The sequence below is a fragment of the Narcine bancroftii genome, chromosome 7 (assembly GCF_036971445.1).
Source record: "Narcine bancroftii isolate sNarBan1 chromosome 7, sNarBan1.hap1, whole genome shotgun sequence".
NCBI lineage: Eukaryota > Metazoa > Chordata > Chondrichthyes > Torpediniformes > Narcinidae > Narcine > Narcine bancroftii.
In genome coordinates, this window is record NC_091475.1 from 146167217 (window position 1) to 146239305 (window position 72089).

Below are 72089 nucleotides of genomic sequence, written 5' to 3' on the forward strand. Positions count from 1 at the left end.
GGTGAGTTATCTGTGCACCAACCACATGCTGGCCCAAGCTAATGCACAGACCACAACTTGCTCTGGCTGATACATCTGATCACTGAGGATTAGGATGGTTGTCATGGGCAATCCCCATTTAGTCCATGCAGCAAGAATGAGGAAAATCTATTGCTTTAATAAAGGCCATCTCACTGGTCCTCTACACTATATTAGGCCTCTGGATCACAAGGACATCAACATCATTAATTACAGCTCAGTGTTCAACAGCATCATACCAGCAAAACTAAGAAACAAACTAAGGAATCAAGGGCTATGTTCCTTCCTTTGTAACTGGATCAGCAGACCCCAATTGGTATGGATTGGCAACAACATTTCTTCCTTGCTATCTCTCAACAGAGGAGCACGTCAAGCCACTGTGCTTAGTTCCCTGCTCTCTCCCCTCTTTCCGCATACTTTCATAGCTCCAATTCAATATGTATATTTGCTAACAACACAACTGTTGTTGACTAAATAACAGTAAGGATAAATCAGAATATCGGATGGAGATTGGGAAAATGGTGGTGTGGTGCCATAACAACAAAGTAGCTGGGCGGCAAGGTTGGGGGAGCAGTTAGTGCAACATCATTAAAGTACCAGTGTTCAAATCTTGCGCTGTCTGGAAAAAGTTTGTACATTCTCCCAGTGTCTGTGTGGGATTTCCACAGGGACTCTGGTTTTGTCCCACCATTTGAAATGGACCAGGGGTTTACGTTAATTGGATGTAATTGGGAACACAGGCTCGTGGGCTGAAATGGCCTGTTACTGCGCTGTATGTCTAAATTTAAAACATCAGTAAGACCAAGGAGCTTATTACAGACCATATGAAGGAAAGGCTAAGGGTTTTCACACTTGTCTTCATTGGCAGGACAATGATGGGGAAGGTTCACAGCTACATTCATGCCAACCTGAATGCAGTTCTACCATGGTTTCAACAGCATGTCAACTTCACCGCCAGTGGAGAGAACACCCTGGATCGGGGTACACCCTGATATTCCTGGTGTGTAGAAGGCTGACCATCACGCCCACTTTGGTTACTCAGATCATATATCAGTCCAGAATACACAGCACCAGCAATAGATGAAGCCAGTTCACAGGGAGATCAGGAGATGGGTGGGGGTGGGGGAAACACATGGCTGGAGGGGAGGAGGGGAATGGAAGGGTCGGGGCATAGCATTGCCACATGTCTGCTTTGAGATCACAAACTGGAGTTGTTTCAGGAAAATGACCACCTGCATTATTCGTGTAAACACGAAGGATTACTCAGCAATATCCGCGAATGCATTGAGGATGTTACCGAGATCAAATGCTTCACAACCAGGACTGACCAGAAACCGTGGTTTGTTGCAGAAGTCTGGGCCTTTCTCAGAGCTCATGATGCTGGCTTCAGGTCAAGTGATAGGGTGGCAGTAAGGTTAGCCAGTACCAAAATGAATGATATTTTTAACAGGCCTCAATAACCACCACCCAATCACACTGATCTCCATCATTATTAATTGCTTCGAACTTCTGATGATGGCATCAAAGTGCTCCTTCCAGACTAACTATAGGAATTTACTCTGAACCAATCAATGAGCAGGTCTGATAAGAGGCTGCCAAACTTATGTAGCAATGGAATTTGTACTTAGTAGTAACTGCATTGGGTAAGAATGTATTGTGTGAACTTTTGATTGGGCCAAATGTACAAAGGCAAGCTGTGAAACATGAGGTCAGTCTCTGCCAGCCTTTTTAGAGAGAGTAACTTTGTGAGGCCTTGTGCAAATAATTCAGAATTCTGCAGAATAAAATAGTCTGACTGGGACAAAAGTTTGGGTAATGTCATGTCATGAAGTCCATCGAAAGAACCAGAATCCACACTGCCTTCATAAAAGAGGTATGGGTGCCACGAGACTCACACTATCAAGTTCAGGAACAGTTGCTAGCCCTCCACCATCAGACTCTTAAAAACAAACTCAGAGACTCATTTAAGGATTCTTACTTTGCACATTATTACTGAATATTTATTTTTATCTGTGTTTTGACAGTCAGTTTGTTTGCATTTATTTATTTGCTTACATATCTCTCTTTTGTGTGTGAGTATATAACCTCCTTTGAAGAAGACCGCAGAGCCCACCTCACTGACAAAAGACAAAGGAGGAAATACCCAACACCCAACCCCAACCAACCAATTTTCCCTTGCAACCGCTGCAACCGTGCCTGCCTGTCCCGCATCGGACTTGTCAGTCACCAACGAGCCTGCAACAGACATGGACATACCCCTCCATAAATTTTCATCCGCGAAGCCACAGAAAAGAAGATTATTTACTATCCATTTATTTATTTATTTATTTTCTTCTTCTTGAGTACAGTTTACACCAGAAATTCTGTCTGGCCAGCGGGTAAAATTATCTTCTTGCATGTACTCTGACAATAAATATAAATTTGAATTTAAACATTACTCTATTTGCATTAACTACTACTTTGAATATCCTTTTATATTAGTCTTTTTTTTCTTGCATGATAACTGAAATCATACTTATTTTTCATTAATATATTTTATATACCTATGTAGCTGAAGCAAGCAGGAAGATCATCAATGCATTTGCATATTGTACATACAGTATGATCAAGACAATAAACTCTCATTCCAAAGGACAAACAACCTGTCAGAAATCAGGGTAAGTTTAGCTTATTTAAGTGATATTAGAAGAACGCTTTGTCTTTCAGTTATCCATTCTTCATGATGTAAAACATAACATCACAGCTAATGAGGACAGGAAAGAACAAAGCAGATCTCAACTGCTGCAAGAGAGAAGTGAGAATGCATTTGGAATATTCTCCTGGGTTTACACTTAATTAACCCAAGATTCAAGGTAAAATTATGTCTTTAATAAGAGCATTAATATATTTATTTTGTATGCTATCATTGTCTTGCAAAAGTAAATACCTCGCAAGAAAGAGAAATTTGCAAGATTACGTCATATTGTGTGCAGAAAATTATTCATTTAAAATCTTTCCTGTTCATAATTATAGATCTCCAACAGTTTTTGCTCACTTGCATTATCTGTTCAATGCAAAACCCAGGTTTAGCAAATCAGTGCCCTTTGATATAAACATTAATTTAAATTAAGCATTTGAGGGCAGGTTTTATTAAAGTATGGACGACCCCATTTCTTTTTCCTTGCTAAACGTGGGCCATGAGGGTTCAATTGAAATTAAGGTCAGGATCTCTCACAGTTGTTTGCCAAATTTTTCATTAAAAATCCCATTACAGTAAATCAATAAAATTAAACCATTGGGCAGGTAAAGCATACAAAAAAAATCCCCAGGGCAAAGTTGGGGGAGAAAAGTGAAGGAGAATGTTTTACACAGCTACTGTTAACAAAATAGATTTATTCTCTATTAAAAATCATCAATGAACAGAAAGTATAATTAATAGTCTCTATTACAAATGTATGTACCTTTTCCAAAAATATTTTCACATTCAGTGCAAGCAGTGTATATTAGATGCACCCCAACGTAACCCTCGCCTGTGATGTTGCATTTTCTAAGAAGTCAAGCAAAGATGATTATCTAAACAACTATGTTATTTCCCAACACAAGCTGCTTCACTGCTGAAGTTTTGAATGGGATTGAACAGTGAAATAATATGAAAATCAACCCATACCTAAGAGAAAGTCAGAGATTCTATCATTGATTGGACCAAGGCTATCCCTGCAGGAACATTTAGGACTGAAATGTTCAACTTTCTTTTCACTGCCGTTGGTTTCAGTTTTGTTCTATGTTCTTTGGTGTAATATTTTGCCACCTTATATTTGAAATCATGGCTGCAATGCTGTAATTCTGTCCAAAACATAATTGGGAATGAATGAAATAATACAAAGGAGATTCCGTATGTAAACAGCATTGAAAACATCTGCTGGGGACTGGAAGAAGGGGAACGGCTGATTAGCGGGATCCCAGTACTATCATTGTTTATTGCCACATTCTATTGTAGTTACCTTGTTTAGACCCTTCCATTGTTACATGAAAGAAACAGTTAACTGTGATGGGAGGAAGAGCATCATCTCACCTCACCCTTGACTTGAATGTTCCAAGATATCTGACTCCAATTTGACATTTTGTATTGAAAAATTGGATGCTGCCTTGGCATGAGTTGACATTAATTGCTGGGTAGCCTGAGAAGAAGGTAGAAAAGGTCAGAATCCTCAAGTTCCTGTGAGTCTATATTTTTAAAGATCTTTTATAATTGAAGTAACTGTAAAGAAGGTACATGACTACTTTTTATGGAGTCTGAGGAGATTTGGCATGTTGTCAAATACTCTAAAATGTTTATACAGGTGCACTCTTGATTGCATTACAGCCTCATTTGAAATTTCAAAAGCCCAGTAACTCAGAAGTCTGCAGGTCCATCTTGGGTTTTGACCTCCCATCCTTTACAGACATCTATGTGAGATGCTATCTTAAAAAGGCAGCCATCATCTTAAAGGATCCCCTTCAATCTGATCACAACTTCTTCTTACTGCTACCTTCAAGCAGAAGGTGCAAAACAGTGAAATTCAGCACTTCTATGCTCAAGAAGTTTATTTCCAGTGACTTTCAGACTCCTGAACTTCCCCTGTTACATCCATTATGGACTCTTCTGACAGCCCAGAAGAGCTGACTACACTATTGTTTTTGCACCAGGTTTACAGTGATTTTTTTATTATCTATCGATTTTATGTATTTTATTGTCCTTTGTTTTAGTTCAGTGGTTTACTTTACTATTAGAGTTGTTTTCACAAATACCATTTGTCTGCAACAAGTACCAATATCATTCTTAATTAGCCAAAAATGGCTATTGAATCTTATTCCTTCCTTTGTCATGGAGCCATTTGGAAGTGTTTTAGCTAGCTTTAATAATTGATATTGATCTGAGAATAAGTGAATTCAAAACCTTAACTTATTCTATAGAACCTAGAACACGACAGTACAGAAACAGGGCCTTTGGCCCTTCCAGTCTTTGTTGAACTATTATTCTGTCTAGTCCCACTGACCTGTACCCAGATCATAACCTTCCCATCCATTTACCTGTCTAAATTTTACTTCTAAGTGCAAATCCTGTAACCTCGACAACATTTTGCATTTTAACTTGTTTGGAGTCATGCTTAGAAACTTATGGGGGTTTAGGGACAGCAGTAATTTTGCAAATTGAAAGGTATATAATCCCTGTATCCTTTAGATGCAAAGTTTTGACCTGGTAGATCTGTACAACACTAAAAAGAACAAGACCAGTATTCAGTGTGCTTGTCTGTACTCCAGTTGTTTATTGAAACTTCCTGTGCTGTGCCTTATAAGGCCACGGGAAAGTCCCGCCCTCATACTGGAAACCATGTCAAGTTGCCCCGCACACATGCAGACCCGACCCAGTCAGCAGAAAAGACAATCCCGGCAGTGCCATCCTGACACAGCTGCTCCACTGCCACAACTGTAACACGTGGAGCAGGTGCGCCTGCCGTCAGAGATGTGCACCGCCACACAATCCCCATCGCCCCCCCTCCAGAACCGGCAATAGTGTGCTGTGCCCCCAAGTCCTGTGTTGGTTTCGCCTTAAGGGGCCTGCCCCTATGCTTGGCTGGCTGTAGGGCAACCGGCTGGCTGAGGTCGAGATGCACGGGATTCAGGCATTCGGCTATAAACTGTAAGAACGTGTTGCTACTCCTGCAGTTCACCTTGTAAGGGCCTTTCTAGGGCCACTGGAGGTGGGCAGAGTGCACACATCGGCAAACAAACACATAGTCCATTGTATTTAAGTCTGCGGGAATGGAGATGGGGTGGTGTCTGTGGTGGGCAGCTGGCTGTGGTGCAAGGGAGCCCAACCTGTCCCTCAGTTTCTGCAGTGCTGCCTATCCTGCTGTGTCTGTGCCCTTGGTGGCGGGGAGGAATTCTCGAGGATCATCAAATGAGCTCTGTACACCAACTTGGCTGAGGAGGCCTGGAGGTCCTCCTTTGGTCTGTCCAGATACCAAAGATCACCCATGGGAGCTCGTCCACTCAGATGGGTCTTGTCAGGCAGGCCGTGTGCGTCAACTTTAGGTGGCAGTAGAAACGTTCTACCAGGCTGTTGGACTGTGGGTGGTGTGGTGGAATTTCATTCCAAGGAGGCAACTGAGCTGTGTCCACAAGGCCGAGGTGAATTGTGCTCCTCTGTCCATCGTAAAATGGCCCAGTGTCCCAAACCAGGATATCCACTATGTGAGCACTGCCCTGGCGCAGGAGTCTGTGGATGTTTCTTTGAGGGGAATGGCCTCTGTCCATCTCGTGGCTCAGTCAACCACTGTGAGGAGATACTGGGCTTCTCGTAAAACAGGCAGAGGGCTGACAATATCGCCGTGGATGTGGTCGAATCGGCGGTTGGGTGGTTTGAACTGTTGAACGGGAACTTTTGTGTGTCTGTGGATTTTGGAACCCAGGCAATATGTGCAAGTTTGAGCCCACTCATGGACCTGTTTTTGTAAGCCAAGCAAACTGTGCAGTAACCAGGTGAGCTGAAGTCCTGATGGACGGCTGTGAGATGTGGATGGAGTCGAAGATATGTCATCTCCATTGCTCTGGAATAACTGGCCAGGACTGGCCAGTGGACACATTGCAGAGTAGAGTACAATTGCTGTCTGGCAGGGGAACATTTTCAAAGTGGAGGCCAGTTATGGCTGTGCAAAAAGCCTGTGTCTCTGTGTCGTCTTCTTGGACCTGTGCAAGCTTGAAATAGTCTAGGCCTCGTCCAAGGACTAAATAGTCAGCCATGAGAGGGCGTCATTGATGACATACTCCTTGCCAGAGAGATGTTGAATATTGGAGGTGAATTCCAAGGCATACATCAAGAGGTGTTGCTGGTGGGCCGACCGGGGGTCGGAAACTTTTGAAAAGGCATAGGTGGTGGTTTTGTGGTCGGTAAACACGATGAAAGACCTGATCTCGAGGAAGTAGCAGAAATGCCTGACTATAAGGTAAAGGGCTAGGAGCTCCCGGTGAAAAGAACTGTATTTTAACTTGGGGGTTCGTAAATGGTGGCTGAAAAAAGTCAGTGGCCTCCGATGTCTGTCGATCAGCTGTTCAACTATGCCCCCCACTGCTGTGGCCGACTGTCAGAGAGATGGGAATGTTAGTTTTGGGCTGGACTACAGACTTTTGCATGGGCTATGGCTTCTTTGGTCTATTCGAAAGCCGTGGCTGCCTCCTCACTTCAGGCCAAGTATTTCTGTTTGGAAGTCATCAGGGAAAAGAGGGGGTGGATGATTCTTGCTGCAGCTGGTATAAAGTGTTACAAGATCAAACCAGCAACTACAAAGAAGGCATATCACACAGGAGTAAAGATAAAAAATTACTTTATTAACAAAAATTCACCTTCAAACTTTAATTCAAAATCCCCCCTTTTATACCAATGCCCACTGGTTACTATGCAAATTTCTATAACAGTGTAAAATTAATAAATTCCCCATCCTAAATATAACATATGTAATTAAAATCTAAGGTATATTTCCAACCAGCCCACAGAAAAAAATTAGACATGAAACACACAAGACTCACAAAACCTCGATCTCAACTGAAGCAAAGATAAACAAAATTCATTTTGTTTGGTAAGCTGAAGCCAAAAGATCTTTGAGAGAGACAGAGAACAAAATTTGAAGTTGTCTTCTTGAGTTGCTTGCTTGCAGAGAGAGGAACAATGGCTTGGTCCAGATCCTTCTGGCTGCCTTCAGAATGTTCATCCCTTTTTAAAATGTCCAACATTCTAAACTGTCTTCCAGTCAATGATTCATGTTTTGGGCCTCCTTCCACTCCACAGTCATACCCAGTGGTGGTTTTTTGTCCAAGTCCAGAATTTTTTAGATAATTTTCTGCACGTGCCCAGTCCATCTCCCACTCTCTCAGCAGTTCACTTTCACCTTGGCTCTTAAAGGCAAACTGTCATTTTTTTAACATAAAACCACACAACACATAGGTTAATGCACCACACAGCACTCTGTAACAAAAGCGGTTGTAAAAATTGACCATACTGACAAATTCCTGGAGGCCCTTGAGCATGTTGGGCCTTGCAAATTGCTGAATTGCCTCTACCTTCTCCAGCAATAGTGTCACTCTGTCCTTGGTGATCCTGTGGCCGAGGAAATCGATCTCCTCCTGGCCGAACTGGCACTTTGCTGCGTTGACCATGAGGCCAAATTCAGCCAGGTGGGAGTAGAGTTTGCGCAGGTAGGTACTGTGTTCATGGTGGTTCCTGCTGGCAATGAGGATGTTATCTAGGTAGATGAAGTCAAAGTCCAGGTTCCTGCCCACTGCATCCATTAGAAACTGGAAGGTCTATGCTGCGTTTTTAAGTCTGAAAGGCATGCGCAGGAACTCAAAGAGTCCGAAGGGCGTGATAATGGCCATCTTCCCAATGTCATCTGAGTGGATGGGGATTTGGTGGTATCCTCACATTAAGTTAACCATGGAGAAAACAGTTGCAGCATGCAGGTTGGCCGTGAAGTCCTGTATATGGGGGACTGAGTAACGGTCCGGGGTGGTTGAATCATTGAGGTGCCTTGGGGACCATGTAAAGAAGCGAAGCTCATGGGTTATCAGACCTATGGATGATCCCCAGCTCTTCCATTCATTTGAATTCCTCCTTGGCTAGTTGCAGCTTGTCTGGGGGATGTCATCTGGCATTGGCATGGAGGGTTGGGCCCCTGTCTCAGAATGTGGTGGTCCACATCATGTTTTGACATGGTGGTCGTGAACTTGGGCCTGAGAATAGATGGGAATTCACACAAAAAATGGCGGAACCTATCAGTGGAAATGGTAATGCTGGCCACTTTCTGGTCTTGAGCACTGGTGGCTGCGAGCTGGATAATCTGGGTGTTCATGAAGCACTTAGCTTTGAGGTCCACAAATAAACTGTAGGTTATGAGAAAATTTGCGCTGAGGATTGGCTTCTCCACCATGGCCAGTGTGAAATTCAGGCAAAATGTCTTGTCCCCAAGGCATATTGGTACACGCCGTGTGCCGAAAGTCTTAATAGCAGTATTGTTGGCCATCCGCAGGATTGGTCTTTGTGGGCGCATTCAGATCTCTAAAAGTGTTGGCAGGATGACGCTGACCTCTGCTCCCATGTCGATAAGGAAACGCCGGCCGTGATTTGATCTCTCTCTTGGTGCGCCAGAGAATGTCTGCATTTTCTGCAACCATGTGGGGGTCGCTAAATTCTGTATCCGCTACCAGTAGCTGGATGTCATCAGGCATCTGCTCTAAGAATGCCTGCTCAAACATGAGGCAGGGCTTGTGGTCCTCTGCCAGCGTGAGCATTTCGTCCATAAAGGTGGATGGCATTCTGTCCCCTAGGATGTCCAGGTGTACTAGTGAAGGCCAAGATAATGACACACCCGGATCCAACCTCCCATTGCCCCTCACAATGGACGCTTCAGACAGAGTTGTGAGCACAGTGCTAAAGCAATGGGTCAACAAACACTAGCAACTACTTGCCTTCTTCAGTAAGCACCTCAGGATACCAGAGCTCAAATACAGCGTGTTCAATCACAAACTGCTGGCCTTGTAAGTGGCGATATGGCATTTCTGCTATGTACTAGAGGGGAGAATGTTCACTGCTTACACAAACCACAAACCGTTGACCTACGCACTGAGTAAGGTCTTGGACCTGTGGTCAGTAAGACAACAATGGCACCTCTCCTACATATCGGAATTTACCATGGATATCTACCATGTCGCCAGCAAGGCCAATGTAGTAGCCGACACACTGTCCTGGCCTGCTTTCACCGCAATCTATGGAGGGCTCGACGTCACCCTGCTCCCCAAGGACCAAAGGGAGGACGCAGACATCCAGGTGTACTGTGCGGCCATCACCAGCCTAAAGGACAGAGATTTCTGCCCTGCACCAGGAGAACCAACCCTGCTGTGTGATATCTCCACTGGCGACGGCGGGTTTTCGACCATATCCACAGCTCATCGCACCCCTCCATAAGATCACGGTCTGCCTGCTCATGGACAAGTTTATGTGGAATGAGCTCTGCTGAGACGTTACCTTGTGGGCTCGGCACACCAAAGGCCCCCTACAGACTTTCAATCTGGCACAATGCAGGTTCGAACACATCCATGTTGATATCGTCGGCCCCCTCCCAGTGAGCCAGGATTTGAGGTATCTGTTCACGACCATCGAAAGATACGCCCACTGGCCAGATGCGATACCTATGGCTATGTGCGACACAGAGACATTCGCCTGAACTTTCCTCGCCACCTGGGTCGCATGTTTCTGAGTCCCGACACACATCACAGTGCAGTTCACCTCCTCCCTCTGGTCCAACCTGGTTAAATTCTGCAGCAGCCAGGTCCACCATATGACAGCCTATCATCCCCAAGAAAATGGACTGGTCGAACGGTTCACCACCATCTGAAGGCCGCTTTAAAAGGCCGACTGACCAGGCCAAACTGGATGGACGAGCTCCTGTGGATATTGTTCAGGGTCTGCATGGCACAGAAGGAGAACCTGCCAGCATCATCTGCAGAGATAGTGTACAGCACACCGCTTTCCATTCCAGGATGTCTACATTTCATTCAACCCCATGGCCCACAGATCAGCAGGTTAGACGACCTGCACAGGCTGAGGGAGCAAGTGCATGGTCAATTCCCCCCCCCCCCCCACCACAGTCCAGACACGGCTCACCACCCAGCCACATTCCAGCGGATCTGCAATCCACCCATTATGTTTTTGTACACAGAGGACAACAAGGGACCCCCCCTACAGTGCCTGGATGAAGCCCCTTTCAGGATATTATGGATAGACGGCCTGATGTTCACATTGGACATTGGCGGCAGACAGGACAGATTCACAGTCAACTGCCTCAAAGACACACACCTGGACTTTGAACTGCCAGCCCCAGACTCCAGGGTCAAGCAAAGAGGTGTACCACCCAAAGACTGTAAGTTAGACAGCTCAGGGTTCAGCAGTGATTCTGCAGTGGGAGGTGTAGCAGGCTGAGCAACCGTGCGAGTAAACAGGCCAAATCACCGCAACACGCAGCCAGTCCAAGATACCACAGGCTCCCCTTCGCTGCCAAGAAGAAGCCTGCGCCTAGCGCCACGTGTGGGTGAAGCAGCCCTCTACTTCTGCATAGCGGCCTGCTAGCCAGTGAGTGACACCGCAGCGTGATGACATCACTTCTGGAAGCCAGTGGGTACGTCAATGAAAGTGGGTGAGCCAGCGCAGAGACACGGTGAATTCAAACCAATAAAGTAATTATTTTGTTCACCCTCATGCTGTGTGGACGTCTCGTTATTCTGTAGCGCTGCCGCAGCAGTCGCTATGCTTGCATATTTAATATTTAGCTGCAGTGCTCCATGGGAAAAATATGCCTGAACACCAGCAAGAACACTTTCTCATCATCACTCAGGATAATTTATTGTCATTACTCTGACAAGTTTTGATCACAAATTCATTGTACGCAAATAGTGTGGTGCTTAACAGTCTTAGCAAGTGTTTGCCAAAGGATTAAGATCTGTTCCTGCCTTACTTGATGAACCATTGTGAAGAGAGTCAAACAAAGAACATTCCACTCAGGTAAGTAATTCTTCCTTTGGTGAAAAATGTATTTTTATTTTGTTTTCTTCCTTGATTCCTGTGGTGGTGCATTCTAACGTGTGGCTGAGACATGGACATCAGAGAAATGGTGGTCACAAACTCATCCATCGCCTGGTCTTTTGAGGGCCATCATTCTATTTAACCTGGGCACTTCAAGCAATGGTTCTTAGCAGGACCTGTCACTTTGTGCATCTACCATGGTTGCAAATCATGAAGGCAAATTTGTTCTTTACATCTTGCTTAGGGCTTCTTGCTGGTGGTTTTCTTATCAAAGTTGCTATCCCAGAGCCACACTGATTTAAGAACACTTCTATGTTCATTTTCATGCATTTTCCTGCATTAGTGGAAGGGGTAATGGAGTTTGAGCATGGAGATTTCAAACAGTGGGCATTTTCCATTGTTCACATCTTATTGTTAATCCTTGAGGTTAAAGGGTTCCAGAAACACTCCGTGGACTGTCCAAAGTCACCTGATCTTCCCCAGAGCAATACTGTACAAAAGATTTCAGTAATTATTGTGAACTCTCATAAGCAAATAGAGTGAAATATGACCATCAAACTGTGACATTATGAAAAAACTCAAGGCCTTCGGAAGTCAAGCCCAGGAAATTGCAAATGAAATTATATTTAAAATGAATCAATGTTTTTTATTTCTGCTCCATTCAATTAGGAGCAATCAATGATTCACCTCAATGTACTGGTCTGGAATGAATGATGATGAAGTCATTGCACTGAACTAGCTTGGAGTAAATTTTACTTCAACCTATGATGAAGAAATTCTCCTCTTCATTGAAAATTCATGGTGGTAAATGTTATTCAATTCATCATGGAGTGCAAGGCAACTTAATGGGTTGAACTCAGAAGAGAAGGATAAGTGTGATGATACAAACCCTTGAATGAATAATCTTGAATTTTTAGATCTAATATTGTGCAGTTATTCTAAACAAAAATCAGTAGACACAACAAACTTGTATTCAATCTCAATACAAACATATATAGGAAAAGATAACGGGTGGGAAGATCTTGTTAAGAATCAAAATAAATGGTGCTTGATTTAATTTGGGTACAAGGATAACATGGAACAACCCATTAGATTTTGCAATGACCATTGTTGGTGAGTCTGATGGACAGGTTCAGGGTCTTATCCATAAGTTTGGGATGAAGGACTCTCTAGGTCAGTAGTTCTCAACCTTTTCTTTCCACTCACATACCACTTTAAATATTCCCTATGCCATGGGTGTTCTGCGATTAGTAAGGGATTGCTTAAGGTGGTATGTGGGTGGAAAGGAAAAGTTTGAAAACCACTGTTTTAATCATACTAAATTGACTCGTTATGTGCACGGTTTCATAACTCCAAAGGAAATGGGCCAATGACAATTTGTCTCAAGCAAAATACTTCAGTAACAATTGGGTCTAGAGCAAGGATTCTCAAACTTCCCTTCCCACTCACATACCACCTTACACAATCCCTTACTAATCACAGAGCATTTATGGCATAGGGATTACTTAAAGTGGTATGTGAGAGGAAAGAAAAAAAGTTAGAACCCCTGTTCTTCCATTTTACAATGGTGCCAGCTATTTGAATTCTCAAAAGTATTGTGTTCTAATCAGTCTCTTCATATTTTGTCTGTTTGCTATCAATGGCTGCTCTTAACCATCCAGTATTTTTGACTCTTATTTATAATGCTTGCAATGATGTTCCCTTATCTTTGTCTCAGTACTTTCTAGCTCAGAATTTGAGTGCATCTCTCAAGGTGAGTTATTGTCTCCTCATCTCTTTACGCATCAATCTCCCAGATGAAAAGAATCTTTCACAAATTGACATGTGTGTGAAATCTATTTACTCATTTTGTTGTTTCTTTGAGTAAGATTTTAAAATAGCATTTATAAATAGATGAATTGTCACCTAGTTTCACCTTTCTTTCTTGTCATATCGTAACAATACAGTATGGAAACAAGCCATCTCAGCCCCTCTAGTCCGCACTGATTTAAGTGATCTCCTCTAGTCCCACCTACCTTCTCCCTGTCCATAACCCTCCAATCCCCTCACATCCATACACTTATCCAACCTTCTCTTAAATGGCAAAATTGACCCTGCTGCAACCACCTCTTCTGGAAGGTCATTCCACGCAGCCACCACTCTTTGAGTAAAGAAGCCCCCTCTCACATTACTTCTAAACTTTTCCCCCCAACCCTTAACTTAAGACTCCTCGCTCCAATCGCATCTATCCTCAAGGGGAAGAGTCTATTCACATCTACTCTATCTATCCCCCTCATAATTTTAAATACCTCTATCAAATCCCCCCTCAACCTTCTACATTCCAATGAATAAAGACCCAGTCTACTCAATTTTTCTTTGTATTCTAGATACTGCAATCCAGGCAACATTTTAATAAATCTTCACTGGTCCCTCTCTACCTTATTGATATCCTTCCTATAATTTGGGGACCAGAACTTCACACAATATTCTAATTTTGGACTCACCAATGTCTTGAACAGTCTCAATACCACCTCCCAGCTCCTATATTCTCTGCTTTGATTTATAAAGGCCAACATATAAAAAGCCTTCTTCACCACTCTATCCACCTGAGAATCGACTTTCAAAGAACGATGAACTGTTATTCCAAGATCCCGCTGTTCCTCTGCATTCTTCAATGCCCTCCCCTTCTCTGCATATGTCCTATTTTGATTATTCCTCCCAAAATGAAGCACTTCACACTTATCAATATTAAACTCCATCTGCCATCTTTCAGTCCACTCTTCTAAGCAGTCCAAATTCTTCTGCAGTCCCTGAAAACCATCTTCATTATCCACAACTCCCTCTATTTTTGTATCGTCCGCATATTTACTAGCCTAATTTACTACTCCACCGTCCAAATCATGAATGTAAATGACAAACAAGGGACCCAACACCAATCCCTGAGGCACACAGCATGTCAGTGGCTTCCATCTCCATCCTGAGAAACAGTTATCCACCATGACACTCCGGCATCTACCTTCTAGCCACCATTGAACCCATCTGACTATCTCAACATTAATACCTTGCGCCTGAACCTTCCTTGCCAACCTTCCATGTGGAACCTTATCAAAGTCCTTACTGAAATCCACATAGACTACATCTACTGCTCTACCCTCATCAACCTTCCTAGTCACCTCCTCAAAAAATTCAACAAGATTTATCAAATTGACCTTCCCCACACAAACCCATGTTGGTTGTCCCTGATCAGTCCCTGCTCTTCGAGATACTTATACATATTATCTCTAAGAATATTTTTCATTAGATTACCAACCACTGATGTCAAACTTACTGGCCTATAATTGCTGTGCCTGCACCTGGAGCCATTTTTAAACAGAGGAACCACATTTGTAACACGCCAATCCTGCGGCACCATGCCCCTTTCTAGTGACTGTTGAAAAATCACTGTCAGAGCCTCCGCTATTTCCTCCCTGACATCCCTTAAGGTCCTGGGGAAAATCCTGTTGGGAACCAGAGACTTATCCACCTTTATATGCCTCAAAAGTTCCAATATCCCCTCTTTCCTAATCCCTACATTTTCCATAATCACCTCTTTTGCTTCTCTTATCCTAAATGGTTCCATAACCTTTTCCCTCATGAAAACCCAAAGAGAAAATGAACTTAAAGATAAAAAAATTAATAAAATAAATATATTTAACTAATTATCTACATTTCACAGTTTTACCATGTACTGCCATTTAGATCATTCAGCAGAATATATTTTTACTCTCAACGATTTGTTATGAATGAAAATAATGACATGATTGACAATCAGACGAATAAATCTTTTATTTTTGTTTTCATTATTTTTCATGCCATTTCTTTTATTGCCTCTCTAAGCCTCTGTTTTGTGCATGTCCTTTATGTAAATACCATCTGCAATGACATTAATGATAATGATAATGTTAAAATTTATCTTTTGCCAATTTTGCTTTCATAATACTCAAACAAAATTCATGATTGAAATAATTATGATAGACTTAGATCCGATTCAAATGGTTCATATGCCTTCTCAGTCAAAATATGTTGCTGCTCTTGGGAAATTAATCACAGTGTTCTCTCATCCTCTTTGTTCCTCAGATGTCAGAAAAGATTTGCAAGGGGGAACGTTGTTGTTCCTGGTTAGTGGCCTTTCCAATGATTGTGCCCATATCTTTCCCTATTGCTCCTTGCCATGTGTACTTGAATTAATTCCTTTTACTACATGGTGTCTGCTGTCCATTGGAAGGCTATTCTGATCTCCATGCATGTGTGGCAACTAGATACATATTTAAATGTGACAATTAGAATATGTATAGCATTTTGTTTATTTACCAGTTTTGTTCGCTCCCAGCTTGCTGAAATAGATTTGTTGTCCAAGAGCATATAACTGGCTGCAGATGGGATTATTTTCATGAAAACCTGAGCACACACAGGTCCGTCGGCAACCAAGGAAGAAGAGACACGTTCCTTGTCAGTAAGGTTTAATTGATCTGAAACATTAATTCTTATTCTCTTTGCACAGTTGTTGGTTGATTTGCTGAGTAGTTCCAGCATTTACTTTTTTTTTCAATATTTTACTTCTGTGTGACAGGAAGTAATTGATTTTAATTTCCCGAGTAGATGGACTTTTTTTTTTAAATTGGCATAATAATTCTGAACTGAGGGCAGATGTCATTGGAAGAAAAGCAGGAGAAGGAGGAGGGAACTAACTCCTCAGTTCTACTTTCCCTTTAGTGAGATCATTGATGATCCAATCTTGGCCTGCACTCCAGCTTTCTACTTCTCCCCCCACCCCTTCACTCCCTCATAGGTTAAATGGTCATCAGTCATCTTTGGCCACTGTCACTTGCCACATCCATGCAGGCAAATGGAGGAGTTAATTGCAATGCTTGAAGAATAGGTTACAGAACAAATTAATGGGGCAGATGATAATGGTAGAATATAGCATAGTACAGGACCTTCTGCCCTTGATGTGCTGACCCATATATTCCTTCCTAAAAGTACTAAACCCTCCCTATCTTGTAACCTTCTATTTTTCTTTCATCCATGTGCCTGTCTAAGAGTCTCTTAAATCCCCATAGTGTTCCAGCTTCCACCACCATCGCTGGCAAGGTATTCCAGGCACACACAACTTAAAACACTTACCCTTGATGTTTCCTCTAAACTTCTCTCCCTTAACTTTGTACCTATGTCCTCTGATGTTTGATGATCCTGCCCTGAGAAACTGGTGCTGGCTGCCTCAACCTCTCTATATGTCTCATAATTTTGTAGATCTGTCAAGTATCCTCTCATTCTTCTATGATCAAAAAAGTCCCAGCTCTGCTAACCTTGCCTCTTAAGGCTTGTTTACCAATTCAGACAGCATCCTGGTAAATCTCCTCTGCATCCCCTTCATAGCTTCCATATCCTTCCTATGATGAGGTGACCAGAACTGAACACAATACTTTAAGTGTGGTCTCATCAGAGATTTGTAGAGTTGCAACATAACCTTTCTACTCCTGAATGCAATCCCTCATTAATCATGAAGCTCAGCATCCCATTGCCCTTCTTAACTATCCTATAAACTTGGGCAGTGACTTTGAGGGATGTTTGGATTTATACTCTAAGGTCACTCCTAAGTAACCAACCATTAACCCTATACTTAGCCTGCTGGTTTGTCCTTCCAAAATGCATCATCTCACACTCATCAAGATTGAAATCCATCTCTGCTTTTCTCCCCAACTCTTCATCCTATCTATATCCTCTTGTAACCATCTACAACCTCCAGCTTCATCCACAACTCCTCCAAACTTTGTACATCTGCAAATGTACTGATCCGTCCTTCCACCTCTTCATCAAGGTCATTTATAAAAATCACAAGGAGCAGGGGTTGCAGAACCGATACTTGCAGCACTCCACTAGTCATCGACCTCCAGGCAGAATATTTTCCTTCCACTACTACTCTCTGCTTTCTTCCTACAAGCCCATTTTTTATCCACCCAGCCAAGGTTCTACAAATCCCATTCCTCATAACTTTCTAAATGAGTCTCTCATTGGGGACCTTGTCAAATGTCTTGCTAAAATCCATATAGACCACATCTATCATCTATCCTATGCTCATGAATTTATTTTGTTACTTCCTCAAAAAACTCAATTAGACTTGTGAGACATGACCTTAACTTCACAAAACCATACTGAATATCCTTGAGTTGACTGTACTTATCCAAATTCTCATAGTTCCTATCCGTAAGAATCCTCTCCAATAGTTTACACACCACTGACGCAAGACTCACCAGTCTATAATTCCCAGAATTCTCCCTATTACCTTTTATTTTAAAACAAAGGGAATATACTTGCCATTCTCCAATCCTCTGGCACATCCTCTGGGGGCAAAGAGGATTCAAAGATCATAGCAACTGCCCCAGCTAACTCTTCTCTCACAGCAACCTGGGGTATATCTCAACTGGCCCTGGGGACTTATCAACCTTGATGTTTTTAAGAAGATCCAACATTTCTACTTCCTTAATTTCCACATTGTCCAACACACAGGCCTGTTTTATTTTGACATCACAATGATCAAGGTCCTTTTCTCTTCTGAATACAGAAGCAAAGTATTCATTTAGGACCTCCCCAATCTCATCTGCCTCCAGGCATTTGTTTCTTCCTTTATTCTTTAGTGGCCCCACCTTCATTCATGTCAAACTTTTCTTCATGAATGCATAGAATACCATGGGGTTCTCCTTAATTCTACAGGCCAAGTCCTTCTCATCCCCCTCTTCAAGCTCTCTTAAGTCCTTTCTTAAGCTCCTTCGTGGCTACCATATATTCTCATGAACCCTTCTTGTTTCCTGCTTCCCATATGTAATATATGCTTGCATCTTCCTCTTGACTAGTTGACTCACCAGTTTCATCAGCTACGGTTCCCTTTTCCTACCTTATTTTGTCCCAGTGAGACAAAGTTTTCCTGAACTCCTTAAACTTCCTCCACATTACTCTGTGCTTTCACCCTTAAAAATCTGTTTCCAATTTACTCTCACTAGTTCCTGCTTCATCCCTTCATAAATAGCCCATCCCTAGTTAAGCATTTTCCCATTTTGACTGTTTTTATCCTTTTCCATAGCTATGTTGAAACTAAGGGAGTTGTGGTCCCTCTCACCAACATGCTCCCCCACCAAGAGGTGTGCCACCTGACCAGGTTCATTCTGCACAATCACATCCAATATGGTCTTTCATCTTGTTGGCCTGTCCACATACTGTGTCAGGAATCCTTCTTGCACACACCTGATAAATTCATCCCCCATCTATCTCCCTTTAGTCAGTTGGTGCCCATTAATATTCTTCTTCTTTCTTCTTTGGCTTGGCTTCGCAGATGAAGATTTATGGAGGGGGTAAATGTCCACGTCAGCTGCAGGCTCGTTTGTGGCTGACAAGTCCGATGACACGGTTGCAGCGGTTGCAGGGGAAAATTGGTGGGTTGGGGTTGGGTGTTTCCTCCTTTGCCTTTTGTCAGTGAGGTGGACTCTGCGGTCTTCTTCAAAGGAGGTTGCTGCCCGCCAAACTGTGAAGTGCCAAGATGCACGGTTTGAGGCGATATCAGCCCACTGGCGGTGGTCAATGTGGCAGGCACCAAGAGATTTCTTTAGACAGTCCTTGTACCTTTTCTTTGGTGCACCTCTGTCACGGTGGCCAGTGGAGAGCTCGCCATATAACACAATCTTGGGAAGGCAATGGTCCTCCATTCTGGAGACGTGACCCACCCAGCGCAGCTGGATCTTCAGCAGCGTGGACTCGATGCTGTCGACCTCTGCCATCTCGAGTACTTCGACGTTAGGGATGAAAGCGCTCCAATGAATGTTGAGGATGGAGCGGAGACAACGCTGGTGGAAGCGTTCTAGGAGCCATAGGTGATGCCGGTAGAGGACCCATGTTTCGGCTCCATTAATATTAGGGCAGTTGAAATCACCCATAATCCTGTATTTCCCACACTATACCAAGATTTAACTACTAATCTGCTCCTCAGTATCCCAAAGGCTATTTGGCGGCCTATAGACTACTCGCAGCTCAGTGAGAGCACCTTTCATATTTCTGACTTCCACCCACACTGACTCAGTGGACCCTCCCTTTCAATACCCATGATACTATCCCTGACCTGTAATTCTACTCCCTCCTCCCCATGTTTTTTTTTTAACCTCCCATCCTATTCTTTTTAATACACCTAGACCCTGGTACCTGCAATAGCCAATTTTGCTCTTCCTCCATCCAAGTTTCAGTAACGGCCACATATCATAGTTCCACATACTGATCTATGTTCTAAGGTCATCCCCTTTATTCCTAATAAACCTGGCATTAATCAAATGTGATAGTACAGATTCTATCACCAATGTGTATATGTACATATATACAGATTGTAGTATAGGCTGACTGTGATTGGCTGAGAGTGTAGCCACATCTACTGGCAGGTCTTAAAGGATTGCTCCAAGCCAGACCAGGTCATTCGGGACTTGTCAACCTACTTGTGATATGCTTAATTATGGACTTTCCCCACCCCCACACCCAGAAGGCACTCAAACGCTGCCTGGGTTTTTTCTCCTACTATGCCCAATGGGTTCCACACTATGCCAGCAAGGCACGGCCACTCATCAAGACCACCTCCTTTCCCCTGTCAATCAAAGCCAGATCGGCCTTCGACTGCATCAAATCAGACATTGCTGCTGCAACGCTGCACGTCATCGACGAGTCCATTCCGTTCCAAGTCGAGAGCAATGCATCCGACTTTGCACTGGCAGCCACTTTGAACCAGGCCGGCCAGCAGGTAGCCTTCTTCTCCAGAACTCTCCAGGGTCCTGAGAGCCGACACTCCTCTGTCGAGAAGGAGGCCCAGGCCATAGTCAAAGCAGCATGTCGTTGGAGATACTTCCTCACAGGCAGATGCTTTACACTGCTGACCGACCAACGCGCAGTCTCCTTCATGATTAGCAATACCCAGCGAGGTAAGATCAAGAATGACAACATCGCCATGTGGAGAATTGATCTCTCCACCTTTAATTAAGACATACTGTATCAGCCAGGTAAACTCAATGACCTGCCAGATGCACTCTCCAGGGAGACTTGCACCGACATACAACTGATCAGGCTGCAGAAACTCTACGAGGAGCTCTGTCATCCAGGGGCACTAGGTTCACGCACTTTGTCAAAGCTTGCAACCTGCCCTACATGGTCGGGGAGATTTGCTCCATGACCCAAGCATGCTCGGTGTGCGCTGACTGCAAGCCCCACTTCTTCCGACTGGAGAACACCCATGTCATCAAAGCCACCCGCCCCTTTGAGCGTCTCAGCATAGACTTCAAGGGGCCCCTACCATCAATCAACCGTAACACCTATATCCTTACAGCCATCAATGAGTACTCCTGCTTCCCATTCGCTGTGCCCTACTCGGACATGACTGCCTCCTCATTTATAGAGGCCCTGCACAGCATCTTCGGGTACCCCAGTTACATCCATAGTGATGGGGTCCTCATTTATGAGCACAGAGCTGCAGCAGTACCTTCTGGACCATGGTATTGCTTCAAGCAGGACCACCAGCAATAACCCACGCAGTAATGGGCAAGTCGAAAGCGAGAATGCCACCGTCTGGAAAGTAGTTACACTTGCCCTCCAGTCCAAAAGTCTTCCCACCTCTCACTGGCAGGACGTGCTCACTAGTGCCCTACACTCCATCTGCTCCCTCCTATGCACCGTGACCAATGCCACCCCCCATGAAAGGATATTCTCTTTCCGAGGAAATCCAAGTCAGGCTCACGGTTCCTGGTCTGATCCTCTTATGACGCCACGTCCAGTACTCAAAGAATGACCCCTTGGTTGACAGAGTGACTCTGCTCCATGCGAACCCGCATTATGCCTACATTGAGTACCCGGATGGGCGGGAGGACACGCAGTTTCAGTAAGGGTCCTAACCCAAGCCGGATCAGGCCCAGCAGTGCTTCCAACCCAACCTCCCCCTATTCCTTCTCCCCCAAGTCATGTGCTTGAACAGAGGGACCAGCATCACCCCACCAGCTCAGGCCAGACTGTCGACAACGCCATTGGGGAATTGAGCGAAGCAGTGGCTGCACCCTTACAGGCCTGCCGGCGACACAACTCCGGCGACCCCAATCCCAGAGCCACAACGGTCACGCCACATGGTCAGGCCCCCTGACACCCCCTAACCTCCATCCACCCTGGGGTCGGTTCACAAAGAAGGGGTGAATGTGATAGTTCAGATTCTATCACCAATGTGCATATGTATATATATATATATATATATATATATATATACAGATTGTAGTGTAGAATGACTATGATTGACTGAGAGTGTAGCCACACCTACTGGCAGGTCTTAAAGGATTGCTCCTAGCCAGACCAGATCATTCAGGACTGGTCGACCTACTTGTGATATGCTCCATTCTTTTAGTTAATAAAAGCCTTAGTTTGGATCAACAAGTCTTTGGTTCTTTCGACATGCACTGCAGACACATTTCAAATCCTCTAATTAGCTAGCTTTATGTTTTGTCCCTGGCCTGTCCTTCCTCACCAACTCTGAGCATGTGGCATCATGCTTTTTGTCCTTCTACTCTAATCTTTGCACTCATATTCTGATTCCCACCCACCTGCCAAACCTGTATGATATTGACTTTATTGTCATAAACATTGTACAATGAACCTATGCACCAAAATTCTGACTTGCTACAATTAATGGGATTACTCTTTGAGCGGCCTGAAATGCCTCATTCAATTCCATAAGTAAATATGAAAGACAATCACAGAAGAATACAAAATTTTCTAAAAATTTCTTCATACAGCAGCCTTTCCATTCAGGAATCAAATCAATGAGCATGCTCTGCACTCATATTTCAGATTTATTGTCAGAGTACATGCATAACAATGCTGAGATTCCTTTTTTTCCTGCAGGTGCGGCAGACTTACCACTAAATGGTAGTGCAAAAATAAACTGTACACAGCATAAACAGGTAAATAAATAAAAGTGTAAATAGATAATGAATGTAAATAAACTGACTGTGCAATATAGAGAGAACAGAGATAATCAATAAAACGCACAAGTAAGAGTCCTTAAATAAGTTTCTGATTGAGTTTGTCATTGAAGAGTCTGATGGTGGAGTCTTGAAGCACCTATCCCTCTTTTTTGATGGCAGCAACGAGAACAGAGCATGTGCTGCATGGTATGGCTATCTGATGATTGCTGCTGCCCTCAGATGACATTGCTACCTATAGAGGGGAGGGTTTTGCCTGTGATGTTCTGGGCTGTGTCCACTATATTTTGGAGGGCTTTATGCTCAGGGCTTTCCATATGAGACCATGATGCAGCCAGTCAGTACATTTTCCACCACACATCTGTAGAAATTTGCTGGGGTTTCTGGTGTCATACCAAATTTTCACAAACTTCTAAGGAAGTAGAGGCACATATGTGCCTCAAGATGCCATTGGTATATTGGGTCCAGGAAAGAACCTCTGAGATACTGACTTCCAAGAACTTAAATTTGCTCACTGTCTTCACCAATAGTTACTGGATTGTATACCCCTGGCTTTCCTTTCCCAAAGTCATCGATCAGCTCTTTAGTTTTGGTGATATTGAGTACAAGGTTGTTGTTGGTGCACCATTCAGCCAAGTTGTCAATCTCCATCCTGTATGCTGACTCATTTCCTCCCTTTATACCACCCACTACCGTGGTATTGACAGCAAATTTGTAGATTGTGTTATTGTCATACCGAGCGACAGAGTCGTAGATGTAAAGTGAGTAGAGCGGGGGGGGCTAAGAACACAAACCTGTGGTGCTCAGATACTGATGGAGATTGTGGAGGACAAGTTATTACTGATCTTCACTGATTATTGTCTGGAGGTTAGAAAATCCATGATCTAATTACACAGTGGAGTGTTAACCCCCAGGTCTTGGAAATTTGCTGATCAGTTTTGAGGGGATGATGGTGTTACATACTGAACTCTAGTCAATAAAGAACATTCTGTTGTATGTATCTTTGCTGTCCAGGTGTTCCAGGGCTTTGTGTAGAGCCAATTATATGAAATTCGATGTAGATGGGGGCGTGGCAAGATGGCATAGAGACTAGACATGTAATCCCTGTCCTCCCTGGTCAGACTTTTATATAACCTTTTTTTTAACCCTTTATTTTCAATTTTAAAATATTAATTTTTAGTTTGATATTTTGGTGAGCCATTATGGCTGCTAATGTAAAAAAAACTAAGTCTCAGTTACAAAAGAAAATACAGTTTCAAAGTGCAGAAGAATTGGGGCCAAAATGACCTGGAACAGCCTCGGACTTGATTTCAGTGATCTCCAAGCCTCAACGATCACCAGTGGGGACCAAAGTTAAAGTAGCAGCCACTCACCAATTTCAAGATGGCGCTGGTTCGACCCATTTTCTGGAGAAAGAAGCACGCTTCCGATAAGTTGGGCACAAGCCTGGAGGCTTGTTGCAAAAAACAACCCCATTGGAAGAGATGGAAGCATGGAGAAAGAGGACTGTGACGCAAGACACGCAGTCTATAGCGACTGTGGATGTGAGTAGCGCTGCTAATTATGGAGGATTCCGTAATTTTATTTAAAAATGGTCTGCGGGTGGAGGACAGTGACGACCCCCTGAGGAAGTCGGGGGGTCGTCGTTGGGTGCGCAGCAAGACTATTAGAATGCTGCCTTTTGATGTACAACCAGAAGACTTACCTTACTCGGCCACTGCACAGGAAATGGAAGAAGAGCTGGAAGAAAGTAAGTTACAAATTACGGAACCGGATTCTGCATTGCAAATTGCATCTCAGCCTGTTTATATGATGTTTGAAGGTATTGCTTCTTATTTGGATATCATTACTGGTCAATTGAAGCAGCTGGTACAAATAAATATTGATATGAACTCAGACCTAACTGTGGTTAAGGCAGAAGCTAAAGAAAATTGGGAAAACTTTAAAAAATTTGAAGCTTCCTTTTCTGAATGTAAACAAGTACAATCCAATACAGAAACAATAGCAAAGGTGGAAAAATCAGTTGAAGATTTAGGAGCCCGGGAAAGAGAATTCACAAAAAAAATAGACTATTTGGAAAATCAAAGCAGAAGAAACAATGTGAAAATTGTGGGTTTGCCAGATCCTGTCATTTTTTTTTAAATATTGGATTCATCAGATGTTAGGGGAAGAGTCTTTTCCTGATTGAATGGTATTAGAAAGAGCACCTAGAGCTTTAAGAAGAACACTCCAATCTAGTCAACCCCCAAGAGCTGTGATAGTTTGTTGTTTGAACTGTTTGGATAGAGAGACAATTCTTCGACTTGCAGTTCAAAATGCAAGACAAAGATAATTCAGAACAGTAGAGTTTTCTTCTACTCTGATTTGAGTCAAGATGTCATAAGACGCTGATGTGAATTTAATCCAGTTAAAGATGTTTTATGGCGTAAAGGTTACAAATTTACTTTTCGTTACCCTGCTGTGTTGAAAGTGTTTTATGGAAACTATCAGTTTCAATTCTTTGACAATGAGCATGAAGCAATGTTTTTTGCTAATTTGCTGCCAGATGTCAGAGGTCAAAGAAGAAGTCGACCATTATCTCCGAAAAAAAATACGACGGTCTTGGAAATGGGAAGAATGGCAGAAGTGGAAAGAACAGGAATGGAAAGAGTTCTCCTACTCTTGAAATGAGTTCACCATCTGGACTGGAATCTCAAGGCTGATTTGTTTTTGTAATATGATAATATTTTTGATTGGCTGGGAGGAAGGGATTGCACTGATTTCTTTGTTAGTCATCAGTCACTAGTGGGTAATCCACACCCAATTTTTTTTTGTAGGGAGTTATTACCTTTTGGTAGTTTTTTTTTTGTTTTTCTTTATTAACAAATATTATTTTTATTTGGAGGGCCTATATATTTTAATTTGAGGGTTCTATATATAAATAACAATTTTAACTATTATTATTAATTTTGTGATTATTTTTGGTATTTAGTAATTGTATTAGATATGTCAAATTTGTAATTTGCTACTTTTAATATTCAGGGATTAAATAACCCAATCAAGCGTAAGAGAGTTTTGGCATATATCAAAAAAGATGAAAATTGATATTGCTTTTTTACAGGAGACACATTTGAATGAAAAAGAAAGTATGAAATTGAAGAGGGACTGGGTTGGACATGTTTTTTTTTTCTTCATTTAACTTTAAAGCTAAGGGAGTAGCAATTTTGATACATAAAAATTTACCTTTTGAATTAAAATCAATGGAAATAAATGCAGGATGTATTCTTAAATTGAATTGTAAGATTTTAAATTAATTTTAGACTTTACTCAACATTTATGCACTGAATGTGGATGATGAAGTATTTATTTCGGATACATTTTTGCTTCTGGGACAAGCTAATGAAAATGTTCTGGTTGGAGATTTTAATTCTGCTTTGGAACCTTTATTAGATAAATCTCCAAAAAATGTTAAAAAATCTAAAATGGCAATTCAAATCTGAGCTTTGATGAAAGATTTTAATTTAGTGGATATTTGGTGACGTCTCAACCCAACAGAGAAGGAATTCTCCTTTTATTGATCTAAACATCAATCTTTTTCTAGAATTGATGTTTTTTTTTTAGTATCGGCACATTTACAGTGGAAAATATTGCAAGCAGAATATAAAAGTTGGGTAATTTTGGATCATTCCTTGTTGTATTTTACTTATGAGAGTTCTGAAAAAGTTCATGCAGCTTCTTGTTGGAGATTCAATACGATGTTAAAAAAAGTGGAATTTATTGAATTAAAAGAAAATCAATCTCTTGGAAGAAAATGTTAATTCCGTTCAGAGTAAATTCATATTGTGGGATGCTATGAAAGCTTACTTGAGAGGTCAAATAATTAGTTATATCTCTAAAGTTAAAAATAATTATTTGACCGAGAATCTTGAATTAGAGAAACAAATTGATGAATTAGAAAAGGAATTTCAGAGAGACGTGAGAAAAAAATAAAAAAATGGAATATGTTGCAATCTTATCAATTTGAATGCTCGATAAATAGATCTAAACAATGGTATTATGAATGGGGTGAGAAAGCACATAAGGTACTTGCATGGCAGTTAAAGAAAGAACAGGTATCAAGGGTTATAAATGCAGTTAGATGAAATTTGACTGTTACTTACAAACCTTTTGAGATTAACGATGAATTCTGTTTATTTTATAAGAAATTATATAGTTCCGAGGAAAAACAGGAGAGTGGATCGATTGACTCCTTTTTATCGATGTTGAAATTATCGGTATTAGAAGAAGATATATTGGAGCAGGAGGCTCCTATTACTGATTTAGAAATTAAATCGGCTATGTTGGAAATGCCAAATGGAAAATCACCTTGTGATGACGTGTTTTCGGTTGAATTTTATAAGGTATTTTATGATGATATATCTACAGTGTTTGGAGATGTGTTACAACAGATTAATGAACATTATGATTTACCTGAATCATGCTCTAGTGCCTTAATTACTGTAATACCTAAGAAGGATAGAGATCCATTTAAGGTGTCTTCATATAGACCAATTTCTTTGTTAAATGTAGACTATAAAATAATAGCTAAAGTATTAGTGAATCAATTGGCTAAATTTTTACCTAAGTTGATAAATGTTGATCAAACAGGTTTCATAAAGAATAGATATGCTTCAGATAATATTCTTAGAGTGATTAGTTTGATTAATAAATACCAACAATGCCCTGATCACCCGATGGTGATATCTCTCGATGCAGAAAAGTCTTTTGATAGAGTTGAGTGGAACTTTTTATTTAAAATTTTAGATAAATTTAAGTTTGGTCCTTCTTTTATTGGTTGGATTAAAGCTTTATGCAATAAACCAATAGCCAGAGTATTGACAAATGGTCAGATCTCGGAACCTTTTAAATTAACTCGTTCAACTCGACAAGGTTGTCCTTTGTCCCCAGCTTTGTTTGCATTAGTAAATGAACCTTTAGCACAGCTGATATGACAAAATACACAGATACAAGGTATGAGAGTTTTAGATGAGGAGAATAAAATTAATCTATTTGCTGATGATGTACTGGTGTATTTAACAAATCCAGCTCAGTCACTTTTACACTTGAAGGAGTGTTTTAACACAATATGGATCTTTGTCTGGATAGAAAGTTAGTTGGGAAAAAAGTGAAATATTACCGATAGGTGAAGGAGATTATTCAGTTTATAAGAATATTATCAATTTGAAGTGCACTGATCGAATTAAATATTTGGGTATAAATGTAGATGTTGATTATCAATCTTAATATAAATTAAATTATGTACTGTTAATGAAAAAGATCAAAGCTGATTTCATTAAGTGGAAGGATCTTCCTATAAATTTAATTGGAAGAATAAATACAATTAAAATGAATATCTTTCCACATATACAATATTTGTTTCAGTCAATTCCATATTTACTTAATAAGAATCTTTCCGAGATTTAAATAAAATGATTAGGGAATTTTTATGGAAGGGTAAATTTCTGAGAGTAGCTTTGAATAAGTTAACCTGGAAATATGCATTAGATTACGTTTACCACATTTTAAAAATTATTATGAGGCAGCTCAATTTAAATTTATTAGTTCTTTAATGGATTTGGAATGGCCCCCTAGTTGGGCTAAAATTGAGATGACGGATATTTTTGAATTTGAAATACATCAATTTTTGTTTCAGTGGAATTTAAATTTATTACAACAATATAATGTGCCTATACTAAAGCATTTAATGAAGTTATGGATGAGAAAAAATAGAACGATAGGTTCTAAGGGTAAATTATTGACTTTAACACCATTATATAATAATCAACATTCCTTTTTCAATGCATAATCAATGTTTATTACTTGGAAATCTAAAGGTATAAAAAATCTGGGGGGATTGTTTTAAAGAAGGTAAATTTTTATCCTTTAATCAAATGAGTGAAGATTTTTGTATTAATGAGAATTCTTTATTCATTTATTATCAACTTTGATCTTTAGTAAAACAAATATTTGGTAGAAATATGATTTTACCTAAATTGACTAAATTTGAATCTTTTCTTGTGACTGTACCAAAGAAGGGATATATTTCATTGATGTACCAAATACTATGGGGGAGTATGGAAAAAAAGGGATGGGATAAATCTAAGATTAAATCGGAAAAGGATATTAATTTTATTTTTTCTGAGGATGACTGGTTAGATATTTGTCATGAGAGTGTTACTAGATTGATAAATGTTTGTTATGCAATGGTTAATTACAATTTTTTTACATCAATTGTATTTAACACCTGAAAAGTTAAAAAAATATATGGTTTTAGTGAATCAGACTCTTGCTTTAGATGTGGTAATTTGGTTGGAACTTTTTTTCATGCTGTTTAGTTATGTGTACATATACAATCGTTTTGGAAAGCAATTCAATTGATTTTGGAACATTTGTATAAGATTAAAATACTTTTAGACCTGACAATATTTTTGTTGGGTAAGTTGAAGCCTTTGAATGATTTGGGATTAGATAAATTTCAAATTGCTTCTGTATATCTGTAGCAAAAAAATGTATTGCAAGTACATGGGAAAATGCTAATGTGATTGATATTAATAGATGGCATAATGAAATGAAATCTTGTTTGGTAATGGAAAAAATACTATGTTTTACATGATAATTATTCTTTTTTTCTTAATAATTTGTCTTTATATTCAGAATATTTACATTTAAATTTACTTTGATTAGATTTTAGTAAACACTTTTTTTGTTTATATCTTAGTTTTCTTTCTTTTTGGCTCTCCTAAAGAGAGTTGGCTGAGAGGGGGAGAGGAGGTTTCTTCTCTTTTTTATTTTATATATAAAAATAATTTTATTGTTCACAATAAGTACTTTTTCTATTGTATGTAATAACCTTGTTGAACAAATAAATAAAGTTGTGGAAAAAAAAAGTCCAATGTAGACCTATTAAAATGATAGGTAAACTGAAATGAATCCATTTCACCGCTCAGACAGAAGCTGATACACTTCATCACCAGCCTTTCAAAGCATTTCATCGCTGTTGATGTAAGTGCTACAGGTCGATAGTCATTAAGGAAGGTTACTGCACTGCCCCCAATATAAGTACATCATTTCCTGCATGAAGAGAACAAATTTGCATGCAATTCTCAAAGTGCCGGCTCACCAGTGTTCTCTAAATTGCTTTATTCTTTACAGACTCTATATTCCTTGTAATAAAGGTGAATGTTACATTAGTTAATTACTTCTTAATTACTGTCTGCATCAGCATACTATCTTTATGTATTTCAGGTAAAAGAATTCAAGACACTTGCTGGAACATCTTGTGATTTTACTCCATTTAGATTGTAAATTGCTTTTTAATTCCTCCTTTCAGAGTAAATAACCTTATAGGCATTTTGCATTGAACTCTGTCTGCCCCCTTCTTGTCCACTCATTGATCCTATTTAAATACTTTTACAATCTCATGATGTTTTCCACAGAACATGTCACCCCACTTACTTTTAGATCATCAATAAATGTAGCATTTGTGCTCTCAGCCCATCCAGAAATTAATATAAATAAAATATTTTGAAGTCCTGCAATGATCCAAAAATTATTTTAATTCCAAGTTTTCTGTAAGCCAGCTAATCATCAATTCATACCAAAAGAAATTACCCTCGACTATACATTTTTTTTTTTATTTTGAGAAATAACATTTTTATGGCACCTTATCAAAAGACTTGTGTGATTCAAAACAAACTACCTTACCTCTTGCTGTTAAATCCTTAAAGAACTCAAGCAAATCTGTCAAAGGCAGTTTTCCTTTCTTAAAGCAATGTTGAAAGTAGTTCCAAAGGTTTAATGGGTTGTTAAGAAGGCATTTGCCCACTTGTCTTCATTGATTATGGCTTTGATAACAGGAGTCAGGAAGCCAAGTGACAATGAAAGAAGATTTTAATGAGACCACACTTGGAATATTGTGCACAATTCTTGCCAAGCAATTCAGTGAAAGTTGTCATTGAGCTGGAAAGTTTCCACAAAAGATACATAGCATATTGTTGGGACTAGCAAGCTTGAGTTATAAGGAAAGACTGGGACCTTTCTCCATGGAGAATAAGAGGTTGAGAGGGTGTAGAATTAGTAAATAGTCACATTTTTTTTCTGTCCATAAGAAGTTTGTAAACTAGATGGCATGGATTTAAGGTGAAAGGAGATGATTTAAAATGGACCTAAATGGGCAATTTTTTTTAATACAGAGATAGAAGATATGTGGAAAGAGCTGATGGAGGAAGTGAAAGGGGTGGGTACAGTTAGACATTTAGACAGGGGAATAGATAGGAAAGGAAAGGTATTGGGAATATTGGGCAAATGCAAGAAATTGGGATGAGCTCAAGTAGACAACTTGGTAGATATTGAGAAATTAGCCCAAGAGGCGTAAAAGGTTTGTTTTGATGGTGTAAAACACTATAACTCTGTGACTTTGTCATTTTTATGATGCTCAGGATGTGATGCCTCCACTCCCTTATTAATAGATGTCAGCTAGATAGTATTCTCTGGAACAGCCATTCTCAACCCTTTTTATAGCTCTGACTCTACTCAAATAGGCCCCCTTCCCTGTGAAACAGTGAAATTCTGGTTTATTCTCTATTTCTCTCCTACCGACTACATATTTTTTTTTAAAAATTGTTACGTGAAGTGAAAAGAAAACAAAGATTTTAATTAAATGTCCTCTTTCCCTGGGGGGAATGGGGATGGAGGCAGGGGTGTAGCCCCCCAACCCCATTGCGAATGGTTGCTCTCGAAGAGCCCAGGTAAGATGGGCTAAGCCTCCTGATCTAATCACAGTTTCATTCTTAGAATCTACAAAATAAAAGCTTTCCTGCTATCATGGAGGTTGCCAGAGGAAGATATTTAATTTTTTAAAAACTTTGCAGCACATTAACAGGCCCTTTGGGTCTATGATCCTTTGCAGTCCAAATACACTAATTAACTCACAAACACTGTGGGATGAAACTGGAGCACTTGGAGAAAACCCATACGAACATTGGGAAAGTGTGCAAACTCCTTACAGGAAATGAGGTCATTGGTGCAGTAATAGCATTGTACTAACTGTTATGTTAACCATGCCACCCTTTGCAAGCTGAATAAATATTCCAGAGGGATTAAAACATTTTTTTTTGGATTTGTATTGAACCAGACACATTGTGTTTCAAAAAAGGTAACAATTGATCATTGTTAAATGATCCTTTCTGTTGATAGATAATCGGACAGCCACTTAGATACTTAGATATACAGTTGAAAACATCATAAGCTGGTACTCTTCACTTAGAATACCACCTTGGCTGACAGGCATAAAGCATCTTGTGTGCTGGTGCTTCTGCTACACTGAGGTAACTTTTTTTTAAATTTACTGCAAATATTACTTTAGGAATTACTCATGCAGTGATAGGTTTATGGACAGACAGTGAATTAGCAGTGAATCCTTTTATAACCTCACAAAAAAAGAGCTATGTTGAGACAGTGCAAACCAGCAGTCTCCTTCATTAATCTCCACAATCATAACCTGAAATGCTAAACAGTGATTCCCAGCCATGACAGATGAAAATGATGAAACTTGCAGAGAAATTAAGTAAACAAACAATTGTTTTCATTATGAATATCATGTTGCCTCATGTTGCAAAGCTAAAGAAAACTATTAATCTATGCTTCCAATTTTACAACATTTGTGGTATTTTTTTCATTAAAAAAAAACACATGCAAGTAACAAAAACAATATATTCTGCTCTTAAAATGTCCCCATTCACCGAATAAACAGATTCAGCTACTAACTCAATACAAAACATCCTGCTGTATGAAATAGAAATAGAAAGTGCGGAAAATATATAGCTCATTTCTATCCGATGAGAAATAGGGTTGCTGCTCACTGTAGCCTCATCAGAACTCAAAGAAAATAAAGATGTGACAGTTTTCAAGATAGAAAAAATGAGGGAAAGAACGAAAGAGAGTGAAGAAGGCATCAAATGATTGAAATTAAAGATCAGTTATGAGAAGACATAAATGGTGACAGCAGATTAATTATCTAAAATTACTGAACCTGGTGTTGAACGTGAAATGCCCAGATTTTGCTTCATCTGCCCACTGCCTGCCCTAATTTCAGGTGCTTTTGCAACACCCACATTCATTTACTGCTGCCAGGCAGCTTCCACTGAAACTGTGGGCCTGGTTGCTACAAAGCCAGAAGATTTACATTGACCCATTCAATCCAGGACATTGACTCCACTCAGATGACTAAGGCTATGCTATGCACAATATCTGTGGCTGGGTTTGCATTCATCACCTCTGTTCTGATCCTCTTTGCTTTCCCTCTGCACTCAGGACAGTGTTCTGATTTCTAACTTGTTCACTTAAGTGCACACTCACAGGGAAGGCTGACTCATGAAGAAGACTACATGTGCATCTCTCTACTGGACCAGTGTCAATGTGCCTTTGAATCTAATGTGCACAAAGGAAAGATGTGGTACTCTTCCTTGAGATTACTTTGAGCTTCATAGGAACAATGGTCTAGAATGAAAATTGAACTCTTGTGGGATGGAATAATCGAAAGAATAGCAAATGACACTTTGGCTTACACCAATGGATGAAACATCTCATTAAATGGTGAAAGGAATGGATCCAGATAGAAAAGAATTGTGAACTGGACATCGTGGAAGATTGGCAATCAAGCATGACTGCTTCAAGATGAAGTTAACAGAGAAAGACTTATAAAGCTTTTATTCCCTCCTCCACCATTGTCATTTGCCCTTTTCAACTTGCATCCATCTCCTTTAAACAAATCATCTGCCATTAAGTGAACTTCACTCTCTCTCAGCAAGCACATCAACCATTGTATTATTCAGACACTCTTCACATCTCTTCGCTCCATTCTCCCTCTTCTCCTTGCAACCTAAAGCATGTTTGATTTCAAACTTTATTTCCCCATTTTTTTTTGGCAGGATTGTCAACCTGAAGCCTTTTGCTGCTTTTCTCTTAATAGATGCTGTCTGACATTCCAGCATTTCTAAAATTTTCTTTTTTTATTTTAAAATTTGCTGAGAGGAGCATGGGAAGTTCAGGGTGGGAATGGAACCTGAATAAAGGGATCCAACTGAAACTTTTAATAAGACCTTATCATGGAGGTGAACCAGATGTCAGATTTTTTTTCAGGCAGTTTGTTAGTAAAAGTCCATATGATCATTTCATGTACCACTTTTACCTAAATGTTTTCTGAACCTAATGACCTCTTGCTAGAGATGCAGAGGAGAAGACATTTGCATTTTAATTTCACTGATAATCAGAAGCAACTTTCCTACCTGTAGATTCATGAATGTAGATTCTAAAACATATATGCTATGAAAAATATTATTGATGTCCATATCAAATTCAAGGGATATTACATTATTCCCATGCAGAAAATAAAATGAACTGGATCAGTTTGAAAGTGTGGTCTATTGAATTAGTTTTACAACAATGTCTGCAACAAATATTTGATGCATGATCAATTGCACAAAGATTGAAGTAATCAAAACTGAAGGCTTCTATTTGCCAGAGATGGACAGCATCCCTGTGTTGCTCACTTACACTGACCCAAGCTTGAACTGCAGGTAGGCTTTTGGCATGACAAGCTTTATGGGGGAGAAAGGGAGGAGTCACGAGCCAGCCAGTGAGAGCAGGGTCAAATAGGAAAGGTCATGTCATTTACATATAACAAATATGTACAACAGTGGTCTCACCACGTTCAGCCCTTTTTTTTTTTTAAAAAAAAAGTGTCCTGGGATGTGTGGTGTGGTCAGCCGACCCTCATAAGTCAGTCTGTCTGGCAGTCTTCTTTGGCAATGCGACTAGCGAGTCCCTATTGAGGGTCCCTAGTGGTCTCCATCAGTTTTAGCTGGTCCATCCCAGTAGGCCAGGCAGGGGTACTTAGCTGGACTGGGTTGGCTATCAGGTTGACAGGAGTGGTTGGGGAATAAAGCCTTGGACAATGAGCTGGTCATACTTGTCAGCTGGTCGGGGTGGTTCCAGATGCTCCCTCATGTGCCAGGTCCTGGATAGATACTGTGTCATCATGCCCATCTGGGAATGCCCCGAAGGTGTACTGTGAGTTTGTGTGGAGCAGCTGGACCCCGTTGACCAGAGGGTCAGACTTATGGGTCCTCACGAGCTGGTGCAATAGCTCAGGGAATGTCAGCAAGGTAGGTAAGGTGGTTCCTGATGCTGATCTTCTGAGGAATCTAAACAGTCTCTCATGAGCTGTCTCATTGGTAGCCGTACACAGGAGGGACTGGATAGCATGGGGTGCCTCTTGCCAGTGGGGGATGGGTAGGCCCTTGGACTCTAAGGGCAGTAGTATTGCCTTCCAGACCGTGGTCTTATCCTGCTCCTCCTGGCCATTACTTCTGAGGTTATAGCTGGTGGTCTGACTAGAGGCAATGCCCTTGGACAGCAAATATTAATGCAGCTCATCGCTCATGAAGAACAAACCTCTGCCACTATGGACATAGCAGGGGTGGCAAAAAATGGTGAATGAATTGTTCAGAGACTTTATGAGGTAGCTGCAATCATGTCCAATTGAGAATAATATACCAAGTTACATAATGGAATGCTAACAAGTATAAGCTAAAACTATATATAGAAAAAAAAACTAAAAACTAAGCTAAAAACAAACTAAAATAAACTAAAATTAAAGCCCCTCCTGTTATATATAGAGAATTTAGGTTAAAATGGCTTAAGTTAAAATGTGATGATTAATCATAAAAAGGGAACCCAGAACGGACAGGGAGCTTACTAGCAGCCAAGGACAAAAGGATCAGCTGGATATGTTTTTTTTAAAACATATCTTTTCATGGTCATAGTGAGAGACATGCAGGAGACAAAAGATTGATAAGAAGGGTGAGAAACAGAATTTAGTGTATGTAGAGTTCGCAGCGTACGTAACGAACGTGATAATTAAAAATGCAGTTATACTTAGAATGCTTTTGCAATACTAACCAATTAAAACAGTATTAATAAGAAGGGGAAGGGCAAACAATAAGGGTATAAAAATCAATGCACTGTATGTATCGGGGCTTAACTGGTGAGAAGCCAGTTGAGTCCAACTCTGCAGACTTGTAAATAAAGCTTGTCGTGTCATCAGTTTTAAAGAGACTCATGTGTGAGAAGTTTTATTTCTGACACCTCCCACTCTCCCCTCAAAAAACTATAATCGTCCCAGAACTAAAATAGAAAATATTTCATCAGAAACAATCACAATTGATTAATTCAGATGTGTTAGTATGATGATGTAATGGGGAGGGGGCATATTATACTGACTGCTTGCTATTAGCTATGGCTGTCGAGATACTCCACCCTACTGGTAAAACAGATGGAGAACATTTCCCACTGGCCAGTTTAGAGGTGGCTTTTCATCTGTTAATTAAAGCCCAGTGTTGGAATGATACTCGACGGGTTCTTGTCTATGGCATATCAATTTTATTAACAGAAGAACAATCATGGATACTTCCCTGAAACCTGGAAGACTCGAGATAGATCAAGATGCGAGCTGGAGAAATTTTTCACCACTGGCTCCAGTGTTTTAAAGCATACATGCAAGTGAACAATGTGGTGGAAGACGCAATGAAAATGGACCATCTTCAGAGAATGGCCCTCCTCAGAGAAGTGACCTACTCAGTAGTCAGAGCTGTCTACCAGTACTGATAGACCAGTACCCTTTTTCTCTCGGACATTACACGGGCCAGAGTTAAGACATTCCTCTATTGAAAAGGAAGCATGAGCTATCATCGAGGCCATTGGGCATTGGAGGTACTTTGTAGCTGGAAGGAAATTCACATTGCTGATTGGTCAAAAATCTGTCGCCTACATGTTCAACACTAAGTTGAGGAGCAAGATCAAAAACGATAAGATTATGTGCTGGTGAATTGAACTTTCTACCTATGATTATGACATACACAGTAAAATTCAATGACCCGAGGCACTTTCTTGAATGACCTGTGCAAGTCTGCAACTAGACCGTTTAAAATATCTTCATGATGAATTATGTCACCTGGGAGTCACTAGATTTAATCATTATGTGAAGTCTCTTAATTTGTCATACTCACTCGAAGATATCAAAAAACTAAAGATTGTCCTGTTTGTGCAGAGTGCAAACCACGCTATTACAAACCCTCTCCATCCACGTTGATTAAGGTGTCTATACAATTTGAATGCCTCAGTGTGGAGTTTAAAGGACCTCTACCTCCAACAATAAAAATATCTATTTTCTTAAGGTCATTGATGAATTCTCTCGCTTCCCTTTCGCTATACCATGTGCTGATGTTTCTGCTGGTTCTGTTATTAAATGTCTTGATTTGATTTTCAGTATTTTCAGTTATTCTAACTTCATTCACAGTGACAGAGGATCAGCTTTTATGAGGTCGAACTTTGGCAATATCTTCTTGACAGAGGTATAGCTACATGTCACACTATAAGCTATAATATTCGGGGTAGTGGTCAAGTAGAGCACAGTAATGGTACAATCTGGAAAGCTATCATTTTAGCACTAAAATCAAAAGGTCTCTCCACCAGCCACTGGCAAGAAGTCCCGGAAACTTTGAACTCTCTCCATACTTTGCTTTGTACAGCTACCAATGAAACTCCTCACCAACATCTTTTTCTTTTCCCTAGAAAAGCGAAAACTTGATTGACCTTGCCAATTTGGCTATCTAAACCCGGAGATGTTTTATTAAGAAAACATGTTAGACTCAGCAAGGCTGATCCGCTCGTGGAGCATGTACAACTGCTTCATGCTAATCCACAATATGCTCATGTTGTATTTCCCAATGGTAGACAGGACACTGTTTCCCTTAGGGATCTTGCTTTGCCTGGTCTGCTGCCTGTTAGTCCTTCCACTGACCTGTCTTCTTCCTTACCCTCCCCATCCCGAAAACCTTTGGAGCAACAATTCCCTCTTCATGGGAATCTGCAGACCGAAATCCTTCAGTCAACATCTGCCAACAAAAGTCTTTCAGTTAAAGATAAATCTTCAACATCTGTGCCTTTACATCATTCTGAATGTATATCAAGGCCACCACAAATACTTAGTTATGACCATTTCTAATCTTTGATGTGGTTTCAAAGAGTACAGTCGCATCATGTTTACTCAGGCTCGCAGCTGGTACATTATTCTCATTTATTCTGTTTGTAACCTTTTTTTTGCCCTTTCCTTTTTGCTTTTGCCATTATTGTATTTTCTTAAAATTAGTCAATTTTAAAGGGGGGGGGGAAGAAATATGCTGATGTAATGGGGAGGGGGTGTATTATACTGAATGTTTGCTATTGGCTATGGCTTTAGAGATACTCCACCCTACTGGTATAACAGATAGATAACCTTTTCCTACTGGCCAGTTTAGATGTGGCTTTTCATTTGTTAATAAAAGCTCTTTTTTAAAATATTAGTATGTAATTTAATTTATATAATTTTTTCAAATTAGCATCAATATGTATAACCAAATAATTAATCTTATCAGTCCATTAAAATAAATGGCTTCACTACTTTATGAATAGCCTGTTTTCACTAATTCCATCACATCATTTTAATTCCAATTTATTTAATATCCTGAAAGTCTCTCATAATCTAACAATTGTTGATAAAGTGTATTGATAATAACATCTGTGGATGAGTTAAATAACCTCAAATATCATCCGCAAATATACTAATTTTATGATGGGTCTGCTCTATCTCAAATACCCTTAATTGCTGATCATCCCTAATCTTTTATGCCAATAGTTCTCTGGCTAAAACAAACAGAACTGGTGATAATGGACATCTCCGTTTACTAGATCTATTCAAATTTTAAAAAACTGGGACCCCTGTCCATTTGTGGTCACTTTAGCTTTAGGACTTCTATATAAACCCTTAACCTAATTTATGAAGTTTATACCACAACCAAATTTACTTAACTCCTTAAACAAAAAGTCCTATTCCAACCTATCAAAAGGCTTTTCTGCATCTAAAGCTACAATTAGGCTCATTTTTTTTTCTGAGCTAAATTAATTATTCTTAATAACCTTACTATATTTTCTGAAGTTTGTCTATTTCTAACAAAACCCATTTGACCCATATTTATTAAATCAGGAAGATATTCAGTAATTCTATTTGCTAATGCTTTTTCTACAATTTTATAATCTACATTCAATAAAGGTATAGGTCTATAAGAAGTCAGTTTTAATAGATCTCTATCTTTTTTTAGGAATAACCATAATAATCGCCATAGAAAATGTTTCTGGAAGACAATGTTGTTCAAAAATAAAACCAATAAATCTTTAAACTATAAAATTCAACTGAGAACTCATCTTCACCTGGAGATTTATTGTTTGCAAACTGGAAAGCATATTGAATACCTACTGTTCAGTTTAAAAAAAAAATCTAATGCATCCTTACCTTCTTGAGTAAAACTCAGTAATGACAGATGTGACAAGTAAAATCATCAATAGCCTCTTCATCATGTAATGATTCAGAGGTATAGAGCTTTACATAAAGTTACCCAAAATCATTGATTTCTTGTGGTTTGTAAGTCACTTGATCATTATCCTGTATTGCATTAATTGTCCAAGAGGATTATTCTGCTTTTAATTGCCAAGCCAAAACCTTGTGTGATTGTACCCCCAATTCATAAGATTTCTGTTTAGAACGCAATATCATTTTCACTATTCTGTAAATTAACATTGTATTATATTGTAATTTTTTTTATTAACTAAAAATCTATGCTTATCCTTGGAAGATGATTTTTGAATTTCCTTGTCCAATAAAGTTATATATTTTTCAAATGTATCTATATCCTTCATGTATTCCTTTTTAAGTTTTGAAGAATAACATAATTTGTCCTCTTAAATAAGCTTTCAACGCATTCCAAATAACAAACATACCTTCAGTTGAATGCAAATTTTAGTATCACAAAACAATTGAATTTGTTGTATAAATTCAGTAATAAAGAATTAAATCTCCATCTATAAACTGAAAGTTGTCTTTCTGAAAATTAACTCATCAAAAGAGGAGATTATAGATATTAATTGAGATTTATAATCCACACCAATCACTCTTGATTGATTATAGGCAGAAAGAAAAAAATAAATTAATTGTAGAATATGTATCAAACTTGCTAGAATAAAAAGAATAGTCCCTGTCCTTAGGATGCATTTTTTGAAATCTATCAATTAAATTAAAATCTTCCATCAAAGACAACTATGTTTTAGCTGCCTTTGACTTCACTATAGTTTTTGAAGATTTATCCATTACAGGTTCCAAACAAAGGTTAAAGTCACCACCTAACCAAATATTTTCATGTATATATCCCAATTTTTAAAAAAAAATTTTTTAAAAGTATCCTGAATAAATTTCTGGTCATCCAAATTAGGTGCATAAATAGTCAATAAGGTCTATTCTTCAGAAAATATCTGACAATTTGGGTGAATCTGTGGGTTCAAACCACTTGCAGGTTTTGCCTCTTCAGGCAAAGGCTAGGAGAAGATAACTCTGACTTCAAATTCCCAGGCTCGGGTAGCTCAGCGTTAGTACCAGGAAAGGGCCCGAGCTATGGGAAAATAGCACATGTCAGTCTGGCAGCAGGGGCTGGCAGATATGACAGAGTGTGGGAAACAGTTTGTCTAGTGATCCGCAGCAGCAAACTCGGTGGGCGAAGGATCCGTAAAGACAACGGCCAGCGAACACGGTCTTGGAACAGACCACTGCAGGGCAATACCACATCACTCTGGCTGTCATGCCTTGCACTCCGCTAGGCCCAGTGGCATGGACTCCAGAGGAAAGTGTTTGTCCTGGGCAAGCACTCACCTCCAAGTCCTTGCCCCAGCACATGGTGCCTAGCACTCCATGGAAAACAGAACAAAAGTTCTGTGGGGACAGAAGAGCTACAAGGAACCATGTTCATCTTCATTTGTGAAGTGATGGGCCATGATGATGATGATGATTTGACAATTAACTATAAGATATCTTCCCGCTGATTCTGTAATTGCATCCTGGATTTTAATGGGTATTTTTTAAATTAAAATTGCCACTCCACTAGCTTTTGAATTAAATGTAGAAAAAACTGCTCGACCTACCAAATCCTTTTTCAATTTTAAATGTTCACTGTCTGTCAAATGGGACTCTTGTGAAAAAAATAGCCACTCCTAACTTCTTAATATATGACAAAACCTTATTCCTTTTCATGGGGCTGTTAATCCCATTGATATTAAAACTCAATATCTTGACTGCTTTATCCATCATTGTTGTAGGTATATATAATACAACAATAAATAACTCTTATACCTGTCCAGGAAGAGTTTCCATAAATTGGGTCCCGGCGTCATCATCATCTGCAATCCAATAACAATAGTTTAATTTAAAACTGAAATGACAATTTAAAAAAAAAAGAAAATAATAGTAAATCCCTCCTCCCTAAAATGCCAGATAAGCAAGCATTACAACCATCCATTAGATGGGTCGTGGTCAACCATGAAACCACACAAAGATGTCAGAGAATAACATGCCCAATCCCCAACTCCAATGGGAAAAAAAATAACTTTCTTATCATCAAAATATCAAGACGAACAGAAAAAAAAGGAGAGATTCCTACACCCATTCATCAACAAATAATTTCAACAAGTCCTCTGTGAGCTGAGCCTTGAGTAAATTTTAATCTAGTCTTCGGCTTGAATATAATTGGTGAAGCAAACACTCTGTTGATCTGTAATGAATACTTTCAACATAGCTGGATTACAAAGCAAAAATCATAGAACCTTCTTAACTGGGTTAAACTCCTTTTCTTCAAAAGAGCTCGACTCAAAGCTGGATAAAAAAGATTTTTTCACCTTCATAATTCAAAGGCCCATGTTCTCTAACTCTTTGTATTGCCAGTCCAAGTATCTTCTCCCTATCTTGATAATTAATAAATCTGATAAATATAGACTGAAGTCTTTGATTCGGTCCCCGCTTTGTTCGTGGAGCTCTATGTGCTCTTTCAATCAAAATGTTCTCTTCAAAATTGTCTTGCTCAAACATTTCAGGTATCCAATTCTGAAAAAAAAAATGAAATACATCCTGACCTTCTTTAACTTCGGACATCCTTACAATTTTAAGGATATTTCTTCTGCTATAATTTTCCAACATGTCAACTTTTTCTAATAACATTTTATTTATAGAGACAAAATCAGTAACAGAATCTTCAATGAATTTCGCTCTTTCTGCAGTACGCTGAACCTCTTCATGATTACCTTGCATTCTATCTTCTAGCTTAGACCTTTTGTGAAAAATTTATTGATTTAGTCAAATCCATTTTAACTTGTTGTAATTCCCCAGTTAAAAATTTGAAATTATTTTCCATAGCACTTGCAAGTTTGTCAATTTTATTTTCAATTTTATTCATTTTTTTATTAAAAAAACTTGGGTTTGCATTTAAATTCTTCCTCTTCTGTACAATTGTTAGAATCCTCTTCTATATCTGGAAAATTTTCTTCTTGTTCCACAGCTGAGATGGTGGACTGGACCTTTAAAAGGTATTGAAGATTTTTTTTCTTATTTTTTTGGTATCCCCACCATTCAGGCTCGAGGAGTCGTGCATGCAGTTTAGATCCAGTTTTTGAAATGGCACCATCTTTGCAAAGGGATGCAGAGGTGGCTCCGTGAAGTGGTCCCTCACTGGGGCTGGAGTGGTCCCAGAAGATACTGTCTTCGCGTTTTATTTTCGGTGTAATCTTCAAATATCTTTACACGGTGGCATTGTCCTTTTTTATCAACAGTAACTTTAGATTAACTTTAAAATAGTTTTGATGAGTTAAACTTTATTTAATTAGCACTTCTTTAGTTATTTCTCCAGAGACGTGAGTGTGTGCTGCATCCTCTATGCCATCACATGACCTCCTCCACCAGAGTACTGTTTATTTGTAAACAGGAGGGTGTTGGATAAGTTTATTTTGCAGCATTTGCCTTCGAACTTTGCAACTGTTTTGTAAATGAACAAAACAGGCATGAAATATCCATTTTCTGATTGAAGTTCATTTGCTTTTCACACATTCATGCACATTCATTGGAGAATATTGTGAAGCAGTGGAGGATTCACATGATGATTAAGAACCTGGCAGACTGCGAAAGATCTTTCTAAATGACTATAGAGGTAAGGATTAACATAAAACTGAAAGGAAATGCTTGTGGGATGCTCCATCCCCTACATAAATTCATAAAGTGGAAAAGTTGAAAATACAAATTAAACATGAAGATCTGCAGATTCCCGGGTCAAGTGCAATACACGAAAGTACTGAAGGAACTCAGCAGATCACACGGCATCCATAGGAAGTGAAAGATAACCTTTTATGTTTTTCACACAACTACTATGTTCCAGGAAATTATTGCCATTTTCACAGTACACATGCGATGTAAAAAGTCTGAATGGGAATTAGGGTGCCATTCTTGTTCTGATACTTTACATCCTCGATGCCTAGTAATTTTCCCAGAATGTCTGCAGTCTAAAGTGAACTGCAGGCATTCCGTGAACAACAGACTAAAGAATAGCACGTATCGATGATGCATGTTGTAAGTCCCGCCTCTTTAATTACCACATTGGCGGTATGCTGTCCAAACTTGTGTAAGGAAATAGAGATTTTGTGTTTTGGTTGTTTTTGTGTGAACAACCAATGCTGAGACATCAGACAATCTTCAAACCAGTAAAATCACTCAAATTCTATCTAAAAGAATAAATGTTTCAGACCTGAGCTTTTTGTCAGAAATCTGAAAAAGGTAGACTCCTGAATAAAACTGCAGGGGGAGGAGAGGAAAGGAGGGAGAAAGGGAAAGAATGCAGCCTATCAGGTAAGAGGATATAGGAGTGAAGATAGCAGTTGAGAAATGATGGAGGAGAGGACAGAGGGCTAAGAAAATTAGTTCTCTGATCGGAGAAAGAAAGCAAAAGGGTGGGAGTTGGAGGGAAAGAGAGAGACTGGGGAAAGGGGTTGATGGAAATTGGAGAAGTTGATGTTAATGTTGCCTAAAAATGTAAGACAGAGAATTAGTAAGCAGAGGAAATAAAAATGAGAAAATAGATAAGATGAATGGTATGAACTTCAATTCAAAGGGTCTCATGAATGAAGCAGGTAATCTGAAGACATCGACAGACAGAAAAGTTTCAAATCACATTCATTGCATATTTCAAAGGGGGACACAAGAATGACAAATCCAGGATTTTCTGATAAGATGAACGAGGATTAAAAAAAGCATGAGGTATGAGATAATGCTTACAGTATGTAGTGCAAATACCTAAGCTTTAATTAGCTTATAACTATGGGTAGGGTTTCACAGTAGTCTTTGAAAGGGTTCTGGGTTTAGGCACGAAACCAGGGCTATATGTGAGCAGATGGGGGTGGAGTCAGCACAACATATTACCAGTGACTCCCGGTTCAGTGTAGGGCAATAAGCAAAATCAGGAAGGAAATTATGGCCACATAGTTTGAACTAAAGAGCAAAAGAAAAATCAATCACATCGCTTTGAATCTACTATAAAACCCAGTCAAATGAATACAAAGAAAACATTAGCAATTTTTTGGGATGTGATACAACAGTGGCTAATTATATTTGAAGAATTTAGCTGTCTTAATTCCTCTTATTTGGAACAGAATCAATCTGCAAGGCCTTGGAGTTGAATTATTTTAAAATCTGTTCATAGGAACTTTTCAGCAAGCTCATTGCAAATGCAAGAAATGTCAAACTAATTATGGACCTTAGAAATGAAGCTGTGCAAGTGAGAGGCAAATTTAGTGGTAGATTTTTGTAATATCTATCCATTGAAGGTGGATCTTGCTGGCAAAACCTGAATTGAATGTCTGCTTCTAATTGTCATTGAAAAAGTGAATATTAGCCACCTCCTTGCAATCCTCCTAGTGGTTGAAAATGTTGGAACACCCTACCTAACATCACGATGCTGAGTTGCTAGCATGTCTCAAAATGAAGAAGAAATAGGAGTTCACCCTTTGTTCTTTCTCTGCCTGTCAATAACTCAAATGTTGCTTTTATTTCTCCACTTCAATGACACTTCACTGAGTTAGCTTCATGTTCCTTAATATCTAAAGATAAGTTCATACGTGTTGAATTTTCTGAAATAAATATTAATAATGCTCATTATTATTGCCAGATAGATTGTACAATCTACATTTTGCACCAAAATTCTTACATGCTACAGCTGAACAGGTAATTTGTAAACAAATAACTAAAATCTACAATTGTATATTTGATTAAATTTAATAAAAGGTAATAAATATATAAAAAAAATAATATGCAATTATAAAGTACTGGCACAAGGTGATGAATGATCAAGGTTTTCTTTTTTTTTACATTTTAGTTTAATCTAAATGATACAACATGGTAGAATGTCCTTCCAACCAATAAAACCCATGCAGCCCATTTACACCCTATTAACCTACTGACCCATTATGTTTTGGAGGGTGGGAAGAGACCAGGGCATTTGGAGAAAATCCACATAGGTCACAGGGAGAACATGAAAACTCCTTGCAGACCCCACTGGATTTAAACCTGGACCACTGGTACTCTAATAGCATTGTGTTAGCCTTTATGCTAACTGTCCAGCCAGGACACTATTGGTATGAAAAGATGGAATGCTTAGTGATGCTATCTCTACTGTCATGAGCATAAGAAACCGAGTCTGGTTAATGCTGTGCACGAGGCATTTCTGTCAGAGAAGATGTCATTTAATTGGCATTTGATCAGGATTTTGGCTCCAGGTGCTGCTGGCTGTTTGCATGTGATTTAGAAAGGGTTACAGGGTTCACTCAAAAACTCCAACTTTCACATGGAAGAAAGCAAGAGCGTGGTGCAAAATTGGCGGTTTTTAAGAGGCAAGATCAGAAATTATGTCCTGATCTACTTAACCAATTTCACTGGAAAATATTGCATGATCTAACCAAGTCAAAGTCCCTAATTAAACATACACCGAAATGCTGGAGGAACTCAGCCTGTTATTCAGCATCCACAAAAGACAAAGATATATAGTCCAGATTTCAGGCCTGAGCTATTCTGTGCTGAGTCCCTACAGTGTGTGAAAATCAACCCTTTATCAAGGGGCTAAATGATTTGTAAAGTTGATGGAAGTTGGCTTGTGACACCATACCTGTTCAGAAATTGATAGTTCCAATTTGGTTTTGAGGTACCAAGTTTGTATAATGCTTTTGCAATTATAATGTCACTTTGCACCAAATCAATTAAAAAAAAATTAAGTTAACCTGTGTTGAAGAATATGGCTAGATTACTCACTGCATCATTCTGGACCAATCATATAAATTTAATGTGGTTATCATAAACTGTAGAGCAGTGAATTTCAAATAGAGAAATTGGCTAAATCAGGAGGAAGTGCTCAGAGAGAGATGGACGTGTTATTTCACTAAAAAAATATTTATGGATGAATGGGTTTGATTTGTTTTACCTCCTTTAATACAACCTTTGGTTGATGATGATTTTATTTGATGGGTAGGATGTGCCTTCATTTAAAATGCAGCAAGTATGTATGTCAAAAGTATGTGTAGAAAATTTAGTGACTGCTTCACAGCTTCAATGGACTGTTGACAGAACAGTTGAGCAAAGTAGGGGCCCTTCAGCACACAATGTTGTGCAGAAAGATTCTAGCATCAATCTAACCCAGTGGTTCTCAACCTTTTTCTTTCCACTCACATACCACATTATGTATTCCATATGTCATAGGTGCTCTGTGATTAGTAAGGGATTGCTTAAGGTGGTATGTGGGTGGAAAAATAAAGTTGACTTGTTATGTGTAGTTTCATAACTCCAAAGAAAATAGGCCAAATGACAATTTTTCTCAAGCAAAATATTTCAGTAACAATTGGGTCAAGAGCGGTGATTCTCAACTTCCCTTCCCACTTTCATACCACCTCAAGCAATTACAGAGCACCAATGGCATAGGGATTACTTAAAGAGGTATGTGAGTAGGGAAAAAAAGTTTGAGAACCACTGGTCCATATCTTTAGCTCAGTGGTTTTCAAACATTTATTTCCACTCACATACCACCTTAAATAATCCCTATGCCATACGTGCTCTGTGATTAGTAAGGGATTGCATAAGATTTATGTGAGTGGGAAGGGAAGGTTGATAATCAATGCTCTAACCCAAATACTACTGAAATATTTTGCTTGAGAAAAATTATTATTGATGCATTTCCTTTGGGGTTATGAAACCATGCATGTAATGAGTCAATTCGGTATGATTAAAACAGTGGTTTTCAAACTCTTCTTTCCACTCACATGCCACCTTAAGCAATCCCTTACTAATCACAAAGCACCTATGGCACAGTGTTTATTAAAGTGGTATGTGAGTGGAAATAAAATTTTTGAAAACCACTGCTTTAGCTCATGGAAGTAAGGAAAGATTAATAGTTGAATTCTCCTCCATTTATCTGAATTCTATTTAATTGATGGTGGGATCCAGCTGTACATAGGATGAACTGCCTTTCTTGGATTATAACTATGATGTGTACTGTTATGATCCCAGAGGACCCCAAAACCCAGCAGCAACAGAAATTCACCAAGACAAATGGTTACTTAAACAAAAGTTGCTTTTAATTATCTTTAAACATGAAAACAAGATCAAACTCTTATTACTATCAACTTAACTAACCTAACAACCCCTTTCTAATTCTAAGCGCACGTGTATGTAATGTGTATACGTTTAGAAAAGTTCTTTAATTCACAGTCCAAACTCACTTCTCGTTCCTCTAAGTTCACTGGTTGTAGGCAATTCTTATACTGTGCAAAGAATTTAACATTTATGAATTTCACCAAGCTTTGGTGCTTGAAAGGTAAATGGTTACTGCTCAGGACATTCTTGTCAGTGTTCAGAGAGATATTGTTCACTGGACACAAACTGATATCTTCTAATCAGCCACGTCAGTATCATGCCGAAGAAAGTTGCCCCATCAGGGTTTTCCAGATGATAACCTGTCTTGCAGGCCATCATAGAGTTCGTTTTTGTTTCTCTTTTTTCAAGTGAAACATTAGGCACCCAGTCCTCTCCTCTTGTATAGACCACAAGGCTTTGACTAGGCTGAACTAAGCACTCACAACCCATCTTCAAAATGGGGTTTTTCCACATGCTTGACAGCTTGTCCTGTTCCAGTCCCAGTTGCTGCTACTGAACTGAATTTTCTCTCTCGCTCACTCAGAGAAAAAGAAAACATGTTTGATTCTCTCTGCTTGCAAAAACAAGCTTAAAACAGCAACCTGCACTCAGACAGCCTGCAGCTCTGAACCCAATCCTCTGAGTTCTTTCATCTGTTGCTTTTTAAAACAACAATCCATTAGTGAAGTTTCTATAGGCTCTCCCCAAAGCTTTTGCAAAGGCCCCCAGGAGCCACCCTGTCAGGCTTGAGCAGAGCTCCAGTATTTTAAATGAGATCTGTTTTGAAGTGTTTCCATGTAACCAGAAAATGTCAAATTATATTTTCTGTAACAAATTGTAATAATGACCTGCTCTTAGCCAAATTGAGTACCTGATTGTGATGTTTCAGATAAAAAATAAAGTGACATTGCATGTTTTTCAGCCAGTTTCTTGTTCGATTTCTTGTGTTCCAGAAAGATTTTTAGAATCACCTTGCTTATTGATTTGTGAGCAATGCTTGAATCTTGTAGCAACAGTAATAGGTTAACATTGAACTTCTAACCAATATCAGATTGGGCTTCTCTCTGATGTTACTTCAATTTGATTTAGTCCTTATTTTGCCACGTATATTTTTTCTCAAAATCGTCCTTTTGCACAATAGAACTATTCTTGGCTTCAAGTTTTTTTGTTACCTTAGAAGATGTGAACAATGTTAGTATAGTGGTTAGTGCAGCCTGGGTTCAAATTCAGCACTCTCTGTAACACGTTTGCGTGTTCTCCCCATGTCTCCACAGGTCTCCCATAGATCAGTAATTTTTAATGAGGGCCAAAGAATATTTAAGTAAAACTCGTGTTTTTGTTTCACCTCATGTTACAATTTCTTCTTTTGTATTTTATGGTCAGTCAGACAGAACAGAAGAAGAAATCAAAACTTGACTACTTCACAGGAAACAGAACATGACAACATATTACAGGACTTTTGGCCCATATTGTACTGACCTATATAAACAACTAAGGCTTCCCTACCATACACCCATAACCTATTGAATCCATGTGACTGTCTAAGTCTCTTTTATGTTTCTTTTTTATTAGCCTTCACCACCACCCCTGGCAATGTATTCCCTGCAGGCACTACTCTCTGTTTAAGAAACTTACTCCTGAAGTCTCCCCTAAACTTTCCTCCTCTCACTTTGTACAGATGTCCTCTGGTGTTTATTATCACTCTGGGAAAAAGGTGCCAGCTGTCCACCCTATCTATGCCTCTCATAGTCCTGTAGACCATTCTTCCAATTCACATACCACTTTAATTATTCCCTATGCCATAGGGGGCTCTGTGATCAGTAAGGATTGCTTAAGGTAATGTGTGCATGAAAATAAAATGTTTGAAAACCATTGTTTTAATCATACTTAATTGACTCGTTATGTGCACAGTTTCATAACTCCAAAGGAAGTGAACTCATGACAATTTTTCTCAAGCAAAATATTTCAGTAACAATTGGGTCTTGAGCAGTGATTCTCAACCTTCCCTTCCCACTCACATACCACCTTAAGCAATCCTTTATTAATTGCAGAGCACCGATGGCATAGGGATTACTTAAAGAAAAAGGTTGAGAACCAGGTTGTAGATCTCTATTAAGTCACCTCTGATCCTTCTTCGCTCCAATGAGAAAAGACCAAGCTCTGCTAATCTTGCCTCATATGACATGTTCTCTAATCTGGGCATCATCTTGGTACATCTCTTCTGCATTCTCTCCTTAGCTTCCACATCCTTTCTGTAATGAGGGGATCACAACAAAATTCCAAGTGTGGTCTTATCAGAGTATTATAGAGTTACAACATTACTTCACAACTCCTGAACTCAATCCCCCAATTAATGAAGGCCAGCATACCAGAAGCCTATTTAATTACCTAACAACCTGCAAGGCAACCTTAAGAGCTCTAAGGATTTGGACCCCAAAATCTTTCTACTCCATTAGAAATCCTGCCATTAACCATGTACTTCATATTCATGTTTGATCTTGAAAAATGCATCACCTCAGACTTACCATCTGCCACTTCTCTGCCCAAGTCTGAATTCTCTCTGTATCCTGTTGTAACCTACAACAGCTTCTATTACATCCATGACACCTACAACCTTCATGTCATCTGCAAAATTACTGACCCACCCCTTTACTTCTTTGTCCAGATCATTTATAAAAATCACAAAGAGCAGAACTCCATTAATTGATAACCTCCAGGCAGCTAATGTTCTATCTACTACTGTCCTCTATCTTTTGCAGGCAAGCCAATTCTTAATCTACACAGCTAAAGTTCCATGGATCCCATGAATCATGACTTTCTGAATGAGTCTTCCATTGGGGCCTTGTCAAATGCCTTAGTAAAATCCATATACACCTCATCTACCAGCCGACTTTCATTAATGTGTTTTTTTTTAAATTATTTCTTCAAAAAAAACTTGATTAGCATAGTGAGAGATGATGTATCCCTCACAAAGCCATGCTGACTATCCCTGACAAAGCCATGCTGACTATCCCTGAGAGGACTATTTCTCAAAATGTTCATAATTCTGTCCTTAAGAATCCTCTCCATTAGTTTTTCCATCACTGATGCAAGATTTAGGATTATGCCCATTACCTTTTATTAAACAAGGGGGTGACATTTGCCATTCTCCAATCATGTGAGCAGGGAGGATGTAAAGATCATCCACAAAGCCCCATCAATCTCCTTCTCACTTCCTGTAGTACCTGGGATACATCTTTTCTAGTCCCAGGGACTAAGCAATACAAGGGTTTTTAAGAAGATCCTGCACTTCCCCCTTAATTTCAACAAGGCCCCACTCATAATCTTGTTCTATACTGACTTCACCATGACCAAAATCCCTCTCTCTGATGAGCACTGAAGCAAAGTATTCATTCAGGTCTTTGCCTATCTCCTCTGCCGCCAGCCTTTTTCATGTGTAATCAGCCCTATTTTCACTCCCGCCATCCTTCTACTCTTCACATATGCTTGGAACGCCATGGGATTTTCATTAATCCAACTTTCCAAGAACATCTAAAACACCAATTCTCAATCTTTTCGGGCTGTGGCTTAGGATTGTGCTCAAACTTTCTGAGCCCCATTCTCGAAGGGAAGCTACAGATTTGGCTATACAGGTATCCAAGTGTTTGAATGTTTGGAGGGAGGGGGTATAGAGCTCGTTGAAAGAATCAAAGACTTGTTGATCCAAAACAAGGCTTTTATTAGCAAAAGACAGGAGCTCTTCACAGGTGGCCGACCAGTCTGGAATGATCCGACCTGGCTAGGGACACAACCCTTTAAGGTCCAGACAGTAGGCATGACTAAGCTCTCAGACAATCGCTGTAAGCACAGTCTAGATACTGTAATTATATACACTTATATACATTGATGATAGATCTGTACTATCACAGGGGGTCGAACAATACTTGTCCCCTTCAAGCTCTCCAAAGTCCTCAAGTTCCTTTCTTGCAACTATGCAATTCCCATGAGCTCTTCCTGCCTTGTGTTTCCTTTGTCCCCAGAACTAGCTGTCTTACTTATTTTGTCAACCACGGTTCCCTTATCCTATCATCCTTTCCTTGTGTCAGTGGGACAAGCCTATCCTGTAGCAGGGCCGCATGGTTGGCATAGTGGCTAGTGCAATGCTATAACAGTGCCATCAACTGGGATTTGAATCCTGTGCTGTCTGTAAGGAGTTGATTTCTCCCTTGTCTGTGGGGGTTTCTTCAAGGAGCTCTGGTTTCCTCTCACCCTTCAAAATGTACTGGGGTTGAAGGTCATTTGGGGGGTAATTGGGTGGCATGGGATTGTGGGACAGAAGTGTCTGTTTCCATGCTCAATATCTAAATGCAAAATTTAAACACCACAGATGTGTCCCTAAATGTTACTTCTCTGCTTTTCCCCGAGAAAATCTGTTCCCAATTTATGCTCTCAAGGTCTTACCATTGTAATTAGCTCTTCACCAATAAAGCCTTTTCCATTTGGTCTACTTGTATCCTTGTCCATACTTGTGCTAAAGGCCAGGAAATGATCCCCCTACCAAGACGACTGCACCTGACTAAGTTCATTACCCAGAATTAGATCCAGCATGGCCTCTCATTGGCCTGTCTACATAAGGTATCAGGAATCCTTCTTAGACATACCTGACAAATTCTGCCCATTCTAATCTTCTTGCAGTAAGAAAGTGCCAGTCAAAATTCGGGAGAGTGAAGTATCCCATAACAACAACTCTGATATTTCTACATCATTCTAAAATCTGCCTACTTTTTTTGTTCATTGGTGTCCTAAGGGCTATTTTGGGACCTCCAGACTACTGATTGCTCCCTTCCTATTTCTGATTTCCATGCACACTGACCCAGAAGACAATCTCTCCACAACATCCTCCCATTCTGCAGCTGTGATGTTATCCTTCATTTGTATTGTTAGACTCCCTCCCTCCAACATCCTAATAGCTGTATAGCCAAATCTGTAACTTCCTCTAGAGAATGGGGCCCAGAAATTTTGAGCCACAGCCTGAAAAGGTTGAGAATTGGTGTTTTAGATGTTCTGGTTTCCTCTCACATTCCATAGACATAGAGTTAGGGTAGTGGTTCTTTACCTTTATATTTCCACTCACATACCACTTTACATATTCCCCATGCCATAAGTTCTCTGATTAGTAAGGGATTGCTTAATGTGCTATGTGGGTGGAAAGAAAAAGTTTGAAAACCACAGTTTTAATCGTACCTAACTGACTCGTTATGTGGATGGTTTCATAACTTCAAAGGAAATGAGTCAATGGCAATTTTTCTCAAGCAAAATATTTCAGTAACAATTAAGTCTAGAGCAGTGATTCTCAACCTTCCCTTCCCCCCCACATACCACCTTAAGCAAACCCTTACTAATCACAGAGCACTTTTGGCAGAGGGAATACTTAAAGGGATATGAGAGGGGAAAGAAAAAGGGTCGAGAACCATTGGGTTAGATGATTAATTAGTCGCCTGGGTGTATTCAGGCAGCACAGGGTTGTGGACCAGAATGGCCCTATTACTGTATCTCTGAATTAAATATAACCTTTTTGTTTACAGAATATTTAAAAAAATCTTCAACAAGAGAGCAAAATTATTTGATGGAAAATTAATTTCATGAGTATATAATCCACAATCAAATAACATTCATTCTTTACACTGGAAATTATTATTTATTGTATCAACTACCCATTCTTTGTCATGCATTTTGATAGATTCTATGATATTGTACTGAATGAACTACGTTCAGTCAGGGCAGATTGCATCGATCAGTATTGAAAGTCTACAAAATCCCTCAAGCAAGGGATAAAACTAACCCTACAGTTCAAATTATGCAGCCATCAAAAAAATTAGCAATTGATTTCATGCCATGTCAAACCTCCACCTGGGAGTCAACATCAACAAATGTTCTTCACCCATGATTCAAACCTATCTCTTTTTTCAATGGGACAGAATTTCTCATTTATCTCAGCAGGATAAGAGCAGACAATGCCAGAGTGGCAGAGGACAAGAGGAAAATCTCCAGACAACACAAGTATTGCTCACATCCCACATGGCAGAATTCATGGTCATCAGCAGAACACAAATTGAGGCCTTACAATGACGCATGGACAAGTACTCTCAGCTTGACAAACTGCATCCATGTGAGCAACTCAGTTGTGAGAGAAAATTTATAGTAATAACTCAACGTGATCTTGCTCTGGCATTTCTAATTTAGGTGGTTAATCTCCCATAGGCCCTTCATACAGAAAACGGAACAGAATGGCAACTGAAAGATGGTTGTTCACTTTGAGCATGCCTACAGAACATCTACAGTCTTTATGCCTATGTGTGACCAGTTCAGATTCCTTCTCTTCAATAGATCTGGTAAGAACATGAGGAGAGGTTATTCCCTCTTCAAAGTAAGAGAAGGTGACAAAGACAGGGAGGAGATGAGAAAGTCAATGTTAGAAAGTGTGGAACTGTCCAATTTTTGTTCATGAGGGTACAGGTCAGAATGGTAAGATAGCAAGTCCAGAGGCAAGAAATGTTGATTTTCTTTGCTCATCCCTTGACAATGAGCTTGGGCCTGAAATGTTGGTCATAGTATGTATCTTTGCCTCCTATGGAGGCTGCAGGACCTGCTGAATTCCTCCAATATGTTTGTGTATTGACTGCAATCGCAGCTTCTGCAGACTTTGCTTCACTCAAGAGCCCTTCAGTGCCTTGGCTGCATTTTGTATGCTTGCAAAAATTGGACCACAGTAATCTAATGTGCCTGTAGGCTCTTGCCAAATTCTGACAGACATTGAATGCCACCTTAAGTTAGATTTATGATTACCTACCCACAGTTAAACTCAGGCAGAATGAAAGGCATGTTCCTGCAGTCATTGAGGGAAAAGAGCTGAAAGTGGACATGGAAATAAGGGTTTCAGCTTCCTTCCTCAAACTTGCCAATTGTCAAGACTGTTGCTTCATATTCTTGTTTAGCTTTTCAACCCGCAATTTAAACAACCAATGTATTTTCACATGAGGCAGAGAGAGATGCTCTGGTGATGGAAATGCTCTTAATTGTAACTTTGAAGTCCATAGAAGCTCCAGTGGGTTATTCAATTTGTTTCAAGTCCAAATTTGTTGTCAGAGTACATTCATCACCTTTGGAATTAATACACTAATTGTACCACTGGCCAATCAGCGATCTCCTTTTATCGAAAGCCATACCCCTGTTCAGCAACCAGCCAATCAGGTATGTGCCTGCCCACAATTCTGAGCACACTGGTTGGGCTGGGTCATTGGCTCCCTGCTCTGCAAAGCAGGAAGTTCAGGCACTATCACTGGTCCCTGGTCAGCAGAGTTAGCAGAGTCCTTCTCTCCCTCTTTCTTTCCTGCCATGTGGTGATGCTCCTGCTCCCTGCCTGGATTGTGGTTACTACAGAGGATGCTATCTGTGAGGACTGTAGGTAACGGGACATTGTGCTCTTTCAGATTAGCCAGGGTATCCCAGTGCATGGAGATACCACAGTCCTCCATATTCCCCAGGGTGGGAAGCTGGGAAATCCCTATGGGTTTCCCTGATGCAAGGGCATATATTTCCTTGGGGTTTAATAGAGAATCCTCCCCCATTGCTTCCCTCTGCATTGAGCCCCTTCCTTCCCCGACAGGTCCCACAGTTGGGTGCAAGTCAGCGCAAGTGTATGAGTGTGTGAATGGGAGAGCCATTGCACTGTTCTATTGTTTGACTGGTTATTGAATAAAGATCATGGGTTATTGTCGAGTCTTGGAGCTTGCTTTGTTACAGCCCACAAAACCTTCCATATAATATACTAATTAGTGTTTTATATCTTACTGTTAAAATCTGTTTGTAAATGTGTAACATTTTCTGGATGAACAACTAGTGATGACACAATTTTAACTCCCAACTTCATAGAATATTAAAGCATACCATTGATTGATAGCTTAGTAAATTAGAGAAAAAATACCTTGAACTTCTACAGTTGAATAATATATATGCATACATACACACAAAATAACAAGAATGCAATCAGTTTCCTTGATAGCTGAAATAAAATCCAATCTGAAAGCTTTTTAAATCTAATTCTAGATTTGAAATTATTTTTCACTATTCAGAGATAATTACAAGAACAGGGCAATTTACATTTCATAATTGCTTGAATGAAATCTAAATTCAATAATCCCCTCAAAATGTGCAGGGATTGTTATGCACAGTTGACACCTTTTGATGCAAGCAAAATGCCAAATTTATACTGCCTATTTGCACACAGAATTGTTGTGGCCAGCCAGCCATCATGGGTGTTGCTAGCTGTAAACTTCCAGCTGAGGCCATTTCCATGAGAAAATAGTGACTGTGCGGTTAGATGGGCCGAATCGCCAACCCTCCCATCCGACACAAGATGGCACGGGTTCCCTTTCCCTTCTGAGAAACCCGCGGTTGGCGACACGAGTTGCTCGGGGATGGTGCCGCCTCCGTGTTGCATGCCATGACACACTGACATTGCTTCCTAAGGCCAGCATGCCTCTCACAGGAAGTGGGCGGTCTTCTTGAGCAGCACAAGTAATTTAAAATAAAGTTCAGTTACTGGTTCACCTCGTGCTGTGTGGATGTCCCTCATTTCGAGAGCAATGCCATTAGCAGATGGTTCCTACGTGTTTGGAACCCACCTCGAACATGACAAAATGCAGGCTGCTACTACTGCTACAGTGGCAATGGCTGCGACCAATGCTGTGGGCGTGCATTTGCATTTGCCCTTCCGGACAAATAAGCACAGGAATTAGTTACAACTGGCCAAGTCACAGATCTGGATCAGAGGCATTGTCTCGGAGGATACCAAGTTCTGGCCCTGGATGCCGCTACCGCAGCAAAAGTCATCTCCTTCGTGAAAGATCCTCGAAGTATGAACAATTCTGGCAGTTCCTCCTCAATTCCCTGGAGCACGGGTGGCACGAGTGTGCCATCTGCATCCTGAATATGCAAGACCTGGGTAATAGGAACGCCTCTGAGCTGATGCACAAAATGGTGGCCTTAACAGACAAACACACAAACTGTTTCTTGCTCGAGGCCCTATTTCTTTCCAAGCAACTGGTTCATGTTTCCTCGGCAATATTCAACATGGATTTCAGTGTCCCATTCCTGGTAGCCAAGGAAGCAGACAGACTTTTCCGCACTCTGCAACAGAGCTCTATACACGTGCAACCAATCTACGCCATCAGTGCCGCCGGTTTTCAGCACACCCCGCCGGGCCCCCCAGCAGTAGCCATAATGAGCACTCAGACAAACAGAGCGATCACTATTTCTACTAGCACCACGGATGGGGCAGTAATGCCTGCAGTGTTTCCTTTATGCTTATACCCTAACACCAAGTCAAGCATGGTGGCGGAAAATGGACAAGCCAGCTGCCGATAGTGGCTTTGGAATTTGGCACACATGAAGGCCTACTCTACGTCAGGGACCAGTGAACAAAGTGAGATTTCCTATTTGGCATGGGCACAGAGATGAGCCACATAATGCTGATGTATTTCAAACTCAAACACAATCCCAAGGGCCTTCCCCTACAGGCATCCAGCAGTTCCTCTATTACGAGTTTCGACCCCCACTGGGTCAAAATCCATGCTGAGGAGATGGTTTTCCATTGGAAGTGTACAATTGCATCTGTGGGACAAGCTCTGCTCACAGTAGATTTCGTCTAGGCTCACGAGCTCATGGTGGACATGAACAGATGCCGTTTGGTCAATGCTACCATGTTCCAATCATGCCCCCTTACTCTACGGCAACATTCCTTTCTGCCATTAGGAATCCATGCTCTGGACTGTAAAGAATATGCTTGGTTACTGACCTGGTAGCCAATCGGCCCCCCAACTTTCATGATTCTAAACCAGCATATGGCATGGAGCACCACATCGAGATCACCCAGTTTACTCTTGGGCACGGTGCCTCCCGCAGGATAAACTCCTCAAAGCCAATACAGACTTCACTGCCATGGAGGAGTGGGCTATCATCTGCCATTCAAACAGCCACTGGGAATCCTCGTTGCACATGATCCAGAAGAACTCCAGTGTTTGGTGCCTGTGTGGGGACTACAGAAAACTCAACAACACTACCGTCCACCCATCTCACACGATCAGAATTTTGCCATAAGTCTGCAGCGCTGCCGGATTTTTCCAAGGTGAACCTTGTCAAAGTACCATCAGATTCTGGTGCATCCCAATGACATCATGAAAATCTTTTGGCCTTTTCGAGTTCCTTCGGATGCCTTTTCGACTAAAGAACACAGCCTAGACATTTCAGCATCTCATGGACATGGTTAGCAGGAAACTATTTCATTTTTGTCTACCTGGATGGCATCCTCATCACCAGCCCTGACACCAGCACACACAGGATGCACCTGACTCATCTTTTCGACAGGTTTCAGGAGTTCAGACTCACGGCTAAGTGCCAGTTTGACCTGGGAACTATCGATTTCTTGGGACACCATCACCTGAGAGGGGGCCACGCTGCCGCCAGATAAGATGGAAGCCATCCAACATTTTCCCAATTTGAGCATAATCAAAGGCCTACAAGATTTCCAAGGGGTGGTGAACTTCTATCATCGTTCCCTCCCAGGAGAGGCCACCCTCATGCACCCCTATTTGACCTCATCAAATTTGGAGACAAGGTGTTCCAGTGGACACATGAAACCATTGAAGCATTCCAGGCAACCAAAGCAGCACTAGTGGAGGCCACATCTTTGGTCCATCCAGATTCCTCCTCCCCTCCCCCCCGCTTTAAAACAGATGCATCAAACAGAGTGGTCAGTGATGTGCTCGAACTGTGGGTCGATGAACAGGGCACCCTCTGGCTGTCTTCAGCAAACTTTTCCGGACATCAGAACTCAAGTGCAGCACCTTTGACTGTGAGCTGTTGGCCATTCCTGGCAATAAGACATTTCTGGTACATGTTAGAAGGAAGAGTTTTTGTCGCCTATGCAGACTACAAACTAGTCACCCATGTACTCAGCAAGGTTTTGGACTAAGGGTCAGCAAGGCAACAGCAACATCCATCTTACATTTCCAAGTATACAACAGATATTTGCCACATCTCAGGCAAATCCAATGTGGTGGCTGACACACTGTCCAGACCAGCCATCGCTGCTACTTCAAGTGGGCTCAATGCCGCTCAGCTAACCAAAGAGGTTGCAGATGTCCAGGCTTACCAACCACTATCACCAGCCTAAAGGTTAGTGATTTTTGTCCTTTAACGGGGAGCCGGACTTTACTGTGCAACATGTTCACAGGTTTCCCCAGACCCATCCTACCCACGACCCGATGACAGCAGGTTTTCAACCAGATACACAGTCTGTCACATTCTTCCATAAGGTTCTGGTCCGCCTGCTGTCTGACAAGTTCGTGTGGCATGGCCTCTGCTGTGATGTAACCCTGTGGGCTAAGACTGTTTGGACTGCCAACACACCAAAGTGCACAGATACACCAAGGGTCCACTCCAGAGTTTAGATACATTGCAGTGTTGATTTGACCGTGGACATCGCCGGCCCGCTCCCCGGGAGCCAAGGTATGCAATATTTATTCACAGTAATCGACTGATTTGTCCGTTGGCCTGAAGCAATACTCCTTCCCACATGTGACACAGAGACTTGTGCTAGAGCCTTCTTGTCCACTTGGGTCGCATACTTTGGAGTCCCGACCGATATCACCTTGGACCGAAGGTGGAGTCCCGACCGATATCACCTTGGACCGAAGGTGGAGTCCCGACCGATATCACCTTGGACCGAAGGTGGAGTCCCGACCGATATCACCTTGGACCGAAGGTGGAGTCCCGACCGATATCACCTTGGACCGAAGGTGGAGTCCCGACCGATATCACCTTGGACCGAAGGTGGAGTCCCGACCGATATCACCTTGGACCGAAGGTGGAGTCCCGACCGATATCACCTTGGACCGAAGGTGGAGTCCCGACCGATATCACCTTGGACCGAAGGTGGAGTCCCGACCGATATCACCTTGGACCGAAGGTGGAGTCCCGACCGATATCACCTTGGACCGAAGGTGGAGTCCCGACCGATATCACCTTGGACCGAAGGTGGAGTCCCGACCGATATCACCTTGGACCGAAGGTGGAGTCCCGACCGATATCACCTTGGACCGAAGGTGGAGTCCCGACCGATATCACCTTGGACCGAAGGTGGAGTCCCGACCGATATCACCTTGGACCGAAGGTGGAGTCCCGACCGATATCACCTTGGACCGAAGGTGGAGTCCCGACCGATATCACCTTGGACCGAAGGTGGAGTCCCGACCGATATCACCTTGGACCGAAGGTGGAGTCCCGACCGATATCACCTTGGACCGAAGGTGGAGTCCCGACCGATATCACCTTGGACCGAAGGTGGAGTCCCGACCGATATCACCTTGGACCGAAGGTGGAGTCCCGACCGATATCACCTTGGACCGAAGGTGGAGTCCCGACCGATATCACCTTGGACCGAAGGTGGAGTCCCGACCGATATCACCTTGGACCGAAGGTGGAGTCCCGACCGATATCACCTTGGACCGAAGGTGGAGTCCCGACCGATATCACCTTGGACCGAAGGTGGAGTCCCGACCGATATCACCTTGGACCGAAGGTGGAGTCCCGACCGATATCACCTTGGACCGAAGGTGGAGTCCCGACCGATATCACCTTGGACCGAAGGTGGAGTCCCGACCGATATCACCTTGGACCGAAGGTGGAGTCCCGACCGATATCACCTTGGACCGAAGGTGGAGTCCCGACCGATATCACCTTGGACCGAAGGTGGAGTCCCGACCGATATCACCTTGGACCGAAGGTGGAGTCCCGACCGATATCACCTTGGACCGAAGGTGGAGTCCCGACCGATATCACCTTGGACCGAAGGTGGAGTCCCGACCGATATCACCTTGGACCGAAGGTGGAGTCCCGACCGATATCACCTTGGACCGAAGGTGGAGTCCCGACCGATATCACCTTGGACCGAAGGTGGAGTCCCGACCGATATCACCTTGGACCGAAGGTGGAGTCCCGACCGATATCACCTTGGACCGAAGGTGGAGTCCCGACCGATATCACCTTGGACCGAAGGTGGAGTCCCGACCGATATCACCTTGGACCGAAGGTGGAGTCCCGACCGATATCACCTTGGACCGAAGGTGGAGTCCCGACCGATATCACCTTGGACCGAAGGTGGAGTCCCGACCGATATCACCTTGGACCGAAGGTGGAGTCCCGACCGATATCACCTTGGACCGAAGGTGGAGTCCCGACCGATATCACCTTGGACCGAAGGTGGAGTCCCGACCGATATCACCTTGGACCGAAGGTGGAGTCCCGACCGATATCACCTTGGACCGAAGGTGGAGTCCCGACCGATATCACCTTGGACCGAAGGTGGAGTCCCGACCGATATCACCTTGGACCGAAGGTGGAGTCCCGACCGATATCACCTTGGACCGAAGGTGGAGTCCCGACCGATATCACCTTGGACCGAAGGTGGAGTCCCGACCGATATCACCTTGGACCGAAGGTGGAGTCCCGACCGATATCACCTTGGACCGAAGGTGGAGTCCCGACCGATATCACCTTGGACCGAAGGTGGAGTCCCGACCGATATCACCTTGGACCGAAGGTGGAGTCCCGACCGATATCACCTTGGACCGAAGGTGGAGTCCCGACCGATATCACCTTGGACCGAAGGTGGAGTCCCGACCGATATCACCTTGGACCGAAGGTGGAGTCCCGACCGATATCACCTTGGACCGAAGGTGGAGTCCCGACCGATATCACCTTGGACCGAAGGTGGAGTCCCGACCGATATCACCTTGGACCGAAGGTGGAGTCCCGACCGATATCACCTTGGACCGAAGGTGGAGTCCCGACCGATATCACCTTGGACCGAAGGTGGAGTCCCGACCGATATCACCTTGGACCGAGGGTCCCAGTTCACTTCCTTGCACTGGGCCAACCTAGACACAGTTACACCACACCACAGCTTACCATCCTCAGGCAAATGGCCTCATCAGACGTTTCCACTGCCATCTTTAAGCAGCCCTGAAAGTTCAACTACAAGGTCCTAATTTGTTGGGCCAACTCCCATGGGTGCTGTTAAGAATTCGCACAGCAACAAAAGAAGACCTATCAGTGTTGTCAGCTCTGCACTTACCATCCCAGGGGACATTCATTTCATCCCTCTCAGCCACAAACCAGTGCTCTAGACATCCTCCAGCAACTGAGGGAGGAAACGGGTAAACAAAAACCTCTGTCACCTTACCAACATAGTTCTCCATCCTACCATGTCCTGATGAACCTGCAGTCCACCAACTTCATTTTCATTCAGAGAAGACAGCAAGGGACATCTCTACAATGTCCCTACAAAGGCCCATTCAGGGTGTTGCAGCAAGACAGTGTCGTTTTCACCTTGGACATTGGCAGGTGGCAGGACAGGATTACCATCAACCCTCAAACCAGCACATCTAGACTCAAACCAGCCCACACACCCAAAGACAGTAGAGTAACTTGCTTAAAGGGTGGCAGTGATTCTGGGGGGGCGGGGGTGATATACTGGGCTGAGCAACCGCGTGGTTAGATGGGTCAAATCTCTGCCCCAGTTGTCGGTCACAAGATGGCACGGACCCCCTTCCCTTCTGAGAAGCCTGTGGTTGGCAACACTCATTGCCTGGGGCATGGCACTGCTTCAGTGTTGCGTGCCGCTAGATGGGGAGTGATGCCATGATGTGCTGACATCACTTCCTAAGGAAGTGGGTGGTCTCCTCGAGCAGTGCAAGCAATTCAATATCAAGTTCAGTTACTGATTCACATCATACTGTGTGGCCGTCCCTCATTTCGGTAGCGCTGCCCTTAGCAGATGCTACATTGGTTCCATTTAAAGAAGACCTCAAATGCTTAAATTGAAGGGTAGTGTGGTGCTGCAGATCTTCCCTGTTCTTCTAATAACAGATAGAAAGGCTAGCTGTGGAATGGAATGTGATAAAATAGGGTGCAATTTTTGATTTTTCACTTGACTGAGTGGAAGGAGAGATGTTTGTTCTAACTGCAGGAGTGATTGCATGCAAGTTGTCAAATTTAATAAATGTATCTCTTTAACACAATAGTGCAAACTGACCACTACCTGTTTAACGTGATCTAAAGGCTGCAATAAGCGTCCACTTCCAGTCAGTCCCTGAATGGGATCATTTCAGTGAGGAAGTTTTGGTCACCATTGTCAACTTCAAGAATCTAAGATTACTATGAAATTATCCATTTACATGTGTAAATTGGAAACCAGAAATCAGGAAGGCAGAGAATAGACACTGTCATTTCTCTGTCTTTAGGAAGAGGATATGCAAAATGTAAAACATAAGCTGTAGCAATACCTTCAAAGAAATGTTATCCAATTTGTATGCAGGAAAATACCTTAAATATTGTACCCTGTGACTGTATTCTTTGAATGAGACCAAACAGTCTTAGTGAGGTGACCTTGTCTATCCGACAGTACAGGCTGCTCATTCTCATGAGCGTTATTTGAATAAAGTCTGCTTCAATTGTGCTGTGTGACTTGGTTGTACTCTGTATCTTTACAGGAGCTTGACTTTAACACAAGGAGCTGGTTTCAAACTAAGCTATTGACTGTTTAAACCTGGGGTGGGAAAGGTTTCCTCTCCAGATGACAGTGAATCATTCCATTTATCTGCCCCAAAGCAGTATGGAGACTCCATCATTTGAATTAATTTCTTGTACAGATGTTTAGCCTCACTTGCTGCAATTTCCAAGGTACAAACAACATTTCATAACAGAAAAAAGATAAGACAAAATGATAGTTCAATGAACAAATAAATGTTCACAGTTGGAATAAGTTGTGTAAGGGAGTCTCTTTTTGAAATTATTCTGCCAGAGGAAGGATCTCAATAGCAAGATCCTCAGGAATTGCTTCAATAGTGAAACTTTGGCAACCTATATCCCAGAGCTGGTGGAGGCAAAATCACTAGAAGTATTTGAAGAGGTAGATCATTTTTTTTTGTAAGATCAAAGAAATGGTGTCCACACAGAGTGGAATTGGCACAAAAGAGGACAAGCCTGGGGCCAGATTAGCCACAATCCTATTGAATGGTGAGGCTGCCTTAAAAAACATGGCAGATACTTCCTCCTGCTTTCATTTTTTTCTGTTCTTGAGTTCTTTCTGAGAAGATAAATTTATTCATCCTCTTAAAGAAAGCAGATCACTGAGCCCTGCATTACAAAGATATTGTAAATATCTGTCCACCCTGTACCAAATCTTGTGATCAGTGTACTTGGCAGCCACTCACACTGCTCAGAGAATGGCTGAAACACATGAAAGATTTTACTCAATAGATTTGAGCCATGGACATTTCACATCCCATGACTCATGAAGAGACTCGTACAATTGCTCACTGAGCATTAGTCTTATGTCCTTTCCTTTGATTCTTTTAATTCCTTGCTCTGGTCTGCATGGCATTTATTCATTCTCCCCTGTAATCACATTCCAATTGAAATGTCAGGTGATGTACCTTGAAGCCAAAACCAATTTCTTTAGCACCAGTAAGACCACTCCAACTCTAGCAATTAAAGGGAATGTGTGAATGCATAGAAACCTGTTAGTTTGCAGCAACAGTCAGCAGAAATAAAGTAATTTAAGTGGTAGAGGATACCTTTTAAATACTGTTAGCCCTGCTTAAAAAGTATTTTATCTTTGTTCAGCTGTGCAAGATTGAGAGAGCATCAGATGAACAACTGAGCACCATGGTAGCACTGTGCAAATCAGTGTTTGATGGTTACTAGCACAACCAGCGGTGCCAGCTGAAGCTCTTTGGTGAAAAGATTCTGCAAGAACGATTAGGTCCAGACATGTATTATTCAGATGCCACTGCTTGAGCACACACACCAATGGTTGCATCATTCTGGGGACCTCCATGATTCACACCACTAGTGTGCACAAAAAGTGAAGGCAGGTTGGAACCATTTGATATGTGTACGGCTCAAAATAGTGGGCTAAAAGTACTTCCATCCATCTCGTTCAATCTCAGTTGAACGTGAGAGATTAGATCAGAGTTAACAATAAGTATTGGAGACTGCTTAAATAGAAGTCATATCTTTCAAACTTGAATATTCAGGAACAACTTTCCAAAATGTTTGGAAAATTATGATTAGGTATAAAATCAGCATGCAGATATGTTTTGTGACAATGAGTGTGGAAAAAAATTTCAATAATTTTTGTGCATATATTTAAAATGATACTGAGAGGGGATGTACCGAACACAATCAACTCTGTTATTTTACATTATTTTCCATCATCCTTGTTTTGATATCAGGCTTTCATGTTCACTGCAGGAGAATCCCCAAGCTGTGCACTACCATATCATTCAATTACTGTAGCTGCCATGATTCCATCTTGAATGGATTTCACATCCCATCACCGATGGGTGCAGTGGGCAAAACAGCCTCCATCTTTACTACAGTGAATTCATGGTTCAATGGTCTTGGAGGAATCAGAATTTATCATCATGAACATGTCACAAAATTTGTTGTTTTGCAGAAGCATCACAGTGCCAACATTTATAGAAACCACCGTACAAAATAAATAAAAGTTGTGCAAGAAAGAGTCAAAGTAAGGCAGAGTCCTTGGTTCATTGATTATTCAGGAATCTGATGGCAGTGGGGAAGAAGCTGTCCTTGTGCCACTCTGTGGTTGTCTTCAGGCTCCTGTACCTTTTTCTTGCTGGTAGCAGAATGAAGAGGGTATAACCTGGGTGGAGGTGGACTTTGAGGATAGAGGCTGCTTTTTTAAGGAAGCACCTATAGTAGATGTCCTCAATGGAGTGAAGACTAGTGCTTGTGATGTCACAGGCTAAGTTAACAACCCTCTGGAGTTTTTGTCTTGTCCCCAGCATTGGCACTTTCATACCAGACAGTGATGCATCCAGCCAATATTATCTCCATGGTACACCAGTAACAGCTTTTGAAAGTCTTCAGTGACATACCAAATCTTCTTAAACAATAATTTGTTTGTCCTCTGGTGATCCTTTTCATGATTGCATCAGTTTAGAGGCTCCCGGATGGATCCATGGAGATGTTAATGCCCAGGAATTTGAAATTCTTGACCCTCTCTGCAACCGACCCTTCAATGAGGACTGGGTCATGTTCTCCTGATTTCCTCCTGAAGTCCACAATCATCTCCTTGGTTTTGCTAATGTTGAATGCAGGGTTGTTGTGGTGACACCACTCAACTAGCTGCTTCAACTCCCTCTCGTACACTTCCTCATTGCCATCTGTGATTCTCTCAACAATCATGATCTCCTCAGCAAATTTGTAGAGGATATTTGAATTGTTCCTAGCCACACCGTCATGGGTGAAGAAGTGAGTGGACCAGTGGGCTAAACACAGTGAAGAGATCAACACAGGCACTGTGGTCTTCTGATATGGAAATCAAGGATCTAGTTGCAGAGGCCTAGGGTTTAGAGTTGTTTACCAGCACTGAGGGAATAATGGTATTGAAGGCTAAGCTGTCGTCAATGAAAAGTAGCCATATGTAGGAGTTGCTGTTTTCTAGATAAAATTTTAAACATACAACATGGTATCAGGCCATTTCAGTCCATGACACCCAATTCACACCAAATTAACCTACATCCCAGTACATTACAAATGGTGGGAGGAACTGGAGCCCCCAGGAAAAGCCCACGCTGACACAGGGAGAATGCACAAACTCCTTACAGACAGCGTGGGATCTGAATCCAAATCCTGATTGTTGCCACCGTAAAGATGTTGTGCCATCCTTGTTTATCCAGAGCTGAGTGGAGAACCAGTGATATTGTGTCTGCTGTGGATTAACCTCCAGTAAAATATTGGTAATAGCTACAAAGCTGAGCCGAAAAGAAATCTTAGAGTTAAATTTGCACTGAATATTTCAAGAAAATCAATTGATAGTCTCAGCATGCGAGGAGATCAAATTAATGAGAAAATGAATTTAACATTTTCCTTGCTCTGGTCAAATTTATTTTTCACATTAATTTCAAAAACTGAATGGATATTAATAGAAGCAGTTCTTTCCAGGCACAAGGGAAAACAGAAAAGAACTTGTGCTGTACTCTGCTTGACAGAATGCACAGTACAGTTATTCATTCAGACCTTAGTCTTCACTAGAAAACCTCGGTTCACGTTCTACAAAACCTGACTGATGAGATTCATTAAATGTGGGAATTGTTCTCTTGATCTCAAAAATCTACATCAAACAGGATAAGGTCTGTTGAAAAGTTAGTCATTTAAATGTTGAACATGCACCATGCACAGTAAGAATGTTGTTTTCCAAAGCAGTCTTAATATGAATGTTTTAAACATTTTTTACTGCCATTTCTCACTACATTGTGATAATATTACATCAAAAATGCCAAATTTGTTGGAAAGTGAAGCAGGAGAAAGAACTGGATGAACTCAAGCTGAACAGAATCTTAGTGAAAATGACTTAAAAGTAAAAGAGCAAACCAATTATTGTCGCACCATTGGGTGGTAATAAAGTAAGATGACATGCTGACTATGAAGGGAACCTCAACCAAGTAGTCAAAAATGAGTGGTGACCACTGCAAACAAAGCAAACCATTCATTCTGAAATGGACGGATTTGATTCTTCATGAATTTACTCACATCACAAGTATATGCTAAATTAGTTGTGGACAAATGGATTCATTGTCAACATTCATTGCAACCAGAATGGCATAAACATTACAATACTACTAGGTAGGCAACCATGTGAATTCCTCCAAATATTTGTGTATTATATTTGAGAAAATGTAATCAAATAATTTAATCAAATTACTATGAAGTTCATGTATATTAATTGTCTTTGTTGAACCAGATAATTTTACATAAACTTGAGATTCCCTGTTGAAACCGCGTCCAATTTTACACTAAATTTAGATAACAATGGTTTACAATTTGACAAGGACAAGGTTGAAATGTGAGAATGAAGGTATCAGAAAATATGGCAGAGCTCAGATCTTTTGGAAATGGTTCCAAATTTCTCTAGATTTTCACAAGATTTAACAATAGTGTTTATGCACTTAAAAGGAGGAATACAGGAGATAGACTGAGGATCAACATAGAGCACAAAACTAGTGTAAACAGTTTGACAACAAGGCATTGATGTCATTGAAACTCATTATGATCTTGCAAACAATAAAGTTGGTGCTATCGGTCACATTAGGACAGATGACCAGAAATAAAGTTAATTGCATTTGTTTGGCACTTGAAAGGAAAGTGAATAGAATTATGTACAGTGTATAAAGGTTTCATTATTGTCACATAATATTCCATTTAGACAAAATAATTTTATGTATGTTACATTCTATCATAAGGAAGAGAGCTGCCACTTTGTCAAGAGCCCTTCACAGAAAAGAGCCCCAGCAAGGAACAAATCCCCAACCTCAGGTTTACAAGACCAGTGCTCTAACGACTGGTCTTTTCGAGCCTCATATACAGGCAGGAATATCACCTTCTCTTTAGTCTTGATAAAGGGTCCCAGCCTGAAGGGTTGACTAACTAATTCTACCTACAGTTACTGTCTAACCTGTTGAGTTCCTCCAGTAATTCTATGTTTGCTCAAGATTTCAGCAGTTTTTGTATTTCTGCAGCTTTTGTATTTCTTTTACATTTTGTGTTGTTAGATATAAATTCTTACCCCAATAACAGTCTCCCATCAATAGTATATTGCAGAGACAGATTTTTAAAAAAAAATCCCAATACAATGGATCATTGTTACTCTTTTTAAAAAATAAAATACAATTGATGATCTTATCCAAACTACTACAGCTTTGTTGCCCTGTCAAACGAGTCAGAACATGAGGGTCCAGTGGAGGAATGCCGTTGTCCTCAAAAGGGTATAGATTCAGGAAATTGTTTCACTTGCAAATTTCTATTCAATTATGTTAGTAATAGCTAACATAAAATGTTATATTAACTTTACTTTCAAAAAAACAACTTTGAATCAGAGATCAGAGCTTGTAAGTATTATCACTATTTACAAATATATTTATTGGCAGCTTTCAAAACAAACTTGCTTAGTACTTGAAAGAAAATCAGTGTAGTAAAACATGATCACTGAGCATTGGAGTGATTCAAAAAGGGTTGATCTGTGAATGAGCTGGCCAGAATTCATTGAGTTAATAATCTCCTTCTGTTTGGTATTTGCCTGCGATTTTGATTGCAATTTTTTTCTTGTGATATGTACCCATTGAACTCTTTATGGTAAACTACATTAAAGAAGCCCCTGAAAAGTTTGCTCTAGTGCCAAACTAATTTTAAGTACCAGACTGATACTCAGAGAATCTGCAATAAAAGCGATAATGGTGGATTGTTGAGCTCAAGGGGAATCTTCACTCCAATTCTGTCAAGGATCATACTCTAACCATGCACACAAGATCACAGAGGCGTAACATTTTTTTTTGTTGCCTGCAGCTCATTTCAGGATTTGAAATGGACACTGCTGGCATCAGTGCCACCATATCATCTGAATTGCTTTTATTAGGAGAGCAAACCATTATATCCTTTGCTAACAGACACGCTGATAAGCAATGGAATTGGAGTGCAGTGAACTATCAGATCCAGAAGACTGCCTGTGTTATGGAATGAGTAGTCCAAAATAATTTTTTTCAGCTGAACCTCGGCACTACGTTTGCAGATGAGTGAAGCCAAGTTCAAATCTTTCCACATTCTCATTAATTTTTCTTAAGGCACAGCACTTTTGTTTTCCTTCTTGCATTCTTCTATGACTAAGCTAATTAAATGCAATAGATTCCTTCAAGTGCCAGTTTAGAGAGACTCGCTGATAAAGATAATGGCAAGATTTGCATCAAATTTGCTCATTTGCATTTTTTCCTCTCAAAAATTTGAGCTGCTATTTTTAACCAGAGGCTCCTGCCCATTCATTGTCTCAGAAGTGCATTTGTGGCCTCTCTCGCCCCTCTCTTTATCCCCTCCCTCTCTCCCCCACTCCATTAATAACACCAGTCTTGTGTTGCGGCTGTAGATTCTGACACATGGTTAGCACAGCAATTAGCACAATGGTGTTAAAACACCAGCAACCTGGGTTCAAATTCATAATTGACTGTCAGAAGTTTGTACGTTCCCACCCTGTCTGCATGGGTTTTCTCCCACATTCTCAAGAAATTTGAAAAGTGGTTATATTTACTTACAAGGATGGTGTTCCATAGGTTAATTAAACACCAGTGTATTTGGGTGGAATAGGCTTGTGGGCTGGAAGGGTGTGTTATGCTATAGATCTTTTTTTTTTCTTTGGCTTGGCTTCGCGGACGAAGATTTATGGAGGGGTAATGTCCACGTCAGCTGCAGTCTCGTTTGTGGCTGACAAGTCCGACGCGGGACAGGCAGACACGGTTGCAGCTGTAGATCTACTTTCAATTTAATCATCCAAAGACTTGTATTTCAGAATTAAAATCATGATTTATTGTCATTAAAGAGTCACAAAATTTGTCTTGTGTCACTATCACAAGGCAAAACATTTGTTTAAACCACCTTACAGCAATAAATAAAAATAATGCATGAAAAGTCAAAGTAAGGCTGTGTCTATGATTCATTGATCATTCAGGAACCAGATGGCAGAAGGGAAGTTGTCTTTGTGTGGCCGATTACTCATCTTTAGGCTTCTGTACCTTTTTTGCCTCCTCCCCCCCAATGGTAGCAGAGTGAAGAGGGCATGGGCTGGATGGTGGGGTCCTTGAGCATTGAAGCTGCTTTCTTAAGACACTGCTTCATGTAGGTGTCCTCAATGGAGTGAAGTCTGGTACCCGTGATGTTGCAGACTGAGTTAACAACCCTCGAGAGTTTTTTTTTGTTCTTATCATTGACACCTCGTACCAGACAGTGATGCAACCAGTCAGGATGATCTTCAGGGTGCACCTGTAGAAATTTTTGGGAGTTGTCTATGACGTGTTAAACCTCATTAAACACCTCACAAAGGTTAATGCTGGCAAGCCTTCTTCATAATTGCATTGACATGGAGATTCCAAGAGAGATCCTCAGAGATATGGACACCTAGGAATTTGAATTTATTGACTCTCTCCACTATTGAGCCTTCAATGAGGACTGGATCATCTTCTCCTGACTTCCTCCTCAAGTCCACACTCATCTCCTTGGTTTTGCTAACGTTGAGCACAATGTTGTTGGTTTGATGCCACTCAATGAGCTGTGTGCTTCCTCGTTGCCATTTGTGATTCTGCCAACAACTGTGGTGTCATCAGCAAATTTGTAGATGACATTGGAATTGTGCCTGGGCAATAGTCATGACTGTACAGTGAGTAGAGCAGTTGGCTAAGCACAAATCCTTAAGGTGGACCTGAGTTGATAGTAAGCAGGAGATGCTTTACCAAATGTATAGATAATGATAATGAATAAAGCAATTAAGATTGAGTTTTAATATTAACAGGTCCATAAAAAAGAAAGATGTTATCTCATATTAAGAAATTGGGAGTCGATATTGCTTTTTCTCAGGAGGCTCTTAATTGAAAATGAAGATTTGAAATTGAAAACAGATTGGGTAGGCCAGGTAGCTTTTTCTTCATTTAATTCTAAAGCTAAAGGAGTAGCAATTTTATTTAAGAAAAATTTACTAGTTAAATTTTAAAGTGTAATTACAGATCCAGCAGGAAACTATGTAATGGTAAATTGACAAATATTTTCTGAGGAGTGGACTTTGAAGTTAGAAATCGATGGAAATTGTTTATCATTAAAAATGCCATTAATTAATCCTCTATTAATTTTCTCAAAAAATAATCCTGTTTTAAATATTTGGAATAATAAAGGAATTTCCAAATTGGGAGATTGTTATGACAATGCTAGATTGATGTCTTTTGACCAATTAAAAATTAAATACGACATTCCTTGCAACACATTACTTTGTTATTTTTAATTAAGAGCTTATTTAAGAGAGAAGTTAGGATCTGATGTGATTTAAAAAAATCTAAGAACAAATTATAGTAGATTAAGTGACTAAATTTTTTCAATGGCATATATCTTGTTTAATTCAAAAGAAAAATGGGAACAAGATTTAGCTACAACAATGGATCAACAGGTCTGGCAAGATTTATGTAAAGAAGTTATGTCTAATACAATTAATGCAAGATACAAATTACTTCACTATAATATTTTTATATCAAAATTGTACATTACACCTCAGAATTTGAATAGATGGAGATTCAATACATCAACTCAATATTTTAGATATGGAAAAGAAGTTAGAACTTTTTTTCACTCTACACGATCTTGTTTGAAGGTTAATTCTTTTGGGTTTCTGTTAATAAGTTTCTAATTCAAACTATAATTGTTGCTTTTCTGTTAAAACCTAAACTATTGTTAGGAAATTTTGAAAGTATTACTCCTAAATTACCTTCATCATACTCTCAATTGAAATTTGTTAAGTTGGCTTTAGTAATGTCTTGCTGCTACATGGAAATTAGATGTTTTATTAACATTAGAAAAATGACATACAGAGATTCAAAATTGCATTTCTTTAGAAAAAAAAACATTTTTAAGGGCTAAATATTCTGTAATTCTATAAATTTGGGGGCCATATGCTAGAATAGAGAGATTAAAACTATAATTTTCTTTTATTTTGAATCCTCCTGATCAATGAGGTTTTCCCTGAATGAATAATAATTTTTGGAACAATATTTTTGGGATTGCTGAATGTCATCTGATGCAATCCAAATTAATATGTAGCTATGCTATTATGTATTTTATAGTAGATTTAGATTGCAGAAAGATGCCATTAGATTGGGATTAGATTAGGTTGAGGGGT

The 72089-nt window shown here is 40.6% G+C and overlaps 3 long non-coding RNA genes across 6 annotated transcripts; 2 read left to right on the forward strand and 1 right to left on the reverse strand.

Moving 5' to 3' along the window:
* Positions 1-2394: 2394 nt before the first annotated feature.
* On the reverse strand, positions 2395-7671 carry LOC138739958 (uncharacterized). 2 transcript variants are annotated; one of them, XR_011342607.1, is made up of 3 exons: positions 7564-7671; positions 4070-4175; positions 2395-3840 (listed from the first exon to the last, which is right to left on the reverse strand). It is a non-coding gene; the product is annotated as an uncharacterized lncRNA (long non-coding RNA). The 2 variants fall into 2 exon arrangements; XR_011342606.1 differs by having other exon boundaries at positions 2395-3544; positions 3665-4175.
* Positions 3969-30081, forward strand: LOC138739959 (uncharacterized). Of its 3 annotated transcripts, XR_011342608.1 has the most exons (5): positions 7829-8229; positions 15957-16079; positions 22532-22590; positions 26793-26990; positions 29875-30081. It is a non-coding gene; the product is annotated as an uncharacterized lncRNA (long non-coding RNA). The 3 variants fall into 3 exon arrangements; XR_011342609.1 differs by lacking the exons at positions 7829-8229; positions 15957-16079 and adding an exon at positions 3969-4215; XR_011342610.1 differs by lacking the exon at positions 15957-16079.
* A 1760-nt stretch (positions 30082-31841) lies between these two features.
* On the forward strand, positions 31842-39261 carry LOC138739960 (uncharacterized). Its single transcript, XR_011342611.1, has 3 exons — positions 31842-31955; positions 36986-37040; positions 38826-39261. It is a non-coding gene; the product is annotated as an uncharacterized lncRNA (long non-coding RNA).
* Positions 39262-72089: the final 32828 nt, after the last annotated feature.